At 34.2% G+C, this 72089-nt stretch overlaps 2 protein-coding genes across 2 annotated transcripts; one reads left to right on the forward strand and one right to left on the reverse strand.

Annotated features, from left to right (window-relative positions):
• Positions 1 to 263: 263 nt before the first annotated feature.
• LOC145588511 (receptor-like protein 6) lies at positions 264 to 3484 on the reverse strand. Its single transcript, XM_081645158.1, has 2 exons — positions 3470 to 3484; positions 264 to 3263 (listed from the first exon to the last, which is right to left on the reverse strand). Exons 1-2 carry the CDS (start codon positions 3482 to 3484, stop codon positions 264 to 266), a joined length of 3015 nt encoding a protein of 1004 aa, XP_081501284.1.
• A 24979-nt stretch (positions 3485 to 28463) lies between these two features.
• On the forward strand, positions 28464 to 29164 carry LOC145588512 (histone-lysine N-methyltransferase, H3 lysine-9 specific SUVH5-like). Its single transcript, XM_081645160.1, has 2 exons — positions 28464 to 28776; positions 28842 to 29164. The coding sequence occupies exons 1-2, from the start codon at positions 28464 to 28466 to the stop codon at positions 29162 to 29164; spliced, it is 636 nt and encodes a 211-aa protein (XP_081501286.1).
• Positions 29165 to 72089: the final 42925 nt, after the last annotated feature.

Raw genomic sequence — 72089 nt, forward strand, 5'->3', positions numbered from 1 at the left:
TTACAAACATAATACATCATGCATGATACATTCACATAAACTAGTAAACTACTCTGTTTCATTATATTTTGTATGATACATTCACTAGTAGTCTAACTAGTTTTGTTACAGCATAAAAGGTAATAAATCAAAATATGTTAAATTGCCTATGCAAATTTGTACAAAAAAGGCAGCTTGATTCACTATTAACTTATTTAAAACAGTAGTGAAGGAGAAAGAAAAAGAGAATACAAACTGAAGCTGGCATGGTGAAGAAACTAACATCACCTCCTGTGTAATGGGGCTCTCCATCTCATTCTTGCGAAAGTCTGCATGAACCACTGATGATACCTGTCTGTGATGTAGTATTGTCCAATAACAAACCCAAATACGAGACCACTTAAGCAGCCTGAGAGTCTAACAATCCAATCAATTAACGGTGTCTCCTGATCTTCACTTGTATGATCCATCTCAGGCACCAGAGAAGACACTGCGTTCGAGTTTCCACACTTTTTGGACAATGGACTTCCACATAATCCCAAGTTTCCGTCATAAGAGCTCCTTTCGAAAGTATTGAACTGTTTCCCTTGAGGTATTGGACCAGTAAGGTGATTATAAGATACATCAAAGACCTCAAGAGATGTTAATTCATTTAGTTCTTGAGGTATTTTTCCTGAAAGCTTGTTCTGTGAAAGGTCCAAGGACTCAATGGCCCTTATGTTGGCAAGCGAAGCTGGAATGTTTCCATCAAGATTGTTGTTGGACAAGTTGAGTGCTCGAAGCCCCATGAGATCTCCAATGAACTGTGGAATCTTGCCTGTAAAATTGTTGCTCGAAAAATCAATTGATTGGAAGGCATTCAATATCTTTGAGTAAAATCTATCACTGCCTTTGTTCATTATGGTGATGGAGTAATTGTATATCTGGTTCTCAAAATAAAAAATATCAAACACAGAAGTATATGAAGTTATTATGATGCTGGATGAATCCCATTGGTCTTCATCTGAATTTCTGTGCACTTGCCAACTTTGAAGATACTCAAATGGTAAAGTACCAGTGTGATGATTGTAAGACAAGTCCAGAACATGCAATCTCGGAAAATCATGGCTTGATGTTGGACTTGGTATTTGGCCATGAAAATAATTAAGCCTCAGTACAAGTACTTTCAACTTGGAATTCCTTCTTAGCCAATACGGAAAAGTATCATTCAAACGATTTTTGCCTACATCAAGTACCTCAAGCATCTTACAGTTGGCCAATGACTTTGGGAGCTTACCTTCCAATTGATTTTCACTCAAGTTAATCATTTGCAATTTGCATGAGCTAGTAAAGCTTAGAGAAATAGCACCCCTGAAACTATTACCTCTCATATTCAAAGCTAGTAATGTGCTACCAAAGAGCTTAGCTAAACAAGAAGGGATTTGACCACTCAGTTTGTTGTCAGACAAATCAAGGAAAGTAAGAGAAGTTATAGAGCATAGTCGTTGGGGAATGACACCAGTGAACTGATTATCTGAAACCAGATATATCTCTGTGAAATTTGATGGACAAGGTAATAGCCCTTTGAACCTATTACTTGAGAGATCTAAGAGCTTCAAGCTGCTCCATGGAAGATTTAGCGGAGACTGTTCAAAACTTGTCAAGAAGTTTCTAGACAGGTCAAGTTGCAAAAGAGTTTGTTGAGATATGTTCATAAACCACTGTGGTATAGTACCCCTGATGTTGTTCCCACTAAGAGAAAGAAACTGCAACTCATCCTGGTTACGAAGGAATTGAGGAAATTCGGTCAAATTGCATGAGTCAAGGTTCAAAATATTAAACTGCTTACTAAGAAAAGAAGAGTTGGTGCTTGCATTAGAAGCAGAAGTTATGCTAGCACCGGACAAATCTAGAGACCGGAGATTTTTGAGCTTGAAAAGTACATCAAAGTTTCCAGACAAATTATTGTGAGATAAACTTAAAGAGCGCAGATTGGAAAGGTGGGAAAACCATTGTGGAATTGGACCCTGCAAATGATTTTCTCCCAGATACAACCAAGCTAATTGGGTCATATTGACAAGCCAGTGTGGGATTGGACCTGTTAATTGGTTTTCAAAAAGATTGAGAAATGAAAGCTTAGTGAGATTAGCAAGAAAAGACAGGTCATTCTTATTGATCGAGTTCAAGACAAAAGTGCGACCTAGGCCTAAGGCGGTCAGTTCTTTGAGCTTAGGCAACCAGGAGCGCATGTCTCCAGTTTTCACATTGAGACTCGAAATGCCAAGCATTTGAAGTTGAGTTAAATTTCTGACAGAGGCCGGCATGTCACCTTCAAAATTGTTGGCACTAAGAGACAATTGAGTGAGTTTTGTCAGATTACCAAGTGAAGATGGAATTTTTCCAGAGAATTGGCAACCCCATAGCCTCAGTCTCTCTAAGGAACCAAAGTTTCTAATGGAAGACGGCAACTCTCCAGATAAAGCAGTGGCAGAAAGGTCCAGAATTTTAAGAGGGTGGGTGCTTGATCGAAACTCAGGAAGATGTCCAGTTATTTTCCTGTTAGAACTCAGAACAAGTACTTCAAGATTTGGCAGAAGAAAAACACTAGCTGGAAGTTCACCATATAAATTGCAGTACATAAGAGAAATGGCTTTTAAAGAAGTTAGATTAGTCAAGGAAATTGGAAAAGTGGAGGATATGTCAACCCAATCAAGAAAGAGTTGGTTTAATCCTGTTAAATTCTGTACCAGATTATGCAGATTAGGATTATAAAGCTTAAGATTAAGCTGAGTACTACCTAACCTGTCACCATTATGAGAAAGATCAAGGTGAGTAAGCCTGGACAATTTTGAAACTTGTGATGGGATTTGGCCACTGAATGCTGATTGAGAGAGATTAAGGTATCTCAACTGAACCAGCTGACCAATTGAAGTTGGGATTTGAGAGAAGTTGAAGTGATTATAAGCTAGGTTAAGCTTCTTAAGATGAGTAAGGTTGAAGAGTGTGCTATTAGGAGGGAAGGAGCCAAAAAGGCAGCTCCTACTCAGATCAAGCTCAGTGACATGACCCGTCTCCTGATCACACTCAACACCATCCCAAGTACAACAATCTCCAGTCTCATCAGCCTCATAAGATCCCCATGATTTCACCTTAGGGTAAGACGGAACTAAAGGTTCATCAGAAAGACAGTCTAGGAGGAAACTCTGCCTGAAATGCAGCAATGCTAACTTCTCGGAGTCATGGCAAAGGGGTCGTTGTGCTAAGGATAAAGCGAAGGAATTTTTAAAGATAACAACAAGATTTAACTGCGATAATATCAAACAAAGTAAGAGTTAATCATGAAGCATAAACCTCATAGTGTGAATTTTGTATTTGGTACAAAAGTTTTTGGTGTTAAGAGATCAGCAAATAAAGTATCAAGTACCATCCACTTAAATAGATGTTAAGCTTCAAAATTGATGTATTCCTGACTTCCAGTGCAACAAATCCATCAAAGAGAGAAAAGTCATACCAAATTTAGAGCCATCTTTTCATACTTACTCATTTACGTGACATTTTCATAGTTTTGATAAGTACAAAATACATTTCACTTGTGTATCTCTGTAACCATTTTAGTTGATGGCAACACCAGTGATGACTATAATGTGTAGAAACCTAGAGCAAACACATTTAAGTCAATATTTTTGGTAAGATAGTGGCAAAGGGGTTGTAGAAATTATGAGAAATTTGATATCATGTAACCTAAAAAAAAAAGACTTGGTCTTTTGACCATTTTTTTAATTAAGCCAATAAAAACTCGCCATCAATGGTTTGAACGAGTTAGTATTATATACTCCTGGATCACGCTACTCCATACCCAATATATTTGAGTTATTTTGCCTAAGTCTTATGTTATTTTGCTTAAAACCTTGTGTTATCTTGCTAAAATAATATGTTATTCACTTATTTACTTCAACATCATGCATAAAAAAACACATGCATTTATTAAAATAACATGTACTTATTTAAAAAATAACATATATATAAATTGAAATAATAAGAGGTTCACATCAAAATAACATGAATTTAATAAACCTGGAATACATCGAAAGGATCAATGTTGAAAAAAAAAAAACAACATGCAAATATAAAATAACATTACTTATTTTAAAATAACATATACTTATTTTAAAATAACATATATATAAATTGAAATAACAAGAAGTTTATATTAAAATAACATAAATTTTATAAACCTGAAGTACCATGCACATGGTACTTCAAGAGTAGCATAAAATTTGAACAATACTACTCCCTCCGTGTTTTTGTTAAGTGGTACAATTTGACCGGCACATAGTTTTAGACAATTTAATTGAATTAAATAAAATGAGAGGTAAGTGAGGTAATTAGAGTATTAAAAAATTATAAAAGAAAAATAGTAGCGTTAATAATTTATTAAAAAGTAATGAATGTAAGAGCAAAGAAATAATTTTAAAAAAAAACAAAGTATTTGTAGGTTTAGGTTGAGACCATAAAAATAAAAAGATTCAAATATATAATATCAAAATGTAGCTTTTTGCCAAACAAGGAAGGTAAAAAAAAAAAAAAAAAAAAAAAAAAAAAAAAAAAAAAAAGCCAAACTAGTTACTACCTTCAATTCTTTTTAGTTACAATAAATGAATATTTTCTGTCTCACAAATAAAATTCACACAGAAATTGATCACAACTTTTAATTCTTGTTTGCTTATTTCCAAACATATTTGGTATTGTATTCATAAAATAAATAAAAATATACTTTTTCTATTTCTTTTTAGTTACATAATTTTCCTAAAACAAAATTTAAAATTAGTTGCATTATTTTCCTTTTAGTTGATACACTCTTTCAGTCTCTCTCGTATCACATGGTCCATTTTATCATTCTATATTTCTTTCATCTCCAAAAACTATTTAGGAGTCCGCAATTTAATTTGTAAAGTGATAGAATTAAAAAAAAAAAAAAAAAAAAAAACAGATAAAGTAATAATTTAATATATGAAAATTAAATTACACTTTGACGCAAGTATAACAAAATCCCACTTAATGTTATTTTGAGTAATATATTACTCGGTAGCATAACAAATGCAGATAAAGTTTGATAAAATCAAGATAGCATGATCAAATTAAACAAAGGTCATGCATATCCAACGAGACTAAATCTTACAAAAATCTGGTAGAACACCTTATTTCAAGTTATTAGAATATACGGAGTAGTTAACTTAGTTGATTGAAGACTTATAAATCTTGCCAAAGACTGCCGTTCAAAAAAAAAAAAATATATATTCTTGCCCAAGACTTGTAGACTAATCTCTTTTACAGCACTACCCTTTGTTGATTTATATGCACCCTAAATCCCTAATAACACCAATTAACTAGATGCAATATTTTACTCCTCTACTCTTTAAAAGTCAATAATTTGAAATTTGAAATTATATTTTCAAACTGTCAAACGAATATGAAAAAATCACACACAATACTAATATTCTTCCTTAATCGCAAATTACAACCGAGGATTAAAAAAAAGGATGGGTAAATAGTGTAAAAATCTTGTTGTTTTAATAATACGAAGAATGGGTAAAATAGTTAATGTCAGCCCTCTATGGCATTTTGTCAAACACGTGGAGTGCAAGCAGCTGTTTATGACGAAATTTACAAAACTTAACCAAGTAAAGCACATACTGATTTAAAAAAAAATAAAAAAATAAAAAAATAAAAATTAGGTGAGTCGGACTCACCACGATTTCCGGCGACAACAGCAGACCAATTGCACCTTTTAAGTGACTAGCCTTGCACCGCTACCCACACCTCACTACTGTGGTCCGCCACCGTGGCAGCCCCAAAAAAATTCGAAACAGAATTTCAATTGTTGAGTTTGTTGATAGAAATTTTAAATATTTCCAAGAACTAAAAACTTAAAAGCTTGTTAAAGGAAATGTATACTGAAATGAGGTGATATTGCCAATGCAAAAGAGGGGGTGATAGTCTGGTGGAGATTGATATGCCTTCTGCTTTTTTGATAATTAATTAAGATGATAATTAAGAATACAATATAGTCACACTCTTCTCAACGAAAGTTAACATATTGTTTCAATTTTATAAAGGGAAATCCCCTGTTAGGAAACTTGTTTTTCACAAGGACAATTTCGTGAATAAATCAACAACTTTTTTATTATTGTAGGGTTCAAAATTGAATAAAATTGAATAAATTTGTTTCTTACTTTGAGAAACTGGATAAAGTATATTTACGAAAATGCTGAGAATAACTTTTATAAATATGTTGAACAAGCATTTTTTGCATGAACCTATCTGTAAATGATCCCAAAATAAGGTAGGATATCAGACATGCACATACAGAGGAAAACCAAAAGGGCCACTTTAATGTGTTGAAATTTCCATGATTTAAATTTTGAAACCTGACTTTTACGTTTGATGTCCTTCCATAATAGAAGCAAAAATAATCTGCTTGCTCTAACTCATTAGCCATCAGTTATACTACCTCCGTTAACAATTATCTGCAACTTTTACCAAAAACGGATGCTAAACATTATGTGCAACATTTCCAAACCTTTCCATATTTAGTAAAAAAAAATTATCAAAATTACAAAAATGTCCTTACTTAAAACTTTATAACATCAATTACATTCTTAAAAACATAATTAATTAATTACTAATCTAACTTAATTAATCTAACTACTCCTATCAAATTTAATTCATCTCCCCCATTAACTCATTGAAATCAACCAAACTAGTTTAAAATCATCCAATTTCTCCACATTCATACCCTAAATTTTCACCTTCTTCATCTTCCCCATTACCTTTCTCCCTCCTCCTTCAAACTCATTCCAGATCTGGTACAGAGAAGAAGAAGAAGACGACGAAGAATAAGACGACGTAGGTTGTTGTCAGTGGGTTGGATGGGTATTCGGTGGGTGTGGCAGTTTCTTAGGTGGTTTCGGGTTCGAATTGGGGTGGGTCGTGGTTCTGGGTTCGAGTTGATGGTTTAGTCTCTAGTGGGTTGGTCGTTTTCGGTGGGTGGATTTCGGTGGGTGGTCGTTCTTGGTGGGTGGTTTTCGTAGGTGGTCGTTTTCGGTGGGTGGTCGTTTTTGGTGTGTGGGTTTGGTGGTTGATCGTGGATTTAGGTTTTGGGTTCTGGTGGGTGGGTTTTGGTGGTTCCGTCGGTGGGTTTTGGTGTGTGTTCGTGGAGGTGGTGGTTCTGTCGGTGGGTTTCAGTGGCTGGGACGCTGGTTTTTTTTTTTTTAAAAAAAGATTTGGATTGATTAACTATTAATGACATACCCTTACTTTTTGTTAAGCCCATTAAGAAGTTTTGCGTTAGAGTTTGTTCCTCTCCGCAAAGTTGCAGATAATTGTTAATGGAGGTAGTACAAAAATTACTTCTGCCATAACCACAATCTCCTTTTTTCCATTTATTTGACAAGCAAATTTCATGATATCTAGCTGACACGTCTGTTTGTGATACACATTTAATCACCTACACAATTTCATATTTATGAAACATATTTACAGAGCACTTCTCTCCGCACAACCGCGTTGTTTTCGACATGTGACACTTATCTTCACAGACTTTTTTTGAAAAAAAAAATATTTTTAGCACTCTTTCCATGGTGGTTTGCCATTTGTTTTGCTTTTCACTCATAAAACGAAATTGGCCAACATTTACATCATCACCTATTTTATCTCTCTTTCTTGATCTAACCTAGCACTGATACCATGCTCACACTTCTCTTCGCCATCATGTGCTCATAATTATCGCGTACTTTTTTTTTTTTTTTTTTGCTAACCATTCTTTCCGTGGTGGATTTTCATTCATTTTGTTTTTCACTCATAAAACGGAAGATGGTCTTTATAGGCTTACACCCTATATTCTCTTCCCATGGTGGATTGTCCTTCAATTTGTTTTTCACTGCACCCATAAAATGAAAGATGATCTACATAGGCTTATGTCCAATTCTTTCTCTTGATCTCGATCTCGATCTATATCAGATTTGTTACCATGTTGAAATTATAATTAGAGATGAGAAAGGGAAAGAATATCTTCATGTATTCAATTCAATTCATAATTAAAGTGGATACAACTAGCCTTAAATAGAGATTGTAAATCTATACTTTGGGACGTAGGCTCCTTAAAAAAGGGGAGAAGGTGTCTATGGTGCTCCCACATTAGAAGTTGAGAAGAAAGAAGTTTTCCTTGTATAATTGGGCTCATGTTAATTTGTTGTGTTACAGCTAGACCAAATCTTTGTAAACATATGCCTTTCTTATATATATTTTAAATAAAAAAAATTTCTAAAGTGTAAACAGCCATGACACTCGGTAAATTTTGTATTAGTTTTAACATATTTTACGTTAAATGCTTAGATTTTGTATTGTTTTTATCTTGTTTTTAGCAACTATTATTATTAAAGTAGTATATAGACACACACACAAGACTATATATATGTTGATATGTTGATTTGAGGACTAAGTGAGGATGTGAGATGTGCATGGTATAACACACATGAACATTTGTGTTCTTCCCTACCCTAGTCGTCCTAGTTCTTGCACAACTCTCTTTGCAATTTTCTAACAAAGGAGACAACAATAATGTTCACAAGAACCTTCGTTTTGCTATAAATTCCATCAATTTTCACCATGTATGGTATTTGCATATTCACAAGATCAGAATATTATTTTGGTCTTTTCTTCCCATCCATCTTAGCCATTAATTTTAGTACAAGTACGTCGTACAACTCATTTTTGCAATTTGTTACCAAGGGCGGAAACATTAATATTCATATGAGCCTTGTTTTGGGTAATTAAGTCCCTTGGGAGAGTTACAGCTCGAAGATTGGTCCGACGCGCTCTGTACCTGCAAAACACGGAGACTTCGGTTGGTAGGAGCTCCACCTCTGATGGTCAAGTTAGTATTGGTCGAAGAAAAGGTGCGGAAAAAGTAAAAGTGAGATCTTCTCGGATTCCGAGATCAGGTGTTTTCTCTGATGTTAGAGAGTGTAGGGTTGTTGCAATAAATGTATATGTCCCATAAATGGAAAATCTCCCTATTTATAGGGTCATTGGGATAAGTTTGGTGGGCTACGCCATAATACATCTTCCTTGGGATTTAGGCCAGAAGGGCAGCCTTTTCTCCCATCTATTTGGAGGGACACGTGTCCTCAGGTGATTGATCCATTTGGACCTCTCATAGGTTGACACGTGTCAGCTTCTAATAGGGCCATGTGTCTTGGGTAAAATTACCCAAAACATTTGCCCCTCACATATGTGACGTGGCGTGCCACGGGGCATCTGTGACATTTGTCACGCATGCATTGGGGTATTAGTTTTATTGTTCACCCATCTGGGAAAATTACGAGGTTGCCCCCAGATTTACCCTCTATAAATATGATCTTTTGCCCCACTTTTCGCATATTTATGAAAAACTTTATGAGAATCTGAGAGAATTTTTGACTTTTCATAAAAGAACTTTTCGTCTTCCGCTTGCTTTTAATCCGTTTGACACATCCGGCTACTATTTCTCTCTCTTTATATTTTGCTTTTCCGTATGTGTTTGTTTTTCCTCTTTATAAATGGTTTCACAAACACACACGACATGGCCTAGGATAGCTGCCCCAATCTACACTCGTCCCCAAATCCGACCGTCTCTGTGTCTGTGTAGGACACTATGGCCAGAACTAAGAGGACAGCCCAAGCGTCCAGTGATGAAGAGGACGAGAGTCCTATTAGGGTGCCTAGGAACGAAATCTCCTACTATTCGTCTGGCATCCCAAGCACGCCGAATGACTCCATTCTAGACGAATCAGAGGAGAGCTCTGATGATAGCACGTCCGGCTCCAAGCAAGAATCGTCTCGGACGAACGCTACATCAAGCGGCGCTAATGCTGAAGAAAGGCCGCCTGAGGCAAATGAGGAATCTGGGGATCATCATTACCCAGCCGGCTCTAAGGGGGAGGGCGCCTCTAGTGAAAGAGGACAGGAAGAGACCTCCACCTCTCTGCAAGAAAAGTTCACCCCATACTTCACACATATTTCCGCAGCCACACAAAGAAACATGCGGAAAAACTTAGCAGACTTTCGGTCCACCTATGTCATGGGGGCCAGTTATGAAATACATGTCCCCTCCTTAGACGAAATAGTCGTCTGGCCACCTAACCAAAGTTACGGGGATACATGCTTTGGATGTTATGAGGCAGCCATACAGGCGAGCCTGAGGTTCCCTTTGGATCTTGCAGTAGAAAGGATCTTGAACGGCTACTTCTTGGGAGTGTGGCAACTAGCCCCCAACTCCTGGGTGAACATACTGGGGTATGTTGCTGAATGTAGGATGTTAGGGGTCAAACCTGGCTTTGAAGCGTTCGCCTCTATGCATTATCTAAGTAGAGCCCCCAAATCAGCCGGCCTCGACTGGTATACCTTGACAAGTAACAAGGGGTTCATGATGACTCTTGGGAAAGAGTTTAAATGGAAAGACTGGAGAAATAAGTTCTACATTGTATCTTCTCCAGACCCTAGTCGGAACAAAAGGTTCAATTCTTGGAAACAAAATCCTTATCTCCTTGGCCAAAAGGCAATCCTCCCGCTAGTGCCTGACGAAGGCTAGGATCAAATTTTGACGCCTGGCCTCTTCAAAGTGAGCGTTAAGACTGTAGAAGGAGGGACTGAGAGGGAGATAGTGCCTAACAGTTATATCCCTAGGTTCGAATGGCTTAGAGACCCCTTCTTCCTGGCCGCCTGTGGCCTAAGCTTAGAGAAAGGGAAAGATGGGCAGCCGGATGAGTGTTTTGTAGAGAATTTATTAAATTTCTTGTTTGTTTTGCTAATCACACATTCGGATTGTTTGCAGAAGAAGCTATGCCTCAGCTTGACCCCAACAAAAAACCCAACAACTCAGCCGCCGCCTGCCGTCAGATGATTCGGCAGAAGAGCCAGATCTTCAAAAAAGATCAGCTGGAACATATAAGTTCTCATACATCCGTCAAATTTGACTTAGACTTATTAATCACACTTTTTTGCTAAGTGTTATATTTTTACAGGAAGGATCCGTTAAGCGGCCTTCTTTTGGAGAGGGGCAGACGCCCCAAAAGCAATGGAAGACAATTTCTCACAAACCTTCTTCGAGCGAATTTGACTCCCACCCTCCAACTGGCGGTAAGTCGCCAGCTGCCCTGACTGCGCTGAAGCAAGCGGAGGAATCCAAGTCCTTAGAGGACAGGCCTCCTACTGATGCTGCCGACTCTCCAGGCGGTCTTTCTAGCAGGCGGAAAGACAAGAGCGCCCAGGACCTGGTTGTGATCCCAGGAACCACCGCCTTTGACCCCTTGCCTTACCCTTGCAGGGTTAAGACTTATAGCCAGTCGCCGACCAGTTCTGAAGCCAGTCGGTCTATTGGCCGGATCTATGCCAATCTCTCATCAAATGTTGCATGTGCAGATGCTCCTCAGACGCCGGATGTGCGGCAAATAGCAAAGGACATGCTCAAGGCCGTCTTTGCCGAACAGCGTGACTCCATTAAAGGAGTCGGCTCCCTCAACTTCGACGCCATTCTGGAAAATCTGGCTGAGGTAAATTTCTTTTTAAGTTATATTATTTTTCAAGTTTTGACTTGGCCGACTGCATATTAACCGCCTCTTATTTTGACCGGATGTAGGCCATGTTGAGAGTGAATGGTCTTAAAAACCATTCAATGACAAGTAGAAAGAGGTAAGGGCTGCCAACCAAAGGGCCGCTTACAATCTTGACAAAGAGATGTATGATGTAAATAAGACTGAGTTACTGACTCATGATATCCTGTATTCGCAGGCGGCTGCAAATTTGCAAGTTAAGAAAGATTTGGAGGCGGCCCAGAAGAGGGTGACTAAGCTGAAGGCGGAATTGAAGACGGGCATGACTGAGCTTGGCAAGCTACAAGATGTTGGCAGGGACACAAACAGTCTCAAACACCAAAATGAGAACTTATAGAAGAAACTTGCCAACCAGGAAAAACAACTCTTGTCCAAGTGGGCTACTCGGGCTGAAGAGGAGAAGCGGCTGCTCATAGAGGAAAATGAGGCCGACTGCGTCACTTGGATGAAGATGGCGTGGAAGTCTCTCTTCCCCAAGGACCATTACTCCATCTGGGAGTATCGTTATGAACAGGCCCCCACAAACGCACTGGATGGCAGGCGGCCATGGAGGCTGAGGACGACAAGGTGGAGGTCCAAGATAAGGACGAGGACGACGAGCAAAATGAACAACATCCGGCCAACGAAGAAGATGTGGCAGATGAGAATGAAGCTGAGTCCTTTTCCGAAGCTGATTTATTTTAAGTCTTTCTGCGGCCAGATGGCCATTTCAAATACATTTTCGGGTAACAAATTGAAATTCTTATTTTTTCTGGCCAGGGGGTCAGCGTTTTCATTTATGAATTATCCGGCCATTAGGTCGATTTCCTTTAAAGATTATGTTTAGAATTTATGCTTTTTCAATGATTGCATCTTATTTGATACAGGCGGTATACCAGGTGTTTTTGCTCCTAAACGGCTGTATGCTTGGGTTCAAGAGTGGGTTGATTGACTTGGAAATTTTTGATACTTAAAGAGTATGACTAATTTCCAAGTCAATCAATCACTATGGTGATTGCCTTAAACCAAGCGTACAGCCGGCCACTGAGCATCTGGTGATTTTAGACAAACGGTCTTGGACCTTTTCTAGGTGGCCGAATGACTATTATGCTCGAGCCTTAGCCCTTGAATTCTCGCCATTTCTCTCAAAAGGAGCATGTGGACTAAAATGTTTCATCTGCTTTCGCCCGTCTACTTTGCTTCGACGCAAGAACAGACGGCCTTAAAGCGCCGAGGTATACCAAGCGGTCTCTTTGACGCCACTTGCCCAGTTTCAAACGGGTTTTAAGGGCATACTTGATCCACCTAAGCTCTCTAATCCAGACGGCTATGAGTGAACCTATTAGGCCAATCAGTCTTGGCCGTCTGTGTATATTTGAAGCAATGAGTCATGTTAATTGAAATTACACTTATTGCCTCAAAACCACCCGGATGTAATACAAACGGGTGGACTGCCTACCCCCATGTGGAGTAGTTACTATCCAATTATATATCCTTCAATCCCATTGGGAATACTTCGTATAAGCTAATAATTTCAAGCTGTAATCTAAGTAAAGGCTTTATACGGGTTCCGAATATGTTATTAGGCACATCCTCTTTCAAAATCCAATTGTATTCCCTTTAGATTATTTTCGCCAGATAGCTATGAGTTGACCACTTTTGTCGTTCAATCTTTTCCGTCTGTATGTGGTTGTAGAGCACTTTGTCACCCGGATGGGAGTTACTCTCTGCGACGATTCCACCCAGATGGGCGTCGCTGGATGCCTTACTCATATTGGAGCAGACGAATTTATAAAATAAACTATCATCCGGCCATTGGCCTCATGTCTCTTAGGCATCTGTTTAGCTACTAAGTTTTTAACGTAGTTTATCATCCGACCATTAGCCTCGGTTTTCCTGGTTATTGGTTTAAATCAAATTTAAACTTAATTTAAATATGGTTCATTAAAATTGACCGTCTGTACCTTGTACAGGCGGTATTTGGAAAATTGCGCATGTATATTAAGAAATGAAAAACAATATTGGAAACAAAGAACTTTTTCATTGATAGGCTTTTCATTTACAAAAATTTACAACTCTTAGAAGTAGTACTTTTTTAAGTTGTCTACATTCCAAGTTCTGGCAGCCGCCTACCGTTTGGAGTGTCCAGGCGGTAGGTGTCGTCTCTTCCTCATATATCCGGTAGAGTCCTTCCCAATTAGGGGTCAACTTGTCTTGCTCATTGGCCCTACCGGTTGCCTCCCTTTTTCGTAACACAAAGTCCACGACTTTCAACGGCCGTTTGTGTACTTTCTTGTTGTAGGCTTTGGTCATTCTCAGATGGTAAATCCCATGACGCAGGGTGGCATTGCCCCTGCGTTCCGGGAGTGAGTCCAATGCTAGCCGCATGACCACCCAATTTGCTCTTCATCGTATAGCATAACTCGTAGAGTTAGCTCATAATGTCCGATGAGCAAGACAGCTTCAGCACCGTATACCATGAGAAATGGGGTTTCATCGGTTACCCCATTTTCAGTTGTCTGGATGGCCCATAGGACATGAATAAATTCTTCAGCCCATAAACCTCCGGCTCTTTCTATTTTCTTTTTGATTCCGTTTGAGATGAGTTTATTGAAGGCTTTTACTTGGCCGTTTGCTTGGGGTCGGCCGACTGATGCAAAACAATGTGAGATCCCTTGATCTCCCAACCAAGTTTTGAGCTGAGACGTCTCAAATTGAGGGCCATTATCAAACACCATGGACATGGGTACCCCAAACCGGGTGATAATGTTCTTCCAAATGAAAGAGATAACATCCTTAGTCTTGATGTTCTTGACCGCCTCTGCCTCAACCCACTTGGTGAAATAATCCATAGCCACTAGAATGTACCGTTTTTCGCTTGGTGCAGGCAACTACGGTCCCAAGATATCCATGCCCCATTTATCAAACAGGACTGGGCTATGAATTGCTGTCAGGTCAGTTGCCGACTGATGGTGAGCTTGCTAAATCTTTAGCACTTGTCACATTTTTTTACCATTTCCATGGCGTCTGACTCTAGAGTGGGCCAGAAGTAACCTTGCGGCTTGGCCCTGATAGCCAGGGATCTGCCGTCTATGTGAGAGGCGCAGTATCCCACGTGCAGTTTTTCGAGAGCTTCCTGCCCCTTTTCTGGGGTAACACACTTCAAAAGAGGTTTTAAGAAATCCGCCTTGAAGAGTTCTCCGTTTCTTATCTCGAAGTTTGCTGCTCGCTTCTTTAGGACAAACGCTTCCTGTGGTGAGTCAAGCAGCGTGCCGTCTTAAAGGTATGCCCGGATGCCATCAATCCAATTAAAGCTTCGGTCAAGCACTCTAATGGGCTCTTCTTCGGCTATACTTTGTTTTTCCATAACTTCCCAAAAGACTTACCGAGGCGTATCACAAGAGGCGGAGGATGCCAATTTTGCCAGTGCATCCACCTGATTATTTTCAGACCTGGGCACTTGATTTAAATGGAATTCTTTAAGTGTCCCAGCTTCAGCTTTGACCGCCTGAAGATATTTGATCATAGCCGGGTGGGTGGCTTCATAGTCACCATGGTATTGGCTTACGACCAACTGTGAACCAGACTAGGCGTCAATTTTTGTTGCCCCTGTCGCCTTACACATGCGGATACCGGCTAGCAGGGCTTCATATTCAGCCTCGTTATTTGAGACTTGAAACTTAAACCGCAGTGCATACTCATATTTGTCCCCCTCAGGGGACTGACAGATTATGCCTGCACCACAGCCGTTCATAGTAGAGCTCTCGTCTACATACACTTTCCAAACCTAATCAGGATTGTTCGGAGCAACCGGCCTTGTTATTTCGATAATGAAGTCGACAAACGCCTGACCCTTCACTGTCTTTCTTGGTTCGTAAGTGATTTCAAGACGTTGCATTTCAATATCCCACTTGAGCATTCTACCAGATGACTCCAAGGTTGTCATTGGCCGCTTGAGAGGTTGGTCTGTATAGACCACAACCGGATGTGCCAAGAAGTAAGGTTTCAATTTCTTGACAGCTATGTAAAGAGTGAGGCCAAATTTTTCAACCATGGGGTACCGTAGTTCAGCATTTCTGAGCACATGGCTAATGAAATAGACCGGGAGCTAAGTGTCGTCTCTCTCAACAAGGAGAACAGCACTGAGGGCATGATTTGAGACGGCTAAGTACATGTAAAGAGTTTCTTTAGGCAGAGGGCTAACAAGCTTTGGCAAAGAGTGTAAATGTTCTTTCAATTTCTAAAAGGCCGCCTCAGCATCATCCCCTCATTCAAACCTTGTCCTCTTCCTGATCGCCTGGAAGAAATAGAGGCACTTGTCACCTGACCGGTTGAGGAATCTACCCAAAGCCGCCAAACAACCGGTAAGTTTCTGGACTTCCCTTACAGTACGGGATGACTTCATGTCTATCACCGCTTGTATCTTCTCCGGATTGGCCTCTATCCTCCTTTGATCAATCAGAAATCCGAGAAACTTTCCATACTCAACACCAAAGACACACTTCTTGGGATTGAGCATGACCTTGTGCTGCCTGAGTGTGGTGAATGTTTCTCGGAGGTCAGCAAGATGATCCATCTGTTGCTTGGATTTGACTATCATGTCATCAATGTTCGCCTCTACATTCCTCCCAATATGATTAATGAAGACGGTATTAATCATCCGTTGGAAAGTAGCAGGCGCATTCTTCAAGCCAAACGGCATCACAGTATAACAGAATAACCCTTGATCAGTGACGAAAGCCGTCTTTTCTTAATCTTTTTTCCACAGGGGTATCTGGTGGAAACCTGAATAGGCATCCATAAAACTCATCAAGGCATGCCCGGCTGTAGAGTCGACCAAACTATCGATCTTTGGAAGCGGGTAACTGTCCTTTGGACATGCCTTGTTCAAGTCAGTGTAATCTACACACATGCGCCAGGTGCTATTCGGCTTCTTTAAAAGCACAACGTTTGCAACCTAATCAGGGAAGTTACATGGCCAAATGAACCCATCGTCTAACAGCTTTTTGACCTTGGCAGCTGCCGCTTGACTTCTCTCCTCGCCGTGATTTCTTTTCTTTTGCCGGATGGGCTTCTTTTTAGGATCCACGGCGAGTTTGTGGACAGCGAGATCCAGACTGATGCCTAACATCTCTTCCATTTCAAAGGCAAAAATGTCTTTAAATTCCTTCAGCAGAAGGTGCAAATCTGCACCCATCTTTTCGAAAGCAACCGTCCCCACCTTAACAGTTCGCTCTAGACAGTTGTCATCCAGAGGGATATCCATATGTTTGCCAGCCGGCTGGGGACGGAGTTCATCTGACTGTTCCCCGGTCAGTGATTGCTATTTCTCCTCTTTCTTCACCTTTACTAGCTGAGTAGGTTTTCTTTTCTTGGCGGCTGGTGGGCCGGAATCAAGGTCCTTGACATCGTCAAGGTCTATTGACTCCGACCTCTGTCCGGCTGCTGCGGCCGTGGGTTTGACGTCTAAGAGGTAACACTCTCTAGCTGTCTTCTGATCCCCGTTCAGGGAGCCAATAAAGCCATCATCCCTTTCATACTTGAGCAGCATGAGAGATGGAATGATGACGGCCTTGCACTCGTTCAGAGTGGGTCGGCCCAGAATGAGGTTATAGGCGATCAGCTCTTCAACCAGTAGAAATCGGACGGTTATGTGCCGCCCTTTTCCCCTTTCTCCCAGTCGGATGGGCAAATCAACCCTTTCGACTGGGTGCACAACTCCCCCAAAACCAACAAGAGGGTGGGAGACCTTGTGCATGCTGTCCGCCTTGTACTTAAGCTTGGACATGCACTTGTAGCTGATGATGTCAGGTGAGCTACCAGTGTCGATTAAGATGCGGCCAACCAGCTGGTTGGCCACTTTGCATTCAATGACCACAGGGTCGTCATGTGGCCGGCGGACTTTGCCCCGGTCCTTTTCAATGATGACGACCTCTGGGAATGTGCTGGTGGACGCCTGACTGTCCTCAGCACAATTAACATCCATTTTCCTCAAATGATCCTTGGTGCACCAGATGGTAGGGCCCCCTCCAGAAAATCCGCCTGCTATGGTGTAGATCGAATTTTTATCAGTGTCCAAACTACAAGAGGCTGGGGAGCCTTTTTGGACGACTGCCCCTTGTTTGTCTTTGGGGTGACCTTGGACTTGAGGATGTATGACTTCAACTCCCCTTGATCAGCCAGTCGGTCCAACAACCGCTTGAGACTGTAGCATTCATTGGTGTCATGGCCGATGTCCTCATGGATCTGACATTATTTATTTTTGTTCCGATTCTTAGCAGAACCTTTCATGGCCGCGGGTTTCTCAATAGTGACTCGGTCCTTTATCTCCATGAGGATGGAGTAGCAGTTTTTATTAAACTTGTACCTAGGGACGTACGGTTTGAATTCCTTCTTTTTCTTCTAGGACGGTTGATCAGAGTCTTTAACCCCCCAGACTTCTTTCCTCTTTTTGCTCCGATCAGCCTTGGGAGCCGGTTGAGCTGACCGGCTCTCCTTCTATTTATCAGACTTCTTAGAGTCTGGCTGATTGTTGGTCATGCAAAGGTCTGTTGCTTGTATGAAGCTTTTCGCCTCTATCAACACCTCTTGAAGGGTGAAAACGCTCTTTCTGACAAGGTCAAACTTAAAAGTTGACCCATCCTTCAGACCCTCAAATGAGTCTGTGTAGGCAACTTCGTTAGACAGTCCTTGAATCTAGATTCTCTCCCCCTGCCGAATAGTGCTCAAGTCGAGACTTGTTTTCTTGGCAGGGATGTTCATCGAGAAGTTTGAAGCAAACAAGAAGGCAAGCCTCTTGAAGCTATCAATATATCCGGCTGGCAAGTTGCCAAACTATTGTTAGGCTATGCCCTTCAATGTTGCCGAAAAACATCTGCACCACATGGCATCCTCCAATCCCTGCATGTACATGAGGTTGGTATAGGCCATGAGGTGATCTTCAGGGTTGGTGGTACCATCATAGGCACAAACCAACACATTCTTAACCTTGGCCGGCTATGCCGTCTCGATTATCTCCTTGGTGAACGCAGAAGTTTGCTCACCATGTTTAAGCAGACGGAGCTGCCAGTCCAAGGGTTGGACATTATATGTTGCTTGTCCCCCGAAGAGGGTCGGCTGCATGAAAGGAGGGGTGTATTGCGCATATGGCATCTGAGGCACATATGGGGCTAAACCGATCATCTAAGGGCCAGTATGGACAGACTTGCCACCTGTATGGCTCTCATGCAAGGATTGAGAATTCCTTACAGATGTATTTTTGAAGCTGTCTGGAAAGCTTGATGTAGAGGCTGACTCAGACAGCTGTTGGCTCTGGTTGTGCTCGAAAATGTGTCGAGCATCGGAGAAGGTTTTCTTGCTTCCATCCAGCTGGACAGCTCGGATGACCTTCCTTTTGCCCGTCTGGGGTAGAAGGATCTTTAACCAGTCAGTGGCAGGGGTGGCCGCCTTCTCATTTGGATGTGGAGTAGGCTGCCTGTTTCTGACTGACTTTCTCCTCTCATCTTGAGGAGCCATTTTGGCCGACGGACCCTTGCTAGAGCCAATCGTCCTTTTGTTGATCAAGTCCTTGATTTTACCCTTGAAACTTGTCATGAATTTCATGAGCTCATCTCGGGTGACCGGAGCCTGACCCCTTATCGTCTGGGTTTCACCAGGTGGTGGTCCAATAGACTTACTGGGACCAGCTTCATTGTTGCCTCATTCCAGCTTATCTCTGGAACGTATGTGCTTAGCGAGAAGTGACCCATCAGGGCCCACTCGGGTTTCGACTTCACAGTCGTTGTCCGTATCTTGGTCTGAATAGACAACCCCATCGGCTTCAGGGCGGTTAGGTTCAGGTGGCGATACAGAATCTTGAACTATCTTAGAGGTACTCTCCCCACAGACGGTGCCAAATGTTTTGGGTATTTTAGTCCCTCGGGAGGATTACAGCTCGAAGATTGGTCCGACGCGCTCTGTACCTGCAAAACACGGAGACTCCGGTTGGTAGGAGCTCCGCCTCTGACGGTCAAGTTAGTACTGGTCGAAGAAAAGGTGCGGAAAAGTAAAAGTGAGATCTTCTCGGATTCCGAGATCAGGTGTTTTCTCTGATGTGAGAGAATGTAGGGTTGTTGCAATAAATGTATCTATCCCATAAATGGGAAATCTCCCTATTTATAGGGTCATTAGGAAAAGTGCCCTTTCTTAGGTCATTTTGACCTAAGTTTGGTGGGCTGGGCCGTAATACAGCTTCCTCGGGATTTGGGCCAGAAGGGCAGCCTTTTCCCCGATCTATTTGGAGGGACACGTGTCCTCAGGTGATTGATCCATTTGGACCTCTCATAGGTTGACACGTGTCAGCTTCTGATAGGGCCACGTGTCTTGGGTAAAATTACCCAAAACAAGCCTTCTGCTATAAAAATAATCAAATGTTAGAGATCGAAAATACGAGTTGATCTAATAGATTCACTTATGAAGCAAATCTAAGGGCGTATCCGACTATGTCATCATTTAGTAAAGGTTGTTTTGGTAAAAGCGGAATGATAATTTGTACAACATTGCTAGGTCACCACCATATCTAATGTTGGTAACAAAGACTAACATTAATGTTTTCCCCGTTTCTTTAATTTTCCATCCATTACTGCTTCCTCCATCCTCCATTGAAGCTTCCCCCTCCTTCTTCCTCCTCCATTAAAGCTTCCCTTTTCTTATTATTCTTTCCTTCCCCGATCTTCAAAAATCAAGCTTAATGACAACGAAGCCACTGGAGATGGTGTTGTTGGTGGAATGTTCAATGGAGGAAGCTAAGCTTGGACATGATGAAGATGGTGGTATCAGTGGAAGGTTCAATATAGGAAACTTAGATCTAGACACGATGAAGATGGTGGTGTCAATGGAATGTTCAATGGAGGAATGAAACTTGGAGTTAACATACGTTACAGAGCTATATCAAATGATAGCTTCAGTTAGTTTCCATTTAATATGATCTGAGTTCGCAACCTAGGGCCTGTTCTGATTTATAGAACTGAACTGAACTGATTGGAGCTAAATTAAACTGAACTGATTGGAGCTAAACTGAACTGAACTGAAATTAAGTTGAAGAGAACATGCCCTTAGTTAGACAAGTAGTTATAACCTGACGTTATAATACTGTTATGTAATATTACAAAAATTCTCACTAGATTGAAAACGTTGGTTGATTTAATAGATCAACTAGGGCAAGATCCAATTGTTACAACGCCTTCACATTTTTTACATCAAAATTTTTTTCTCTTATTTTAAACCTTAAAAGTTTGATACAATTTTTAGGGCATTTAGTTTCATCTGATAGCTAACCCGAATAAACGACCTATATTCACTAGTAGAAAATATCAAAAAGGCACCCCCTAATTGCCACCGGTTCAGTCCAAACCGGTGGCAAAAATGGCCTAAAAAATTGGTGGGAAGCTGAACCAGGATATGAGGCACCGGTTCACTTCAAACCGGTGGCAAAAACATAAAGGCCACCGGTTTGAACCGGTGCCTTTGTGAACCGGCCCTTTTATTTATTAAAAAAAAACGCGGCCCTTTCTCTCTCCTTATTTCTTCTCAGCCCTAACCCTATTTCTTCTTGTAGTCGATTCTCTCTCCTCTCCTCCTCCTTCCTTCTCCTGCTCCCCGTTCTCCTCCTTCTCTTTCTCTTTCTCTTTCTCGATCTCCTTCTCCCTCACCTCCTTCTCCCTCGTGTCCTCCTCCTTTCTTTCATTCGAAGACCACCACTTTCACCACCACGAAGACCACCACATGCAACACCGACTTTTCCACCACCACCAAGACCACCACGAACACATGCATGAGCAAGGTTAAGGTGTAGTCCAAAATTATTCGAGGTTTAATCGATTTTAACCGGTTTTCTTTTTTTTTCTGGGTTTTTGTTTTAATCGGTTTTTTAATCGATTTTTTTTTATGTTAATCCATTTTAATTCGTTTTTTTTTCTGGGGTTTTTTTTTATTTTAATCGATGTTTTTTTTTTATGTTAATCGATTTTATTTCGTTTTTGTTTTTTATTTTCTGGGTTTTTGTTTTAATCGATTTTTTTTTATTTTAATTGATTTTAATTCTTTTTTTTTATTTTCTGGGTTTTTTTTATTTTAATCGAATTTTTTTTTAATTTAATCGATTTTATTTCGTTTTTGTTTTTTATTTTCTGGGTTTTTGTTTTAATCGATTTTTTTTTATTTTAATCGATTTTAATTCGTTTTTTTTTATTTTCTGGGTTTTTTCTTTATTTTACTCGATTTTTTTTTTTATTTTCTGGATTTTAATTCGTTTTTGTTTTTTATTTTCTGGGTTATTTTAATTCGGAGCGTAGTCTATTTTTTTTTAATCGATTTTTATTCGTTTTTTTTTATTTTCCGGGTGTTTAACTGATTTTTTTTTTAATTTTCTGGGTGTTTACTGTAATTTCTTTTAATCGATTTTTTTGTTTTAATTGGTGCAAGTATATTGATGCAAGAATCAAGATGCAAGTATGGGGTTATTTTTGATTTAGATGTTGTATGGGGTTATTTTTGATTGTGATGTTGTAAGGTTTTTTTTTTATTTATATTGTAATTTTTTTTTTGATTTATATGTTGTAATTGATCTATATCGTAAAATTTTTTTGATTATATATTGTAGAGATTTGATTAAAATTGATTGATATTCGATTTACATTTTGTGTTCTTATTTATTTTAGTTTATCTAATTTTTAAACGAAAAAGTACCAAAAAAAAATTAATATTTTGGGCATTTTCGGCACCGGTTAACCGGTGCCAAAAGCAATGAAAAAAATTTTTGGGGTCATTTTTGGCACCGGTTAACGGGTGCCAATAACCATTTTTGCCACCGGCTTTAATCGGTGGCTTTTCATTCAAGTAATTGGCACCCCCCACATTGGCACCGGTTCAAAACCGGTGGCATTGAGGGGTTTTGAACCAGTGCCAATTTCGTTTTTTCACCTAGTGATTCGTCATTTCTGCACGTTCTTACTTTGTAAAGGTATTATAAAAAACTAATGACACAGTTTTATAAGGACTTGTTCTCTTCACCATGTATACCTTATTTCATTGTACTGCAAATATTTTTACTGAACATAAATTATTTTTGCTATGCTTAATTTATTTTTATAGATTAAAACATATTTTCATTAAAATTCTACATATTTGGTCTTTGTTCTCTTCACCTTATTTTAACTAAACTGGAATGATTTTTAATAAAACTAAAATTATTTTTGCCGAACTTAATAAATTATTTTTACATAATCAGAAATAATTTTAGTGAATTAAAATTAATGTAAGACCGTTGTATGCAAGATGGATTGCAACACTTTTATTTCCCACCCAAAAATGAAAAAAGAAACTCAATTAATGAAATTTGTTTATAACAACATGTTGTTGTCACCTTATTTTTTGCTAAACAAAAGTTAATTTTACAGAACTTAAATTATATTTGTTGAACTTAGGGTCTGTCACATTTACTGAACTGAGCTGAACTGAACTGATTGGAGCTTAACTGAACTGAACTGATTAGAGCTGAACTGAACTGAACTGAACTGAACTGAGCTGAAATGAATATTTTATGAGAGAAGGAAATTAGAAGCTGAAATGAAATGAACTGAACTGATTGGAGCTGAACTGAACTGAACTGATTGGAGCTGAACTGAACTGAACTGAAATTAAGTAAATGTGAACAGACCCTTAATTTTTACCATTGGAATTAAATTAATTTTACTATACTATATTACTTTATTGCTTCTCAATTTATTTTCACTTTTAAGCTACTAATTTTTATTGAACTGGAATTATTTTTGCATAACATAACTTATTTTTGCTAAATTTAACTTATTTTTACTAGTAACATTATTTAGACTATGGACCTGTTCACATTTACTGAACTGATTGGAGCTGAACTGAACTGATTGGAGCTGAACTGAGCTGATTGGAGCTGAACTGAACTGAATTGAACTGAACTAAACTAAACTGAGCTGAAATGAATATTTTATGAGAGAGGAAAATTAGGATCTGAATTGAACTGAAATGATTGGAGCTGAACTGAACTGAACTGATTGGAGCTGAACTGAACTGAACTGAACTGATTGGAGCTGAAATGAACTAAACTGATTGGAGCTGAACTGAACTGAATTGAAATTAAGCTGAAGTGAACAGGCCTTATATACATTTTTTTAATGTAAAAAAAACAAGGCCTAGTATTACATATTTTACCATACATCCCAGGTAAAGTGTGAAATGAAAGTGGTAATACGGTTAGAATTTTAAAACATAACTAAAATCAAAGCGGTAACCAACCATTTTTTGTTTTACACTGCCCATTGTATTCCAGTTCATCACAATGTGGTTTATTGGTACTTAGGTGGAAAAAATCTTTTCATTCCTAATATATATACAATCAAAATCTTTACTTTCCATAACTAAGAAAATTATGCTTCAAAACATTAATGGGAAGAATCAAATCGTGAAAAACAGCATGCATATCTTGTTTGAACTTGAAATGTGATGCGTCCCCACTTTTCACCCTAGTTATTTCACTATAAGTTCATACTTCCAACTTATTTACCTTTACACCTCTTTCTCCTCTTCAAATTGGAGGCTTTATTTGCTCTTTCCTTTTTCTCCCATTTCCCACAACAAAGTGCGCAATGGCCTATGTCCTTGGTATGCTCCTCTCTCTTTTTCTCTATTTTATAGACCTCTTAAGTGTTACTTGTGCAATTTGCTTGATTTAGTTATAATATTTTTTCTATGTATCATTATATATATTCATGTTATTAGTATCATAAAGTGTCATTCTAATTAAATCTTTACCTTTTCATGCATTCATTTTGTTTTTATTTTGTATTTGATACTCCTTGGTATGTATTGGATATATTTGTATAGGACCCAAATAATTTTGTCAAACATACAAATCCTTACCCAAAAACAAAAACCAAAGAAGAAGAAAAGAAAAATAAAATAAAATAAAATAAAATAAAAAAATAAAAATGAAAATAAAATAAAATAACAAAACAAATGTTATGTTTTGAATTAATTTAATTTTTTTATTGAATTAATATTAGGGATAATTAAATTTTATTTGTTTTGCAATTCTTGTGTATTTCTTATTTTTATTCAAAATTTTAATTTGGAAAAATGGAAACTAATAATCCCATCTTTGGGGTTTCTGCTCAAAACAATCCCACCTTTTCGAAATTCCAAAAAAATACCACCTTTAACCTTCATCTGCTCAAAATGATCCTTTTTACCCATAACCTGTTTAATAGGTTTTTTTTTTTTTTTTAATTTCTTAAATTTCTCCTCCCTGACCTCTTTAATGGCAACTCCATCATTATCACCACCCTTCCATAACAAGACCACCACTTCATCAGCACCACCACACCACTACATGGACCAACCTCGCCTGTTCCAACAGAACCCCCCACCATCGCACCACACCCCCCACCTAATCCCTAAACCCGACCACCCTCAAATCCCAAAATTTGTTTTGCCTTCGTTCTCTCCACCACGACAAGCTGACACCCTCACCTAACCCCAGGCCACCAAGTTGGGAAACCTCACCTCTCCCACATGGCCCACGCGAAACTCCAATTGGGGTAGGGGTTGTTGTTTGTCATAGGGAGGGGTTACCAACAGGGGTTGTTCGTCTTCAAGAAACGGGGAAAGGGTTTAAGGGTTGGGGCTTAAGTTTGTCGACGGGAAGAGGTTAGAGATTAGAGGTGGGGGTTGTTGTTCGTCGACGGGAAAAAAGGGTGGGACTTCGCCAGCGAGTGGGGCTGGCAAGGTTGTGGAAGGGCGGCTGGGCCTGGCAAGGGAGGGGGAGTTCTGGTAGGGTGGCTGGGTCTAGCAGGGGGAGGGGGAGCTACAGCAGAGAGGTACTTGGGGAAGAGGGAAGAAGACAAGTTTTCTTTTTTAACCAATTTTTTTCTTTTTTTTAATTAATATTAATTTTTTAATTTTTTTTAAAAAACTAATCAAAAGGTGACATGTGGCTAATCACCTTCTGAAACAGGTTACCAATTTTACAAACCAGTAAAAGGGTTGTTTTTAGCAGATGGGGGTTAAAGGTGGGATTGTTTTGGGATTTCAAAAAGGTGAGATTGTTTTGAGCAGAAAACCTAAAGGTGGGATTATAAGTTTTCATTTTTCCTTTTAATTTTTCTGTTAACATACTTTGATAAAAAAAAAAAAAAAGAGCATTTATTTTCGATGGACTTGTTAACAAAAGACTTTAACACAAACAAAGTTAATAGATTTTTAACTTAATTAAGTTTAGGCCTTGTTCTCTTCACCATAAAAAAATATAATATTCAGTAAAATAATTTCATTTCAATAAAAATAATTTCAATTTAGTAAAAATTATTTCAGATCTGTAAAACTAAGTTTAGTTTAGTTAAAATCAATAATTATAAAGAAGAATTATAATAGAGAATCAGTAAAATAAAAATTTAATTCGGTAAAAAAAATTAATTCTATAAAATTAAATATAAGTACGGCAAAATTAAAATCATTTTAGTAAATAATTAAAATAATTTTAATTCAATAAAATTAATTTTTGTAAAAATTATATAAGTTCAGCAAAGATAATTTCAATCTAGTAAAAATAATTTAAGTTAAATAAATAAAAAGGTGATGAAGAGAACAATTGCTTAATTATTGCAAACCTATCATAATAATTTAATTATGGAGTTATCATGGATCTAAAGGAAGTGAAGAAGCAAAGATTTTTGCTCATGTTTGTAGTTTTGAGGGATTTGAAGTTCTAGTATTTAATGAAATGGTTTAGATTTGTAAAATGAGAGGAAAAAAAAAAACACAGAAGAATTTTGAAATTCCTATTTAAATTTAGCTTTCATCCAATTATGGTAAGCATCAACTATTACCAATTACAGTATTATTTAAAACAAATGTAACTGATATTAGTTTAAAATTTCAAATTATATGTATTTCGTCCATTCTTCAAATCCTCTTTTATCGTTTATGTGTTTTTGTTAATTTATACATGTATATAACAACAAATTTTAAGTGTGACCTTTTAGGTTTAATTTGTATGAATGTGTTTTTTTTTTTTTATTTAAATATTGATACAAATATGAATATACTAATAGTTACGATCAAACTTATGCAAAAGAGATCATTTAATACATTCATTGACAATGGCTAGCTAATATTATACAGCACCAAAGTTAAAGTGTTACACGTACTATAACACTATATTTGGATAACAATAGTGAAGGGAAAGGGAGATGAAGGAAAAAAAAAGGGAAGGGAAAGGGAGGGGAGGGAAGGGAGAAGGAGACCTTCCATTTTCCTTCCAAATCTCTCCAACAATGGAGGGATTTGATTTATTAAAAGTGGAAGGAAAATGAATCCCTTCAATCCCCCCTCTTCCTTATATTAGATATCCAAACAAGGGAGAATGCATCTTTCATTTCTCTTCTCTTCCTTTCCCTCCGTTTCTCTATATTCAAACATAGCGTAAATGAGAAGGCATAGTTAATTTATTACATTTCTTGTTCATCATCAGCAAATCTACCATTAATTTCTTTTTAATTTTACGGAAAATGTCTTCTCTTTGTTACTATCATCCTTTACCATCACCGTACCCAATTATTTTTTTTTCTTTTTGACCCCTTTCATCTTTGTGATCCCTATTGTCACCCCACCCTCGTCCCTTCCTTTATATGATAACTAGCCCTATAAGCACTAAAATTATTTATTACAATTTTATCAGTTGTATATAATGGAAAAAAGGTTAAAGATAAAATAATATATGAAAATAAAAGTATTAAATTTGAGAATATGAATGGATGAAGGTAGACAGTTGGCCTAGGCTAGACACCTCAACTAATAATGTATTGTACATGTTACGAGTTTGATGGACAGTATTCCTTCGTTGACATATAAACATCAATACTAATGTAGAGCATATAACGATATTAAATTTTCTAATACATAATTATTGATAAATTAAAATAATAATTTAAGGAAGATGATTTTGATTATATAAATTTTTTGATTGATTGAAATTTAGAATTATGTATAAATTGGTTGACTGTATAAACATAAAATAAATAATGTAATTTATTTATTGTTACTTATTTATTTATGGACTTAGGGTTTGTTCTTTTCAGCTTAATTTCAGTTCAGTTCAGCTCCAATTAGTTTAGTTTAATTTAGTTCAGTTCAGTTCAGTTCCTAATTTCCTTCTCCCATAAACAATTCATTTAAGCTCCAATCAGTTCAGTTCAGCTCATTTCACTCTAGTTCAGCTCAGTTTAGTAAATCAGAATAGGCCCTTAATTCATATAAATGATGTTTATTTTATGCACTTTTTTTCTTAATTGATTAATATTTCCTTCTTTTTTCTTTGTTGATTGATTAATCTTTCCTTTTTTTTTCTTTGTTGGTTGTTTAACTCATTTATTGTTTTTATATCATTATTCAAATTTTACAAGAATGTGGGTGTATGTTATAAAGTTTTTCATGTGCATATTTTTTCTACTAAATGTGCTCTTATAATTAACATTTTTCTCCAAATCATATTCTATTATGCTTCCTTTATCCTTACTACACCCCATACATTTACTATTGAATATTATCTATTTTCAAACAATTTTCAAGATGGTTCTATGTACTCTAGTTATTAACTATTTAAAGTTTAATGTGTTTGCAATGGTTCTATTTGCTCATAGTAACTACATTAATTTGATTTGCTTCTCATTACATTTAAACATCCTTCATGCAGGATAACAAATAGAATATTATTGGACAACTTAATCTTTTGTTCAAAAAGAAAAATTTGAGAAGAGAAAATGTGTTTGTTCGAGGTTAAGAACACAAAGGAGCTAAGATACTTCTATAATGAGTCAAATAGGTATTCGCAGCAGGCTTAATCAAGTTCCTAGAGTCAATCGTGTACTAAGACAAAGAAAGACATTATTGGATTTGTTTAAGAAAGAATGTGAGTTACTTAAAAAGGAAAAGTTTAAATTGAGCAATAGGATTGACCTCGTTGCATGGAAAAGGCTTGGGCAAAGAGGTGAACTACTCAATGAACCACCTAAAACCATGGGACGAGTTGAAGGAATCGAAGTTGAAGACAAGTTTGATTATAGATTGGAACTTAATATTATGGGAGTCCATGCTCAAAGAGTTCGCGGTATTGACTATGATCGTAGGTCAGATGGACGAATTTAACAATATCTGTTGTTGCCACATAAGGGTATTATGACATTCTAGTGAGCCCGGAAGAGGTGATATACACCGGGGAACAAGGGACTTATGACACTGCAAGTAAAGTCACCAAAAAGCGTCAAGAATTTACAGGAGGTAATATGGCACTAAGGAATAGTAAAGATGCAGGAAACGTGATTAGGGTTATTCGCGGACTTAAGAATGCTGAAAAGAATGGTATTACTTACATTTATGATGGCTTATACAAGGTGACTGAATATTGGCGGAAACTTGAAGCGTTAAATAAGATATATATTCAGTTTAAGCTAAGAAGATGCCCTAATCAGAAGCGCATAGACTGGAATAAGTACAAGAATTCTTTTAAATAACTCTTCATTGAGTTATTTTAAATTACTCCTAAGACTTCTAGTCTATATTTTTAAGTTTTAAATGTTTTAGAGATTATTTCCAATAGGTTTTTTTTTTTAAAAAAAAAAATTATCATGTTTCTATGTTTTTTAATGGTGATCTTGCTTTATCACTAAAATTCTATGAGTCTAATATATTGCTTCACAACCTAATTGATATAATTAAATTTATATAATTAAGTTCAGTTTATTTCAGTTAATCGGAACAGGCCCTAAATTGTGTCTGTTAAATATATCATTTTTATTGATATAATTAAGTTTAAACATACCAATAGTTAAAATATTTTGTGATTGAAACATTGGACAAAACATACTTAGAAAACTTTTTATGTAAGGACCTGTTCACTTCAGCTTCAGTTCAGTTCACTTCCTAATTTCCTTCTCTCATAAACAACTTAGTTTAGTTCAGAAAATCAAAACAAGCCCTAATTAAAACAAGATATGCCATGCAAGATTAAAATTAAAACTAATTACAAGGCTTAATGGCTAACATTCAATCACCTGCATTAGTATATAATAGTATAGGTGTAGGTGCCATACAAAGTTTTACAATCAAGCAAAGCCATTGCATGCCAACGGAGGGAGCTTTATGTCAGCGCAAAAATATTGTGCCAAGCTTTGGTGTTCTTGTGTTTGACACAAGAGCTTACAGACTTATATTGGCAATGGGTGTCTTCAAAAAAAAAAAAAAAATATTGGCAATGGGTCTATAAATCCATTAAACACTTCAGTGAAATAAAGCAATATAAGAAGAAAAAAAAAAAAAAAAAAAAAACCAAAAACAAAAAACTCCTAATTAAGAACAATCTGAAACCCAAGATATGTAATACCAAGTCATTTCAACCTGTCATCAATTCGATTATAACAAGACAAAATTAAATCCAAAACCATTTTAAACCAAAATGTACACCAAACTTAAGATAGATCTCGCATACCTATTTCAAGCTGCAAGATTTGGTCGGTTTGAATATATGATAACAACTCTGGTTTAGTGATAATAATGGCAGCGTCGAACAATTTAGTGAGATAAAGCCCTAGTTATTACAAAGAGTAGAAGAGGCTTCAGAATTATTGAAACTTTAAAACCATATTTTTGTACTTGGATTTAGAGTTTGAGAGGAGAACACAGTTCAACAATACAAGAAGATTGTTGAGGAATGAAGACACAGAAAATTATGTAAATATTACAGAGAACTTGTGAACAAGTTTAAGTATTCAAGGTATGAAATTTAGAGAAATGGAGAATAAGCATTAGGGTTTCTAGTTTTGCTTTGAATGGAGGGCGAACAAATTGTAAAACACTATGAAGTTTTCATTGAGCATTTAATAGCAGTTTTCAATGAATCATTATTATTAAGATACGTTTACTAGCACTTTTTCAAAGAACCGCTATAATCTAATTAAATGTATCAGCCTTTAGTAAGTTTCTTAAAACTATTGTAAAATATATAGAAAGTCTGGATAATAGTGATCATCTTAATACTCACCATCATCATAATCAATATATAGAATCTCTTGATCTTTATCTTTTTATTCTTTCGACTTTTATTTTTCAAATTTTAAGGTGAAACGCTTCTTCAAAATCAACATACATATTGCTTCACTCATTACATTTATTCACGGTATGGTTGTATTTAAGTAGAAAATCAACATACGTCTTACACCTAATTTCTTTTTCCTTTAATCAATACCATTATTATCATAATCACCATCACCTATCACAAATCATATCTGCAATTTCCTTTGTTTCCATGTTTCTCTTTCGCATCAAATGTTATTAATTGAGAAGAAATCTTTCGAATTTTGATTTCCTTTGTTTCAATCTTTCTCTTTCCCATTAAATGATGACCGACGAATTGATAATGGAGTAAAAAAAAGTTTTAAGGATTTCAATCGAGGCTTCAACTCTCAAGTAATTTTTTAGTTTCAGAAATTCGATAATTGATAATGGAGTGCATTAGTATGTTTCTAGTTTTTTTTTAAGTTTATTGTGTAAAATTTTCAATTCCCAACTCAGTAATTTGGATCGTCCCTTTTCAGTTTCAGAAATTCGAAATGCTATGTTTTCCTTGGGTAACTATTAATCTCCGGGCCTAGATAGAATTACTGTTGAATTTTTCAAAATTCACTTGGACGTTGTTGGAGAATCGGTTGTTTCAAGCATTTAAAGTTTCTTTCAGACAGGGTTTCTCCTGAAGGAATGGAATAAGCCTCTTTTAGTCATGTTTCCTAAGATTGGTACTCCAACAGGGATGGGCCATTTACGATTGATTAGCCTTTGTAATACTATTTACAAGAGTTCCTCCAAATGCTTAGTGGCCAGAGTGTACCGGTATCTCCTTTTCTTATTTCGGATTCTCGGCATGCCTTTGTTCAAGGATGCGTTATGACTGAGCCATGAATTAATGGAGAAAATTAATTGTTCTATATCAATTACTAATTGGCTTGCTTCGCTTAAAATTGATATGAGCAAAGCTTATGAAAGAACTTGCTGGAGTTTTCTTTTGCGAATCTTGAGAGCCTATGGATTTCAAGATCGTTGGTTACAGATGATTCAACAATGTCTCTCGACGGTCTCTTATAAGTCCCTTGTCAATGTACTACCTCTGTCGCCTTTAAACCACAATGTGGTCTTCGTCAAGATGATCCTCTCTCTCCGTACCTTTTCCTTTTCTGCATAGATAGATATCTTTTCTTGTATGCTACACCTAGAGCAAGATCTGAAGTTGTTTCAAGGAATCAAACTGTCTAGAACGGGTCTATCTATCTCGCATCTATTCTTTGCGGATGATGCTCTTATCTTTTTCTAGGCAACTACTCTTTCTTGTATTAATATTGTGTAGATTATTCAACAGATTACTAAGATTTTGGGGGAGCAACTTAACCTTTCAAAATCCTTAATTAAGTTTAGCCCGAATGTCTTTCCTCCTACCTAGGAGAGCTTTAAATCCATATTCCAAATGAAGCATTTCAAGTGTTCAATCACCATTTGGTAGCTCCAATTGATTTCGTCGGCAAAAAGGACCACTTCTAATTAATCATTGACAAAATTATCGGCAGAATTAATTTCTTAAACGTTATACGGCTTTCTTAATCTCAAAAGTTAATTTTTATTCACTCGATTCTGGTAGCTAAGGCATCACATGTTCTTGCTTGATATAAGCTTTTGATCTCTGTAATAGGGAAAATTAATTCTTTACTCATGCGCTTGTTCTGGGCGCATTCTGATTCTAAGGGTATGCATTGAGTTAATAAAGATACAACGCATCTCCCTAGTGGTATGGGTGGCTTGGGAATTCGTTGCTTGTCGATCCTTCTTAAACAAGGCATTCCTAATGAAGCAGGTGTGGATATTTGTTACAAACCCACATCTACTGGTTTCTAAAGTTTTCGCTATGAGCACTACTTTTCTTTCCAGCAATTCTAACAACCGATCCAAGGTTTCTTGTCTCCATTCGTACGGTCTTCAGGGGTTACTTAGGGAGGACACTCTTTTACAACAGGGTTGCAACTAGAAAATAGGTAATGACCGCTCTACTTTGGCCGGCTCAACTAACTGGGTCAATGGTAGCATTAAGCCTGACATTTCACTAAACACTTTAGGAGACCGTACTGTTATTTTTTTCATCTATCCTCGGACAAATGGGTGGGACACTAACAAAATTATCGATTGATTTGTTCCTGTGGACGCTTCTACAATTTTAGCCATGGAATTACCGGATACGACAAAAGAAGACTTCCGTTATTGGGTAAGTACTCCTTTGGGGAGGTACTCGATGAAGACAGGTTATGCTATGCTTCAACAAAAACTTCCTTCTACTTCGCGCATCCTAGTTCAGGCAACTTCTCGAAATTGCTATGGTAGCTCCAATTACAACCTAAATGGAAGCTGTTTTTATGAAAATGCTACATCGTGCTCTCGCAGTTAAGGTGGAGCTTCATTACTAGGGTGTGCCAATTCAAAATGTGTTTTTTGATCTTTGTAGTTTAGCACTAGAAGATTTACAACATCTATTTAGGGTGTGCGTTAGAGCACGCACAGTTGTGAGGGGTGGATGCCTCGGCATTCGCTCGGAATTTAATGAAGACCTTTCTCTCTCAGATTAAATCGGATCCAAGCTAAGATTATATCCGACTTTTTATTAATTAGGATGGGCCTTCTAGTACTCGCTTAGGTACCTTCGTTGGTACACTTTGGAGTCTTTGGTTATGTCGAAATTCCATAATATTTTGGGATTCTACTAATACACAACCCTTTTCTTCGCAGTTTGCGGAGGTTATGGATTCACATACAGTTTTTGTTACGCCAGAAGCTTCCAGAAGCAACCTCTCTGTGGTGGTGTATGATGGTGGTGCTTCTCCCCAGCCTGGGTGTAATACCCCGTATTTTTATACGTATTTTTCTAATTAATTAATTAATTATTATTTTCTAAAAAGGGTATTTTAGTAATTAAACTTACTATTTAAATCTTGGAGCCAAAACGATATTTGAATTTTGGCACCAAAAGTATTTTAAAAAGAAATTATTATTTTGGATAAGATTTATTATCCATTATCCATTTTTAAAAACCGGATTATTTATATATTTTGGAATTTTAATTAAGGCAAAAGCTATATTTTATTATTATTTTAATAAGTCCGAAAATCCCAATTATTTGGCTAATAAATTTCGGATTTTCCTATGTGAAAATCTGATTTTTATTAGTTAAATTATTTGGTGAATATTTGATATTTTATTATTTAATTATTTATTACAATAAATATTATTTACACAATTATTTTGATTCCTTAAAACTAGCAAAATAATTTCCTAAGTACTAAATAGGAGGGCCGAAAATATGAGCTTGGGAAAGCTCAAAACTTTCGGCCATCCCATGTAGATTTTGGAAAAAATATTTTGGTAATTTGTATTTTTAATTATCTCCTTAAAATCTCCTATTTTCCTTAAACCTAATTCTCCATCTTTTTAATATCCAATCATTTTATTTTCTTGCCATCCATTCTTCTTAATTATTCCCCAAGTAATTCCAATTTTCTTAATATTTTTCATGACAAACATACCTTCCATATTCAATTATACACAATCTCTTCAATATCAAAACTTTCCTTAAATCTTTACTCACTTCTCCAAGTAATCCCTTAAACCCTACTTACCATAATTCTTCCTACATTTTCCTACCATAATTCATGATCATACTAGCCTATAAATACCCCTTCAATTCATGTTCAAACCTCACACAAAATTCTCATAACTCTCTCTCAAATTCTCTAAGCAATTCCTTATTCTTTTCCTTTTTTTTTCTTCTTCCCTTGCGCCACCACCACCACCAGCGTACACCACCTCCACTTCGTCCGCCACCTGCCGCCGCCCTCCAACCTCCGGCACCACCTGCTGCCGCCAGCAGCCACTGCCGCCACCACCTCCCCTCTCTTCTCCTTGGTTTCTTACACTTCTTCTCCTTTTCTCTTATTCAATTATTATTATTATTATGGTAGATTAATATAAAATTATTATGAGTAGTTTCAATTATATAAAATCAGATTTTTATGATGTTTATATTGTTTTAATTTAAAAGGTTCATGTACATATAGTTGGGGAGTTTTTAATTTCATTGTTGTGATTATTTGTTAAACTTATATTAATTAAGGTTATATTTATGTGTAGGGTGTTTTTGATCAAGCTACTTGAGAGTTCTTTTGAAGTGTTTTTGGCTAAGCGAGGATTAAGGTACGGTAGGTGGCTAGATACCTTGAAAGTGATCGATTTGAATGAACATGCTTGAATGATTTATGTTGCTTGAATTAAATTGACTTGAATTATGATTTATGAAATAAAAGCATGTTTAAATAAATTGGTTTTGATAAATAAATTGGAGTATTGATTTTATATCATGTTTTAAATAATTAAAATTATTATTCATGTTTAAAAGGTTTGATTTTTGAAAGCATATAGATTTAAATAAAAAAGGAGTTTGAATTATTATTATTAAAGGTTGGAATTATTGGATTTAAAGAGGATTTATTTAATCATTGAATTAAATTTATTATTTATGCTTTATAAGCATGTTAGTAATCCCACTATGCGGATTTGGTATATTGATAAGGCCTTGGACTTTGTATGACCGGGTCTTTCCTCAAGAATAGCCTTGTAACATAAGGAGACTAGCTTGGGGGGTGTGCACACTTGGGAGAGGAATTAGTTAAATTGGTTTAAAAATAATTGGAATTGGTTTTATTGATTATTGGGATTTGAATATTGAGAATTTATTTTATTAACTATTATTTTGAATATTGAATCATTGGAACCGGTTTTGGAATAATGAGTTTGAAATTACTAGATTAATTATTGGAATTGATTTCAAAAGCATGTTTGCAAATAAATTGAATTTACATTATCTTGCACTTACCGTACTTAGCATATTTTGCTAACCCGTACTTCTTATTTGTTTTGGTTCGCCCTGTTTACCATAATGGTAAGCAATGTTGCTTATTTTCAGGTTGAAATCCATAATTGATGCATTGGAGTCCCGGGATTGGTTTCACTAAGTTAGGAATCGTGGTCTTTGTATCTATTTTTGAGTACTCATGACATTGGTTCTATGTATAGTTATTATTAATAAAGAAGAGTTTTGAAGTTTCCGCTGCAAAGTATTGGTTTATTTAGTAAGTTTGAGTAGCCTTGCGTAATCACGCGGCGGTAATACGCCTAAGTCTATCTCTACGGTATAATTATGCGTATTATACTAGTATTTCCGTAGAGGGAGATTTGGGGGTGTTACTCTGGGTTTTATATAGCTCATCTTGGATCACTCAACCAAGGGTCTACTTTACGGTCTTTACAGGTAGATGATTCTTAGTTCATAGATACTCAACATGCTGGGATGGGCTGGTGCTTAGATAATGATGACCCGTTGGATGAACAAATCATTGGCGGAAGTAATTTCGGGGTTTGTACTTCAGTCTTTCATGCAAAGGTGCTAGCTTGAAAGTATGGGCTATAATGGGCTTCTGATCAGGGGTTTCATTCCATCACGGGCTTTACGGATTCCTATAATTTTGTTACCCTTCTTCGTGGGGAGGGGGGGATGATCAAGGAAACATTGACAACCTTTGGCTCATTCGCAAGATTTAATGACTGGTTTCCAGCACTATAATGTTCACAAGCCAGATCATCAGTGTGTTCACCGTGCTCATCAAATCGTTGCAGAAGCTGATGTTCATTTAATTTGCTTTAGTATTAATTTGTAGTGTGTTTTATCCTTTGTCAAAAAAAAAAAAAAAAAAAAAAAAAAAAAAAAAAAAAAAAAAATCCAATTCTAAGCATCAAAATTATTCCTTTAATGTAATAATTTGGTTATTAGGTTCCTACCATGAATTATAGGCAATCATGGTGGATTATGGCCTGAAATTGTTACAAGTACAAGACGCTTACCCATTTTGTGAGTGTTCTAAATTTGTAATGTTTTCCCTTTATTTTTCATTTCTTCATTTCCTGTGGTTTCATAGTCAATTCATGCCTATTTCCTTCTAATTTTCTAAATCTTGTAAAACACTTGATATTCCTCAATCTTTCTTTTTTTTTTACTATAGCAAAAATATTTATGAAAATTGAGTATTATTTATTTAAAAATAAAAACTAAGAAGGAAAGGGAAGAGAAAATAAAGAGAAGTTTGGTTACTATAATGTCATACCAAACAATAGATTTAATTCACAATTATTGAAACTATAAAACAAAACCATATTAGTATGACATTATAGTAACGAAAATTGTTTGGTATGAAATTATAGTAATGAACTAACGGAAGAAAAGAAAAGGAAAAACTAATTTTAAGCTTGATAGATTTAATTTCTTTTTTTCCTCTCAAATTCCTTCAATTTTGAGAGGAAAGGAATTGAAAGGGAAGATTTTGTGAAGGAAACCTTCCTTCCATTTTCCTTCATTTTATAACACATTCCGTTTAATTTATTTTTTAGAACCAAACATAGGAAGTCATAATTTTCCTTTCTTACTTTTCTTATCCTCCCTTCTTTTCCCTTCCATCCAAAAAGGGCCTAAAAGTACTCTTAGAAAAGTATGTATTTAATAACTAATAGATTGTCCTTGTGCCCTTCTAGAGATGAATTAATTTGCACAATATCTTGAGATATTATTCTGGCTTTATTTATAGAACTGAAAAAATGTGCAAAATACTTTTTCATTGCGTGCTTGTATGTTTTGAAAAGTAGGATGGTTTTATAGATATATAACATAATCTCTTGAGGTTACGAAATAATTCATCCATAAAGGCTACTAATAAACACGTACAACTGCAATACTCATTTGAGACTAGCATTTTCCACGCGAATGAAGACTAATATTCTTGAAAAGCTCAAATACTCCTAATTGGTTATAATTAACTTCCAAATGTTATGCTCGTTCATGTAATTGAACAAATATTTATACAAAATGAATAAAATTTTCAGTAGTCAATTTCATTCCACAACTTCAGTAGCATTTTAGAATACCTATATTTGAATCTAGCTCTATCGAATTGCTTGCTTATTATTCTAATTCAAATAATAGCAATAGTTCTAAACTCTCCTTCTTGTTTGGTTCCTAGTGTTCCCTAGGCCTTTTGAGGCTTCTCATTCATGGCCCTTTATATTCCCTATAAAGGAGACTCTATGTTTAGGGCAAGTGGCTAAGCCTACGAAGTGGGATTTCTCTACCATTTTCATCCAGCTCCCTCAACCCATTCTTAGAGTGATCTGTGCGATCAAAGTTTCATTATGCCCAACCTGTTTCCATCCCTATAGATCCCCTAGCCAAACTTTCTTAATCCTTCAGAAATATTTAGTTCCAAATCAGAGTAGATGCAACCTTTAACCATTATGCTCTAACTATGAGAATAGCTACGATTTGCTACACTTCTTCTCAGAAGTGGAAAGGGGGTTTTGTTATGAAATCCACAATGGAAGATGCTAACTTTTCAGAATACTTGGCTGTCTTAGTAAGTAGCTTTAGCCTAGGTTAACAGGAAACAACGGGAGGATGTTACTGTAATCAATGATTCAAGGACTGTAGTTAATGGCATTGCTGACAAATAGAAAATGAGAGATTATAAATACTTTAATTTGTCTAATGCTTGCAGGGAGTTAATATTAGAGAACCAAGTGAAGAGCATTCAGTATCTCCCAAGAGCGGCAATCCAGCAACCTCACCTCATGACGCACCAATTCAAGCTGCAGGTCTGGTGCCTGGGGGAAGTGATACTGTATGGAACCTAGCAGCAAATCCCTTTAAACATTGTAATAACATTAGTATGAGCAGTATGGTAGACTTGTTATTAGAACCTTATCTGTTATCTTGTAACTCTAATGGCCTACTTATGCCATATGCCAATTCTTGTACTAGATATGTTTTCTAACCTCTTTGATGAGACCTAGTTAATCTAGTTGAACCTCTTTAACAAAAAAAGAAAAAAAAATGTTAGCATTTTTACTGTTCGTTTGTTATTATAATTAATTTGAATAATCTAACACCATTAAACTGCTTGGTTATTATTTGAATTTGAATCAAGCACTATTAAATTGATTCCTTCACCTAACTTTGTTGAATATATAGGCCTTAAAGTTTGGAAACTAATTTTGTTTTATTATTAAAAGGGAAATTAAAATCAATTTATAATTTTTTTTTTTTTTTAAATTGCAATTTTTCAACGGATATCTAAATAATGAAAATCAATTCTAGATTCTCAATTTAAATTTTAAAAGTTTATATGTTGAAATTCAATAATCTTTACACGAGGTTCCAGGTTACTCAATTGGTTAGCTAGTGTTATAACGGTTAGTTAGTAATATAGGGATTACAATGTCAGTGTTGTATGAATTAATTTGTTATTTAAAGGTTGTTCAACAAGTATAATAAGAGGTTACTCAGTCAATGTCATAGGCGTTTGTACTAATAGTGTTTTAAGAGTTACTCCGCTTTTTTACCGTCAGTCGCATGGTATGGTCAGCCACACAAAAACCTGCTAGAAAAAGGTGTTTCCTCTTTTCTGTTGCCAGTTTTCAAAATTATCATGATTTTTAATAAGTTTGACTTTTTTTTTATTAATTACTCTCTCTGTTTTTTTATTTGCATCAATTTGACCGGCACATTTGCCGAGATGCAACTTTGACCATTAATATATTTAATTGTCTATTAGTATAAATTGTAACAAAATTATATTATTATGACTGACCTAATGATATATTATATAATAACATTTATTTATTTATAGAAATGAAAAAATTAAGTCAACCATGGTATATAAATAGTGCAAAAATCAAAGTGATGCATTTAAAAAAAACGGAGGGAGTATATGACATATCATATAACTAATATATAAAGCTAAATTTTTAGCCAGACCAGAGACAGTGACACTTGTCATTTTAACTTTTCGCCAAGTGTCGCGTCATGTAGGCAACAATTAAATATTAGTATGACACGTAGAATTTATTTGGATATATTTTTTAGGAATAAAAAAGTTATATTTTTTTACTAATAGGATAAAAAACTAGGATTAAAAAAAAAGTTAGTTTAGAGTTTTATTTACAATAAAATTTCGATAGATTTATAGGATAAAATTTGTTGTTTAGAATTTTTATTTCCAATAAAATACCTATATTTTACAAGTACAAAATAAATTTCTACCTCCGTTTCATATTGTTTGCAACGATTAGACATTTTTTTCTCTACTTTATGTCACATCGTTGCAAATAATATGAAACAGAGGTAGTATTTGTTTAGCCAGACCACAAGACAACAATACTTGGCGTTTCAACTTTTCATCAAATGTCGCGTCACGTGAACAAAAATTAATAATTTATCCAATAAATTTATTTTTATATCATAACCTTTTTGGAGCGAATGAATTAATTTTAAAAAGTGTAATATTTATTTATAATATATTCTAATCAATTTAACTAAAATAATTCACAATATAATATGATTTTAATGTTTTATATAGAACTCTCAATCATGTCGGGTTATGGGTCATTTCGGGTCAAGTCACCTGTCAAAAAATGCTCACACTAGCCCAAAATTTTGGGTTTGGGTCAAATCCAACGGGCTTAGAATAATTTTTTTTGGTTTACTTTGTTTTTGGCTAATTAAATTTTTATATTTCAAACTTACTTTGCTATTTTTTTATAATTTTTTAAATTAAACGTTTTCACCAATATTATTATTAGTCATTACATGCAGGGATGTCAGTGGGGTGGGTCAAGTAAGAGACTCGCCCCATCCCCGCCACAGTGAGGCGGGGATGGATCTTGGTTTGGCGGGTGGTGGGGCGAGGATGGGGATAAAAACCATACCCGCCATGGGTGATGGGGCAGGGGTGGATTTTAAGTTGTACCCGCTCCGTCCCCGCCCCGTCCCCACCCGCCCAACTTCGTTCCCATCCCCACCTCATACCCACATCTATATATATATTTAAAACAAAATTATTTACTTATATTATAAACAAAAACGTGTGTAATATTAAGAATTTTTTTTTTTTTTGTAATCCGTATTAATTAGGTTAATTTTTAAATTACCAGCCAAAAATGTATCCATTTTTAAAATAACCACCTGTTAAAATTTTATTTTTATTTTACCACCCCTTAAATTCAAAAACTACTCAGATTACCACCCATTTGAAAATTTCGGTGGATTTTTCTTATATAGGCCCCACCCAACGACTCTTAGTGGTGACAGGAAGAAGATGATCAGTAGTAGTGGCAATTCAGACAACAAACTCTTGTTTTTTTAGTTGTTTTCTTTTGGGTTTAGGTTGTCTTGTACTCAATAAACTGATTTAAGGGGGAGGTGGAGTGAAGACAGGGCTAATTGTAATGCTTAGACATAGCCATTACTAGCCGTTGGGTGGGTCCACATAACAAAAATCCACCAGAATTTTAAAATGGTGGTAATCTGAGTAATTTTTTAATTTAAGGGGTGGTAAAATAAAATAAAAAATTAAACGGGTTGTTATTTTGAAAAGAAATACATTTTTGGGTGGTAATTTAAAATTTTTCCTATTAATTATGTAGGATTGTGTATTTGAGAGGCGAAAATTAGGTGCCGGGTCTTGGGGTGGGGATTAGGTGGGTCTTTGGTGGGGATTAGGTGGGGTGGATATCCAAGTGGAGGGTGGGACGGGGATAGTTTTGGAGTTGTACCCGCCGGGGCGGGGATAGGGATGAATTTTGGACCCACTACGGGGATGGGGATGAAAATGTTAGGTGGGGATGGGAACGGGAAGGCCAACATACACCCTGCCCCACCCCACCCCATTGACATCCCTAATTGCATGCCTAATGCATAATTTAAATCATCACAAAATCATATCAATCAATTACATTACACTAAAGGCGAAACTTGGAGAACACTTGGCAAAATATTATAAAAAGTTTTCCCTCCAAAACCACTTACTAAAAAAAACTTATTGTAATTAAATTATGACTTTTAGTTTGTATAAAATCTAAAATAAATGTCCTTAAATATCAAATTGCCCATAATAACTATTATATGTTTAATTAATTTCTTTCACAATATTTCATACTTTTGACTACTAAGTCTATTTATAATATTTATATCCATTATTTTTGGTAAAATTTATTGTCATTAGAATTATTTAACAACCGTGCATTGCACGGGGTTTAATCTAGTTCCTAACTAATCAATAAAAATTTATCTCAAAATTTAATAAACAATTCGGACATCGCACGAGGCACCAAACTAGTATTATATGGTTTTAAAAAATAAAAAACCAAAAAAAAAAAATTACAATAATGTCAAACGAGCCCTAAAATTTGAGTTTGAATTTTAAAGAGAGAGTGTATGAAGCTTCAACTTGATTATTTGACAATAGCAAGATCTTCCTTGAAGTTAAATAAAAATCTCTAAACTTGTTCTTGCATTGTTTACCATATTGTCACGGATTTTTCCTAATAAGAGATTACAGAAAAAAAAAAAAAAAAAAAAAAAAAAAACGGAAATAAAATACTTAGGCAAGACGGAAAGAACTTAAATTAATGTCCTAGTAACTGCCAAATTTCATTTGCACTTACTTTCCCATTTAGTACGAATTCGAATATTCAAATATTTTGTTTGCCTAAATATGGCGCTTTTTACTTTATCTATAGAAATAAATCGTGAGTAACCAAAATGTATTCATTATTGCCGTAAAATTTTGGTTGACATTCCATATATATATATATATTTTTTAACAAACACATTCCATATTTTAACTAAGTATTTTGTTTTTTTAATTCAATCGTTCATTCGTTTGTGCTTAAACGTTTGGACCACACAAAATACCTAGCCGTCAAACTTTTGTATGCGTTGATCTTTGGCACACCATTTCACGGTAATTCATCTTCTTCTTCTCTATACTTTGTGCATGATTATGTATGTGTTTAATTAAATACTGTACTATTTTTGTATTTCCTAACAATTTCTATGTGTTTTAAATTTGATATATTCTTAAAAGTTATACAATATACATGATTGAGTATAAGTTAACCTAAAATTCTTCTATGCTAATCACTTCACTTCTGATTATTAACTTCCTTGTGCAAATTCTAAATAGTTTTTTTTTTTTTTTCTTTTATTTTTGAGAGAACATAATCATGTGGAGTCTAAGATCGATCTATGCTAATCACTTAATTTTAGATGATTAACTTCCTCATGAATTGCAAATCCTACATAGATTCACTTTTCTTTCGAGAGAACTAATTAATCTGTTAGATTTATTCTTCCTCTAGTCGTTGTTTGTCCTAGTTTAAACGGCTTTATTTTGTGTCACTCGACAATAAAGTGGTGGTATTTCTAATTCATTAGTCAAATATATACCAATAAAGGGGGGGGGGGGGGGGGACAAATAAAATATATTAATATAATGAAAGGAGTAATCGATTGTGTTTTACTCTATTAATATTCAAAAGAGAAGAAGAAAAAAAAAAAAAAAAAAAAAAAAAACAGAGATTGAGATTGAGATTGGTGTAGGTTGCTGGTGATAAACTTATACTTATCTTTTACTAATAAGATAATCATTGTTTTATATAGAGTTTTATCTTTAAAATTATGATACCTTGCGAAATATGATAGAAGATAGAATTTGCGAAATGTGAGTACTATATAATAGGACTGGAGATACAGCCTGAATACCATAGGTTTAATAATTTATTCGTGATGGGAGCTTTGAAGTGTCCGTGAATTGGTTGCTCAACCTCGGTGGTAGGTAAATTTCATAATTAATTTCGAAATTTCGATTTACATGGCATTTTTTATTCTAATGAAAGTACTTTCGATTTGTGTAGTATTTTTTTTTCGATAGAAATTTTTTTAGGCAGAAATTTTTTTTAAGGCGGCTGTAGATTTGCTCTTTTGGGGTAAATTTAATTTTCGAAATTCGTTGATGTCAATAATTTATTTTAATAATTTAAGTTTGGGATGATATGTTTTCTTGATTGAGGATTTTTTTTTTTATGTGTTTCGTTATTTTTTAAGTTATACCAACAGTCATAAAGTGTAATACTATAGTTACAAGGTATTTTTGTGCTTTTTGAAAAGATTTTGAATATATATTAAGTGATAATTTTTAAAGCAATAAATTGATCTAACATATCCCTAACTTATTTTATTTTTATTATATTATACCTTATAAAAAGTGGGAAAATACTCTTATGAATAGTGTTAGGATATTTTTAACCCTGAAAATGTTTAATTACCTATATACCCCCATTAATGTTGTATGAGTAGTTTATGAATAATCAATGTATTTATTTTATTGCTAATTACCTATTCACAACATGGGTTTTATCGTTAATTTAATTGCTCACTTGTCAGTATAATCAATTTAGGATTGCTTTAATTATTCTAACCTTCATAAGTATATATTTATTTTTTTAAACCTAACCTTCATAAGTATGATTATGAGAGGTTTTGATTTTACATTCTTTCCTATATGAACCACAAGGAACTATGGAAGCAAGCATTTGTCCAATATAGTGCAAAAGAATTGTGTTGAAACTGAAATTGATATATGAGAAATCAGGCTCAAGTGTGGGTTGGTGAATCGGTTATATTTCGGACAGAAAGAGAAAACTGATGTCCATGATTTTGATATAAGTTTACAAGGGTATTGGTTCATTTAAAAAAGTTCATAAAAGTGAAATCCGAAAGATCATATGAGTAGTTCTTAAAAATAATAATAATAAAAAATTAAAAAAAAAAAAAAACTAGAAGCTAAGACAAAGGTTGGTCAAATACAATAACAAGAAAGTTATTCAAGAGATTGCAGTATTAATGCCATTAAGATAGTTTAGTTAGTTTGGTGACTCTTAAGGTCCAAGCAATAATTGCCCAAGTTTTTACTCATTTGAACTGAAGACTAGCTTGGTAGAAATTTGAATTGGGAATGAACTTGATTGACAATTTCACACAGTCGATCAATCACTCGACATCTACTGTTATTAATCCTTGGACCTTATTTCTCCACTTAACTTAGGGTCTGTTCTCATTGACTAAACTGAGTTGAACTGAATTGAACGAGAGTTTTGATTAGTTCAAGATTTCAATCTTTATCCAGGGCTCTTGGAGCCTTCTGATCTTGCTACCGACTTAGGACACAATATGTTCGTTGATTCCGAAAGCATTAAGATATGTGAACTGAACTGAACTTATTAGAGCTGAACTAAACTGAACTGAAATGAATATTTTATGAGGGAAGGAAATTAGGAGCTGAACTGAATTGAACTGAACTGAACTTATTAGAGCTGAACTGTACTGAACTGAAAATAATCGTATGAGAACAGACCCTTAGTTTTTGAGGTTACTTGGTCCATTTTGTCCACTGCATTTTTTACCGATTCAAGAAAATAACTTCATTATTTTTGTAATTTTAACAAAATAAATTAATGACTTATAATATTAATTTTAAAATAAATTATTTACAAGGCAATCATTGTTAAATGACATTTACTGTAATTATTACGATCATAACTTTAACCGATTAAAACTTAAAGTGAGGGTATTGGTATCTTATATGAATACAAGAAAAATATAGACATGTGATGTCCTGCTAATTGAACCATTTCAATCTGTACTTTAAATATAGCAAACATTTCCATGTCTAGAACTCAATACTTTATACAACTCCTTCACTAATTCTAGAGTAATTTGCTAAAGTTTTGAGCATTGCTAAGATACATGACATTCAACATATTAATCGCATATGTACAAATAGTTATAATAAAATATATGCAAACATGCATAAGGTATTAAGATTAACTGCAATAACTCAACTTGAAACACTACCTATACCGCGCGCATCGCGCGCGTAGGATCCCCTAGTAAGGTTAAAAGTATTGTGTTGGATGCATAATAACTTATCGAGGTGTAATTTTATTTTATTTTATTTATTTTTTTTTTTTTTGCACTTGCACACTTTTACATGGAACGTGTGATACGTGAGATGTAGTATAGTATAGATTCTACTATTATAAGTTTAGGATATTATGGAGTTGCTTCTTTGGAGCATACAAGTAAGTTGGTTTTGGAATGATGCTTCTTGCGTAGTTGCAAGCGAGTTATGGTTTTGGGATGAAATCTCTTGGACTTGCAAGTGAGTGATCGAGTTTTTGGATAAAACTCGTCTTAGACTTGCACAATTTGATCCAAAGGTTGGATTTTAATCATTTGTGTACATTCCCTTCATATTGATGGAGGAGTTTGAACTTCGAATTTTTCCTAAACCCCCCTTTTCTAAGCCCTAATTTCAGTAACAATTATCTAACACTTCTAATCCTCCTCTTCCACAGCAGTGAATTTGTCGTCAATGGCCAAACGTAGTCGTGGTGCAGGCTACGACCCTAATGTTACAATGCCACAGAAACTAATACGGCGAACAAACTTCAAGAATATTGATATACATCTTCCGCTAAAAGCTCTCCGCGGAATACTTCATTCCGCGGATAATAATTCTAGAACTCCAGGTTCTACGAATATACCCAGTGAGCCGCTCTGTGCCGCCATTGGGAATATAGAGATCAAGCCCACCATTGTTAAGGAATCGAGTCGTAGTACTACTAATGATAAATTACTAGTACTCGACAATAATAATCAAAAGGTTGCCTTAAAAAATGGGGGCTCCGAATTCTCTGTTTGTGCAAGTCCAAACAATTTAGAAAATGCCAATTTGATGAAACTAAAATCAAATGAACTTGGCATAGAGTATGGACTTGGCAAAACTTTAGTCGAATTGAATGAGGAACATGTAAACGCTCGGGCCGAAAGAAAGAACATTGACAATGAATCGAATTCTTTCGGACCCAACCGTAACATGATTCCTAGTGATTTGAATAAAATAGTCAAACAAAAAGGGTTGCTATTAAAGAGGTTTGACTATTGGTACAATTGGTATAGTAAAACAAAAGAAAACATACCTTGCTTAAGGAGTGACCAAATGGCCATGAATAAGCTCAAGGAAGAAGGATACGTAATCGAAAAACGCAAGAGTATTGGACCGATACCCGGCGTTAAGATCGGAGATAGTTTTAATCTTAGAATTCAGCTTGTGGTCATGGGACTGCATACTCAAGATACCAAAGGTATTGACTACATGAGTACGACCAAAGGTAAGGTATCAATAGCAACATCAATAGTAACCATGGAAGGTTACAACGACGTATTTGTGAACTCCGACGAGCTTATATACACCGGCGAAGGGAGTAATTTTGAGCGCAATGTTAAGTTTCCTAAAGATCAGAGGCTTGAAGGGGGTAATTTTGCGTTGTCGAAAAGCATGATGAAAGGCACTTATGTGAGGGTTATTCGTGGATTCAAGATTAAGGGTGAAAAGAATATGAAAAATTATGTTTATGATGGTTTGTACAATGTTGTTCATTCCTACCAGGAAAGGGCGCAACATGGTCGGATGCAATGGAAGTTTAAGTTATTGAGGTGCTCCGGTCAAAAATACATTGATTGGAAAAGCATAAGGTAATTTAATGATAAATTAATGAAATTTTTTTGAGGGAGTGGGTTTTATGGAGTATTGTTTAGTCGAGATGTTTTCATTTTCACCCTTATCAATTTAAGTAACTTTTTTGAAGACCGTTTTAATTGAAATTTATTTGGAAAATATAAAAATACTCTTTTTTCAACTTTTTTTTTTTAATTTAATTTAATCTTTTGTATTTATTTATTATAGTTTGGTCTTGTTTAGTTCAAATTGTTTTCACTTATTTTAGAAAAAATAAGTTTAGGTCAATTCAGATAAGAAAAAATAAGTTTAAATCAGATCATCGTTTAATGTGCAATTATATATCACTAAATATTTGTAATTTCGTAATGAAAAAATGTTTATAAAAGTTACATATTAATAAAATTTACATTTATACGAATCTAACATTTTTATGATAATCAGGCAATCAGATTAGACTAAATTAGGCCAGATTTAATCAAATAAGTTTAGATGAACAAAAATAAGATAAATTAAACAAGCCCTGAAATAATGTCGTATAGTTAGGTTGGGTTTGCTAATTGAAAAAGATCAATAGATACTATTATTTTTTTTTTAACTCCACTACTCCGTATAAAGTTAATTCTACGACCATGTTCGTCTGTAATGCCCCTTTGTTATCCAGTACTTGAAATGTTGGGTTTGTTAATTTTCTCAAAAGATTTATTTGGCTGCTTCCATCTTTAAAAGTAATGTCATACAGCTAGGTTGGCAAGAGGACAAAGGCATAACAAGAATTAATATTGCCAATTAAGTAGAAGACGAATAGACGACTATGCACTGCTTCAGACGGTCAGCCCTCCCTTTCTCGCATAGTTGTTCTGACTCTTCTGAGATATTCGTCAATGATGTGAAAATTAGTTATGTTAAACTCACACAGAAAATAGGAGAAAACGGCTTAATGAGTCTTTACCATTAATAACATATATATATGACAACATTAACCTAACTTGTCAAAAACTCCTAACAATATATAATATCTAATATAATTAATATAAATATATCATAACACTCCCCCCTCAAGCTGCAGCATGTAAATTACAAATGCCCAATTTGTTAAGAAGAAAACCAAATTGTCGCTTCCCAAGAGCCTTTGTCAAAATATCTGCTAATTGAAGACCTATAGGAACATACACATTAGATAGATTACCATTCACCAACTTACCACAAATAAAGTAACAATCTGCCTTTATATGCTTAGTACGACCATAAAAAGCAAGATTTTAGCAATATGAAAAGTAGATTGACTATCATAATACAATATCATAGGCATAGGATGCAGAATACCAAGAGAGGACAACAAAGATTTCAACAAATTTAATTCACAAGTTGTACATAACTGCCACAGCACGATACTTAGCTTCAGCAAAAGAACGAGATATTATCGGTTGTTTCTTAGTCTTCCATGAGACAGGGAAACGGCCAATAAAAACTATATACTCCCTCCGTCCTAAAATACTTGGTTTGTTGGGATGGACACGTAGTTTAAGGAAACTACAAGTGGGTCCATTAAAAAGAATTGTTTATTATACAACAGATTCTCTTTTGCATTTATATTAAATAAAAAAAAATAAAAAAAAAAGAAGAAGTGGGGGTTGGGTGAGGGTAATGAGGAGAGAGAAAATGTGGAAAAAATATTATTTTATTAGTGATCCCATTCCATATTTAGCAATGTGTCAAGTATTGTGGGACGAACAAAAATGAGAGTTGTGTCAAATATTATGGGACGGAGAGAGTAACTTGACAAAGAATGACAGTCAGAGGACACCCTGCCCAATCACTATCACAGAAAGCCGTCAAACACATGTCCTTCGTAAGAGGTAACAATATACCCTTACCAGGACTATCTTTAATACAACATAGTACCTTGATTGCCGCTTCCCAAGGTTGCACCTGCAGGTTACTAAAACATTGTGCGAGAGTATGAACAGATTAGTAGCTCAACTTTGGATGAGTTACAGATAAATAAACAAGTCGCCCAATTAAGTGACGATACTGATCAGGTTAAGAGACTGGTTCCCTATCGACATATGTCAAACGATGGTTCTGATCCATAGGATTATCAATAGGGCTTATAACCTAATAATCTTGCTTTAGATAATACATCTAAAAACATATTTACACTGTGATAAATATATACCTTACGAACCACGACCAATTTCAATGCCTAAAAAATACTTCAACACACCAAGATATTTTATATGAAAGCAAATACTCAAATATTTTTTAAAACGAATAATCGCATCATTAGATGAACCAGCAATAATTAGATCTTCAACATACACAATAACATGGTGGGAGACCGTACCCTGAATATAACTTAACAAAGAATAACCTGCATATGATTGTTTGAACCATAAGTTTCAAGGTATTAAACAACTTAGAAAACCATTGTCGAGGTTCATGTTTTAGACCATATAGAGACTTATGCAACCTGCAAACTTTTCCTGGATTAGAACAGTTATAACCTACAGGAAGTTGCATATACACTTCCTCCTCCAAATCTCCATGAAGAAAAGCATTGAACGTCCATTTGATACAAGTCCTAATTTGAAAAAGTAGCAAGAGAAGAAAAAAAAAGTCTTAACAGTCCCCATTTTTGCTACAGGGGCAAAAATTTCATCATATTCAACACCTGCAACCTACGATTGCCATACACAACAAGACGACCTTTAACTCTCTCTATATCACCCTTATACGTATATTTTATTTTATACACCCAATCACAACCAATAGCTTTCTTACCTGGGGGTAAGTCCTTCAATGTCCACGTGCCATTTCGTTCAAGTGCAACAATTTCGTCTTTCATTGCTTTACGCCATCCCTTATGTTTCATAGTTTCCCTAAACAAGGAAGACTTTTTTCCCTTTGTAACTGCTATTAGAAATCATTTATGTCTCATTGAAAAATTGTTATAATCAACGTAATAAGCTATATCAAATTGTTTACCCAAAGAACGTTATTGAAAAGCCAATGCAATAATTTTTGAAGGAGTGGGGTCTATAGAGTGGTGAACAAACTGTATTAGTAACAAAACCACGGAGCTTCAAAGAGGGAATTTTTGTACGATGCCCACGACCTAAAGTTTCATAATTACTTGTAGTGCTACTGACTGCCATGTCACTTGAACTCCCCCTTGAATCAAGAGGGTCAACAGATCATCACCATCATTAACATTACTATTATACTGCCATCCAATATGAAACGAAAACATTAGTCAAACCTTTCCAATCTTTACCCTATTTTTTTTTGACATGGAAAACTAACAACGAAAAACAACATAGCACCACACATAGGCCAACTACGTTAAGTAAAAAAACCTCAAGAAGGATCAATGTGAGCATGCTTCCCACGAGCAAACTTGTTAAACTCCAGATCAAGAGACAAAGCTAGCTTGACATCGCTTTGTGCCCACGTGATCCACCTTGTTACCTTCAGTAACCCTGTAAACAACATAACACCACACACAAGACAACTACATTAGGTAAAAAAACCCCAAGAAGGACCAATGCGAGCATGCTTCGCACGAGTGAACTTGTTGGCTCCAGTTCAAGAGACAAAGCTGGACGTCGCTCGTGCGAAACATGCTCGCATTGGCCCTTCTTGGGGTTTTGTTACATGTGTTGGGAGACTTACTTGAATAAACGAGACCTTGACCAACTCTTTTGAAACCCGATTTGCAGCAACATCAACTATGGATGACCTAGAAGAAGCACACAAGGCCTTTTGAGAGGGAATCGCTTGGTGCTTTGAACCACAGAAAGGGGGAACCGAAGAAATTGAGGTCTCTACTTCTCTGGATTTTTCACCTAGGGGGACCTCTGTCAAGATTTGAGTTTTACTCGGGAGAACCCGAATCTTCACAACTGACATAGACCTTGAATGAAAACACATCACCATGCATAAGACGCATCAATTTAAAGGAATTAATTTGAAGAGATGAACCAAACATCCGCGGGATTGGAACCGGTGCTGATGCGAATCATTATCCTGCTGCATTGACCCTAGAATAGACTCACTTTTCAAACCATTAGAAACTTTTTCATCTGACACTATCAGAGAAACCCTAGTAATAGGAAAATCCACAACATATTTCATGTCATCCCCACTAGGTAACGCTTCCGGATCGGAATGACCTCTATATCACAAACTCCTTGCTTGTCTAAACAACTACCCTAGATTTTTGTCACTATAAGAAAATAGCTTATTAGAGGTCTCAATTGAAGAGGAATTCTAAGCCTCTAGTAGTTAGAGTAATAAATGACTCTAATAAGGAAATATTCCTCCATTCACTTTTGGCGCACTTGGAAAAAAAAATGTCATAACACTCGTTGGTATTTCTTTATACTTTAGATAGTATCATCATGATAAGAACAACCCTATTCACTGATACTAACGAATGCCAAAATGTTTTGTTGGTATCTATATAATTTGTTGTTGGTATCATGTGAAATACTAACGTATACTCTAATAATAAAAGGCTAAGAATTCCTCCTCAATTGAATCATATCATGATAGATGTAGAAAATGGGCCAGGTAGAAATTCATTTGTTGACTTTGATGTCCAGTGGGGTCGAGTAAAGAAATGGCTTCCCTTACCTTATAAAAAGTACAAGAATGTGTATTTATATATATACCCTCATTAATGATGTAAAAGTTTTTTTTAAAAAAAAAACAATAATGTCTGGACAATTATACCCTCTAACATGTTTATTTACTTATTTACCCTCATTAATGATTATTACCTTTTTTTTAACACATAAGAATAGTGCTTGGATATTTACAGCCCTATATATATATATATATATATATATATATATATATATATATATATATATATATATATATATATATATATATTTGTTTACAATGCCCGTCTTGTATGTGACTACTCATACTAGAGCTGTCAAAAACCGACCCGAACGGGTAAACCCGAACCGTTTCGAACTATTCCGAAAAGGAACAGAACCGCTAAAAACCTGTTATTTTAAAAACATAAACCGACCAGACCCGATTTTTTAAATCCTGAAACTAAATCGATCCGAATGTTTGAGAATCGTTAATGAACCGTACCCGGTATCAAGCTGAACTGATACAACCCGAAATCGAGAACAACTCGAACCGAGTATTTCCGAACCGATAGCAACCCGACCCATTGTAAACCGAAACTGTTTAAACCCGACAAAACCCGATAAGCCTAAATCGTTTGCAACCTATAACTGGTTAGAACCGAACCGTTTATAACCCATGATAAGTTATGATCAAACCGTTTACAACCCGTAACCGTTACAACCAAACCGTTTATAACCCGTTAGTCTATAACCCGTTATGATCGTAGAGTTTTTTTTTTTTGGATATATTTTATCGATAGTAAAACAAAAGGGTTTAATTTAAATGACGGAGTATTTATATTGAAAAGTTATGGAATTTTGACGTCATTGGAACTCTTATGCTAAAATATTATCATCCTTTTACAATTTCTGAGTTGAATATAAGTCATTTGTAAAATATAACCTAGAGTCATGATATGAATTTGTGTATGAGTCACAACTTGTTCATACAATTTGACCTAATAAACCAAATTTTTTACAATCCAACTCGATTATAACTTAATTCACCTGATGTGTTTAACCCACTATTCAACCAACCTAGTTTGTTTTAAAACCCTTATTATTTGTGACTTTATGAGTTTCTGAACAAAGCCCTTGTGACTTGCTACAATTCTACCCAAATAACCTAACGTGTTTATGGTTACACCAATTACAACCAGATATGATTTGAACTGAAACTCACTTCAAAATGGGTAAACAAATTTTCAAACCAAACCAACTATATTATGAACTAAACAAGATTTCACTCAATTTGCTTTAAACCGAAACCTGTTTTTAAACCGGCTTACTTCAACCTTAACCAATTATTTATGACATGAACTAATTTTACCTGATTTGTTTTGACCCAAACTCGTTTTAAATCAATCGAGTTGTATCCGAATCGATTATGATATAACCAATTATAACTCAACCCTATTAGGTTCCGATCTATTTTAACCTGAAACCCATTTAAAACTAGCAAAACTAATTGTCAAACCGAGTTCAACTCGAAACAATTATGACCTGAACCGATTGCAACCCAACCCGATTAGGACCCGATATGTTTTGACCCAAAACCCGCTTTAAACTGACAAACCCGTTTTTAAACCGATCGAAGTTAACCTTAACCGATTATGACACGAACCGATTAAAACCTGACCCGATTAGAATCCGACCAGAAAAGAAACTATAATAAAAAAAATCAAATCGCCCGAAATTATTTAAAAACAACCCGAACTGGCCTGATAATAATTCCAACCCGTCACAAATCGAAAACCGATAAATCGAACCCAAAATCGAACCGCAAACCCGATTGATACCCCTAACTCACATCGTGTGACCACTTATAAAAGAACAAAGTAACTCCCATAACACTAACTGAGTAACCCATATAATACTAATGAGTAACCCCTTTAACACTAATCGTATAACCTCTATGACACCGACGAAGTAACCCTTGTAACATTAACCAAGTAACCCCTATAACATAGTGAGGTAACCCTTATAACATAGCGAAGTAACCCCTATGATGGCTAGCCACACATAAGAATTTTTGTTGTTTACATATTGTCTCCTATTATTGCTGACAATAACTAAATTTGTGATGTAATGTCATATTGAAAGATTTTCGGATATGGTTAGCTATAAGCGTGCATCACGCGCGTTAGCTGCCGTAGTAAACTCAAATGCTTGGCGTAGTTGAGATCTTCTAAGTTGCATATGTATGCAAGTTTAACATGTTAAAGGCTTGAATGTTCTTGTTTGTTTAAAATATAAAGAAAAAGAAATGGGAAAGGATGAAGGTGTTTACCTCTAATTGGACCCAAAATGAGCCAATGGAACTCAAAACTTGACTAACTTCACTAAATTTAGTACTTATAGCAACATTTAACTTACTATACATAAGGTCTTTATATCATATGTAAACATTTGCATTTTAAATTGCAGGCGACTTACCAAAAGAAACTTGAGGAAGCAAGTAGTCAAGGGGTTCAAAATAGCCCAAATGAGCTGTATTGGGAGACCGTTGGTAGGTGCATGAAAGGCCTTGTTAAGGGTCCTTGCCGAAGAGGAGAGTTCTACTACGACACCCCTCAAGGTCAAGGAATCAGTTCTTCTCGTCCATTGTTTCTCAGATGCAGGAACAATTTGAGCAGAGGGTGCAGAACATGCGGGCTGAAATGGAAGTCGAGATTAAGTCTAGGGTCGAGTCTCAAGTGCAAGAGCAGGTTGAGGCCTAGGTTTCCGCCCTACAATGGAGAGGAGAAACAAGGAGATTTTATGGACGAGATGAATGAACCACATATCTGGATTCAACACCGACACTTGTTTTACATTGTAGCCTCAGCAGTGAGACCCTCGAGATGACTTGGGCAGTGGAGGTCATGCTACCGAAGCTTGTGTCTAACTTCTAGATGTACATAATTTGCAATTTGTATATATTACTAATCTAGCTACATCAATATTTGCACTTTGTATATAACTAATCTTTTTTTTTTTTTGGAATAGCGTATATGACTAATCTAATATACCTTCATTAGTCATAATTGTTAACTGTTATAAAATAAGGAGAAACATGAGAGATATTCAGAGAGAATCGATCAGTGTATTTCCATTCCCTATGATGGTATATATATATATATATATATATATATATATATATATATATATATATATATATATATATATATATATATATATATATATATATATATATATATATAATGTTGTTAGGGTTTGCTTGGGTAAGAATATAAACCCTAGATATATCTAGAATATTCTGGAATGATACAACAAGTATAATGGGGATCCACACAATATTTCATAACACTCCCCCTTGGATGTCCATTATCGAATATTGTGCCTCGTTAAAACCTTAATAGGAAAAACCCCGTGGGATGAAAACCTAATTAAGAAAAAAAAAGTACAACATTCTTCGTAATACGCTCCGGATGCTGCCTCATTAAAAACCTTACTAGGAAAACCCAATGTGGGACAAAACCATGTTCAAGGGAAAAAGAGTGCAGCGCATATTTTCTCCCCCTGATAAATATATAACGTGAAATCTTCTAGTGCAATAAATCTAACGTGATATGGTTCGTTGGATAACTTCTCCCATGTAGCAGAATACCATTTCTTGATAATTGATCCTTTTAAATTGAACTTGAATCTTCAAATCTTCACATGCGCTTATTGAAGCGTCTTCATTTCTTCATACTTTTGGAAATAATATAAGTGTTTACCACTATTTCATTCGATAGTTTTGTTTCAAATTGTCATAACAATTAGATGCATGCCTACTTCCGGAGGTCATATACACTATAAAATGATGATCAATAATTTATCACATTATCCAAACATAATTTCATGGCAACACTTGATATCATCATATATATTTCATTTTCTAGTATCATATGAATTAAGAAATTAAACTAATTACATATTTTTCTCATGGCTCTTCTGGACCATAAGAATATTATTCTCACTTAATGTATCTCAACTTTATTCTTTAATTAGACATTTCATGTTTTATATGAGAGTTCGCCAATGAATACTAAGACTTGTTGAATCTCACATACTCAAACTTCTGGTTGAGATATTGATGATGTAGTCATATTGATTTTTCAGTAGTTTGATAATAATTGCAATATTCAAGATATAAAATATGAAGGGCTAGGTATTTAAACACGTCGTATATAAGTTCTTCAGAACTCTTCTTACATGATTCATAACATGCTATTAAATCGACGTCAACAATATTTTCATCACAATTGCAAAGCCCGTTGGAATATAATATTTCTTTCTTAGTTTCCATCAATGTTGTAAATATGCCTTACTATACTTTGGATGAACATTCACAAATACCACAATTATTATATAGAAACTAGTGCATGCAATATGAGATATAGAAACCATGATAAGATATTGAACAAAATATACAATGATTAATGCATCTAACAACTTCCTACTCATGCAATTAGTAATCCATTAACCTATGACTCATACATGCACATGGACATAAGACTCAAAATAATGCAAGACACTGTACAATGTGGATTTAAAAATCCATATTTCATTAGACTTCTGGTCCATGATAAACTTATGATCATTATCATTATGTCGACATCAACATGGACATATATTTCAGATCCTTTATTCACTAGTCCACTCTATTATGCATATGCAAATTATTTCTCGGTTCCATTGTGTACCAGTACCATAAAATTTCTGTAACTTACATTTCACATGCTATTTTATTATGGTATCTAAATACATTTCTTATTGGTACCATCATAACTTTCTTACATCATAGGCCATCTAAAATAATAATTTAGATATCTATACTAATATTAGGGTATTTCATACAATATGCTATTTATATACTATTGCACTATTAAATGTGTTAACTGCACTATCTTGCCATACATCATATCTATTAGACATATCTTTATTTTGGAACCGATCATACAATCTACACTTCAAGTGTAGTGATTCAAGTATAATTGGCAAGATTTTATCTCAATGTATACACATAATTAATATCATCAAAATGTATCTTCAACGCTATGCAACATGAGTCATAACTTAATACAAATCAAATCATAAATGTGCAACATATCTTGATAATATATAGACAAAAGTTGGCATATAACTTTTCAAACTACCATTATAGGGATCATAATTATTTTATTTTTTTAATTTTTTCCAACTTTTGCTAATTCGTTCTTCTCCCTCTAAGTTGGTAAAATTTCTCATTTATAGGGGCGTCTAATTCTATAACAACTTAGTAGACAAATTTGCATTTATAAAATTCACTTCCTTAGGAGGATCACAATAAAAATTTATTTCTCAGAAGATTTGTATTAAACAAGTTCCATCTCTTCTAGAGAAGAATTTCAATAAAGAATCATTTTTTTCATTAACTTTACATTACATGTGTATTTATTATTACCCTTTCCATGATATCTTCTGGAAAAACAATGTCAATGGGGAGACATGTGTTGTGCAGTTGTACGTTTTCCCTTCTTTTCCAATTTCTTATGTGCTGACATATAATAGCCCAAATCAAAAGAATTGTTATACAAGCATAAATCACTTGCTTGTAAATCTACTAGTTGGTGATCTTCTGGATCTTTAAAGACTTAAATAGTTTAATTGGTGAGCTTCTAGTCACTTAATAGTTGACAATAATATATAAGTTAATTAGGTGAACTTCTGATCACCCATTACTCTTTTATATAAGAAATCAAAATCTATTAACTCTTGAAATTTTCGTCAATACAAATTATCATGAATCACAATGCAAATATAGCTCAATCTCAATGTTATGTCTTGCCATTCAATTCATTTTATATATCTAATATTGAGAGAGCGTCAGCACATTATCAAATGAAACTTCAAGTTTCCATAACGGGTGATTATTAAACCCGGATGACCTAATTTAATTATCACATTCAATCACTTCTCTAAATTTGAACTAGGTCATTTTTTCAACACTAGTGATCACTTTATTAAACTTACTTTATTCATGGCCATGGATATGATGTGATATTAGAATACCATCACGTGTTTCTTTGTACAATTGGCAAGACAATCAACTAATATTTTATCTAGTAATTACTCATACTCTACCGGAGCTTTGACTATAATCTTGATATATGCATGTTAATCTTGTTGGACATTTTATACTCTTCTGGAGTTTTTTTTTATATAATCATGAAATATATGAATTTTACTAAAAGTGATTTTTCCTAAAAATATAATGGGATTCATCACTTCCTCAAATTTGTCATTATCAATAGTTGCTTCTCCTTTTTTCAAAGGTTATTATATTTTAAATCTACTGGACTACCACGCTTCAGGTGTGCTTTAAGTTCATTAGTAACCGATGTTGTCCTTCTGGGACATTAATTTTAATTGGAGCATTTACAGCTGACATATAGTCAATAACATTTATTTATATCCATCTTCAGGATGTTGTCATTGTAAATATGTGATATTATGTGGTTGCTTATATTACATAAATTATTGACATTGATATTAAAGCTAATGTATACATGACTGACCATCATTGATATCATATAATTCATGTGCAAGGATTACATATAATAATGAAATAAATAATATCTCCCCATAATCCTTGCATATGGGGGATATGAAATTAATCCATGTTATCCAACATCTTTGAAATCCCTTGCACTTTTTAAGCCTTAAACTCTTTTGATAATGTCATGTATCAACCAAAGAAAAATATTCTTATAAAACCCTTACTTGTTCCCCTTGCCCAATTATATTAATCTTTATATTGAAAATTCTCAAAATTAAAGTATGGGCATGATGAATACATTTTTCAAGTAATTTGCTCAAAATAGCATGTTTAATTCTTGAACTCATATCACTATTCTATGCTCAAGTAGATACTCTTACGAACTTTTCCATAAATTATATATGATCAAGAAAACAATATGCAAATATACTTGTTAATTCTTCAATAATCATGAGATTTCTCATTCATTTCCGAAAATGAGGTAATAAGTCTCGAATGACATATATAGGAACATTAGTTTTGTGAACGGAGAATAATTCAGTCAACATACTTCAAAACTATTAGACATTTCTAAATTGTTCTAGAAGGTTTCTAACCCATTATAAATTTAAGGAACTTCAGGTTCATATGTCCGAGAATTCTATGTTCAATTTACACATCATTCCCATAATCCAACTTCATGTATTATCGTGTCTACTAAACAATTATCCCTTTCTAAACAAATATTTACAAATATGAAACCTTCAGTTTACATGAATTAATAATTTAACTTAATTCAAACAATTTAATTAGACAATCTACACATTTTAGAACAAGAAGGTAATCACAAAATGAGACTTAATTAGTTCAATATGTAATTAAAACATACCTTATATTAGTTGATATACTCAACTATACAAGCCAAAACAAAGCTTAGGAAACAAGAGCAGCCACACGAAGAACATACAAGATTAGTGTATCATGTGTTACGGGAAAAACCATATTTGAGATATAAAGTCATTCATAAAATTTTGTAGCACATAATCCAACATGCCTTGTGTGAAACACTTAAAAGAAATTAAATATTCATAGTTGAAAACTCCACATTAGAGACATGTATGTGTCACATGAAAATAAACATGACTCTTATTATTATTACAAGAAGTATATCATCATGGGAATAAACATTACTCCTATATGTATAAATATAGTTGAAACCATATGCTACCCCCACATAACAAATGTTCACGGAAACAATTAACAAATAGATCAGGAGTTCAAAATTCACATTTTTACCGCATGTGAATTACAGACAAAACAAACTTTGTACGACCTTGCTTACTGATCTTTTGTAAAATTGAGCCTTTTAATTCTACTATCAAGCATAGATATAACGAGTCTTATTTAGACCTTTAACAAGAAAAATAAATGATATACATCTAGCAATTATACATAAATTAAGTTCATGAATACACTAAATCAAAGTATCAAATATTAAAGTCAATTGTTCTAAATTCCCTATTAAAGTTAAGCTAATACGAGTAATAAGGATACTCATCAAAATTAATAGCATTGAATGAAAGGTATAACTAAATTATATTGTGCTAAAATCTACTAATTAAAATATCATATCATTGATAGAATAATAAAAAAGAATCATACTGTAATATTATGATAATAATATAATGCAGTCTTGTTATAAGAAATATAATCATAGTATATTATCTTATTAATATAATCTTGTTAATTATGGAAACCAACAAATCTTTAGCAAGAATGGGGGTATGGAAGTCCGTTAGAGTAAGAATATACTCCATAAAGAGCTAAACTTATTATAAGCCATGCATAATTAGTTATATATTGTCCCCTTAATAACGGATCTCGTTTCTTATTGTTTATCCAATTTGATATTATCTTCAAGCAATAATATCGTCAATATGTAACCAAAATATCGTCAAGGTTTTTCTATCTTTAAATGGAACATATCATATGAAACAATAAATTTAGCAAATACACCTAGCTTAACAATCCATTGTAAATACCTCTAGAGATTAGGGTGAAAGTACAATCATTCAAAAACTAACAAACAATTCTTAATCAACTAAGACAAATGAGTTCCATAATCAGTTACGATTTACCCAGGCAATGAACACAATAAATATTATTAGCAGAAATAATGTAAATCAACTAGCACTTTAGTGACAAATAAATAAATTCACATAGAAGTATTTCTCTTCAATATTGACAAAGATTAGTCAAACCAACTTACTTTATCTAGTTAATCTCATATACTAACTTAACCCCTCATATAGACAACAACATAAAAATAATATTAGTCATAATTAGGGGTACATATGAACGTAAGTGACTTTACGAATTTAAAGTTAAGATGAAACTTCCCTGGTTTCAAGATGGTCTTGTCACACGACTCATACTTTTGATATTTTGTTGTAGCATGCATAGCCGAATTACAACTTCTCGATCTCAATCATCGTGTAATCTCCGAGCCTACAATAAAACAATGTAGCAAATTTAAAATGAAAGGTCTTTGTTCATCTTGTTGGAGAAAGGGACATAAAACCTCGCCGCATTATTTCGATAAATATAATACTAGCTTCAAAGTATAAAATCCACATAAATAAATCAGTTGTAATGCCATTAGAACTTTAATACAAGTAATTAAACACATAATCCAATTTAATAGCATTATTATAACCAAAAGTGGCATGAAAGGTTGGAGCCCAACTCTTAGATCAAAAGTTGATCATAATATTATGAAAATAAAAACACAAGAAAGATTAATGTTAGCTGTAGACATTAAGGATTTAAATCTATCCCTTCAATTGTTGTGATAACTTGCTCACACAAAACTTTCTCGATGATTCGTTTGAGTTTAAATTTAATTTATACATAAAGAGCTTTGGTGCTAATAACGTGTTATAAAATAAGGAGAAACATGAGAGATATTCAGAGAGAATCGATCAGTGTATTTCCATTCCATATATATATATATATATATATATATATATATAATTAGGGTTTGCTTGGATAAAAATATAAACCCTAGATATATCTAAAATATTCTGGAATGATACAACAAGTATAATGGACATCTACACAATATTTCATAACATTAACCTTATTATTTGCCCACCGTGTCATTTTGTATTTTTATTATTTTGAAGGTATTAGTAACCGTTTCCTAATCATGTCATATTCATTTATTCCAACTCTTCATAACCGTTTAATCACACCCTTTATTGGCAGTTGTAAAGTTAGTCACATTCGAAATCCAATTTCCAAACCCCTACTAAGCCACTAACATTTGATTTTTAAAAAACTTTCAATCTTCCCACGTCAAAAAATAAGTGCAATGATATTAATAAGGAGAATTTAGAGGGTTGTTTTCATCCCACTTTCTTTCAAAATTCCACTCCTAAACTCTTTAAGTAAACGACTATTTGCCTCACTTGATTTCATCTTCAGTTTTAATTTTTACTAAGATAACATATTTTTGTACAACTATTTTCATTGTTGCTTAATATCCCATTAACAGTTTACACTAGGTAAAGCTTCATACTTTTCGCATTATTATACATTTTGTGTCTACCAAGTCGTTTGTGTAAAAACTCTCTTCCGATATCTTAAGTAATCTCTATTTCAAGTCCTAGCGACAAATTTATTTTTAGTTTTAAAACAAAGTTTTAGCAAAATAGGTAGTTCGTACTTTCGATATATTACTTCTGAATTTATTTGTTTATTTTTTAATCAACATGGAATGTACCATGCATTGCTATCTAATTTTCTTCTTTTTTCCTCTCGAAATATCAGATGGCCGAAAAGGGTTTTGGACTTGTGGTTGATTTTTAGCGTTGTGCCATGACGGCCTTACATGGTAAGTGTTTTTTTTTTTTTCCCTACTATATACACAAGTGTTACATTATTCATTCCATCATAGCATTAAAATATGTTTTTCATATGTAAAACAAGCAAACAAACTTCTACATAGTATAATTAATATATCTGGATATTTTTAATGTTTGGCTTGTTCTATGCATATGTACCCTACTACATACTTCTTACATATATATTTCAATCTAGTAGCTTTTAAATTTGGAGCGTGTTTGGTAAGAGCGTTTTTTGGGTTGAAAATGGATTCAATCAAACCATTACTATCACTAAGTGTTTGGTTGAAAGGTTTGTGTAACAATTACCTTTACAATTGATGTTTTCCATGCACCCATTTGTTACCTTTTTAAAACCTAAACTAACAATTACCCTTATTACTCTCCTCAAGCAAAAATAAAGGGAGATAGATTTAAGTGATTACTTTCCATAATCAAACCCATAAGGCCATAACAGTTAAATAATTTATATCTACTCTCTTATTTGTTTCCTTTCTACCCCATTTCCATTACGGAGTATTCACATCAAATGTCCCCTGAAAGTTGTTATTGCGTTTAAATTAATTTCACACTTGTGATCTATTTGATGAGGATGACTATTTTTTATTTTCTTGAAAAAAGTTTGGCCAAATTCTTACTTTTTACATCAAGTGAAGCTCTAATATTTGCACATTAGAAAGTGAGTTTAAGGGATACTTAAATTTAATTTAGGCTGTCGTTGAATAAAAAATTATACAAAAGAGAAAATGCATTAATAATCTATATTCATATATCCCTACCTTATAAAAAGTGGGAAAATACTCTTATGAATAGTGTTAGGACATTTTTAACCCTGAAAATGTTTAATTACCTTTATACCCCCATTAATGTTTTATGAATAGTTTATGAATAATCAATGTATTTATTTTATTATTAATTTGTTATTATTGATCAATTTCACAATATGGGTTTTAGCGTTAATTTAATTGCTCACTTGTCAGTATAATCAACTTAGTATTGCTTTAATTATTCTAACCTTCATAAATTTGATTATGAGAAGTTTTGATTTTACATTCTTTCCTATATAAAGCACAAGGAACTATGGAAGCAAACATTTGTCCAATATAGTGCAAAAGCAACTGTGCTGAAACTGAAATTTGATATATGAGAAATCAGGCTCAAGTGTGGGTTGGTGAATCGGTTATATTTTGGACGGTAAGAGAAAACAGATGTCCATGATTTTGATATAAGTTTACAAGGGTATTAGTTCATTAAAAAAAGTTCATGAAAGTGAAATCCGAAAGATCATATGAGTAGTTCTAAAAAAAAAAAAAGATCATACTAAAAGCTAAGACTAAGGTTGGTCAAATACAATAACCAGAAAGTTATTCAAGAGATTGCGGTATTAATGCCATTGAGATAGTTTAGTTAGTTTGGAAACTCTTAAGGTCCAAGCAATAATTGCCCAAATTTTTACTCATTTGAACTGAAGACTAGCTAAGTAGAAATTTGAATTGGGAATGAACTTGATTGACAATTTCACACAGTCAATCACTCAACATCTATTGTTTTTAATTCTTGGACCTTATTTCTCCGCTTAACTTAGGGTCTGTTCTCGTTGACTGAACTGAGCTGAACTGAATTTAACAAGAGTTTTGATTTGTTCAAGATTTCAATCTTTATCTAGGGCTCTTAGAGCCTTCTGATCTTGCTACCGACTTAGGACACACTATGTTCGTTGATTCAGAAAGCATTAAGATATGTGAACTGAACTGAACTTATTAGAGCTCAACTAAACTTAACTGAAATGAATATTTTATGAGAGAAGGAAATTAGGAGCTGAACTGAATTGAACTTATTAGAGCTGAGCTGAACTAAAATGAACTGAAAATAATCGTATGAGAACAGGCCCTTAGTTTTTGAGGTCACTTGGTCCATTTTGTCCACTGCATTTTTTACCGATTCAAGAAAATAACTTCATTATTTTTGTAACTTTAACAAAATAAATTACTAACTTATAATATCAATTTACTCTGTAAAATAAATATTTACAAGGCAATCATTGTTAAATGACATTTACTGTAATTATTACGATCATAACTTTAACCGATTAAAACTTAAAGTGAGGTGTATTGGTATCTTATATGAACACAAGAAAAATATAGACATGTGATGTCCTGCTAATTGAACCAGTTCAATCTGTACTTTAAATATAGCAAACATTTGCATGTCTAAAACTCGATACTTTTAAGAACTCATTCACTAATTCGAAAGTAATTTACTAAAGTTTTGAGCATTGCTAAGATACATGACATTCAACATATTAATCGCCCGCATATGTACAAATAGTTATAATAAAATACATGCAAACATGCATAAGGTATTAAGACTAACTGCAATGACTCAACTTGAAACACTACCTATACCGCGCGCATCGCGCGCGTAGGATCCCCTAGTAAAGAGAAAAGAGATTTTGGGTGATAAAATTCACTTCTACAAATTACCCCTTTTTAACTTATTGTTAACATTTTTTGCAACAAACCTACCATTATATATAACACAAGTACATGGTGATTTCATCAAAAATAAGGAGAAAAGGATAGGGTTTTACTCATTATTATGTATTTTGAAGGTTTTTTTTTTTTTTAGTTACTGATTTTTATTGATTAAAACTTTTTATAGATTATATCTAATAAATAAAGTATAAACTAAATAAAAGGTGAGGTTTTTCAATTTTAAAATATTGCATTTAAAAAAAATGTTAATTTAGGGAAGTATTGCATTTAAAAAAAAATGAAGGGGTCTTGATCTTTATATACCATACCTTTTTTTTTCTAAGAAATTATATATATATATAGTGTTATGTAAAAATAATTTAATTTTATAATGGAAAATTAGTAAAATAACTTTTTTTTTTGTTTACTTAATAAAAAGATTGATTCATAAATAAATTAAAGAGATTAATAGCCATGTCGTTGTGTATTATCATTTACTCCCCCAAATCCTTTTTATTTTCTCATTTGAAATCATGCCACTATTCATAAAATTAAAGAATTTTCTAAAATTTTCTCAATGTATTAAACATAACAAATACTTGGGTATTATTTTATTTATCCCAATGGTTTGTTTATTAATATTTAAATGTTGAATATATTTTTGCTAATATGAATTTATATTATTTACGGTCAAATTAATACATTATTGATAAATGTGCACAATTAAAATGGGAAGAATATTTTGGATTGGAAGGTGTAGACCCTGTTTATTTCACCTTACATATTTGCTGAATTAAAATTATTTTATAGAACTTAAATTAATTTAATGAATTGAAATTATTTTTGTTGAATTAAAATTATATTTATTGATTTTCTATTATATTTTTTCTTTAAAGTTACTGATTTGTACTATATTATAATAATTTTAACTATATTGGAATTAATTTTACTAAATTAAACTTATTTTTACCAAACTATAATTTTTATACTGAACTAAAATTATTGTAATTAAATATTATTTTTTCAAGCTGAAGTGAACAGGACTTATATTCTAGTTTGATGCATTTTAATTAAAATGTGTGATATAGCAAATATATTATCTAATGGTTGTCACTTTTTCAATTTTATTTTTGGGTATAGCATTATTAAATAGAGTAAGAGTATATATAATAAGGGTGCATTGTATTTATCTTATATCCAACTATTTTGATTTATATCAATTTATGTAACTTTATAATATTCTAATTTGTAAAATTTTGTTTGTGATCACTACTTTATATTTTGTAAATAATTATCTTTCATCGTGTTTCTGTGTGGCCTGGCCAATTGTCATGCACCAAAACACCAAGTAACACATAATTGATTGAATAACTCCCTAATCGATCAAGTAACCCCAGTGCGACCGAGTAAATTCTGACCAAGTAAATCTTATATGATCAAGTAACTCATGACCAAGAACCTTGACCGACCGAGTAACCCTTGACCAAATAACCCCTGACCGAGTAACCCCTAACTGATATAATAATCCCTGAATAGTAATCTCGGCCATATGGTGTGACCACCACATATGAAACTTTTAACTTATTTCAATAAATAATGAAATTAAATCTATTCAATGATAAATAAACATAAATTAAAAGAAAAGATTTGATCTAATTATTTCTAAAATAAGCTGAGATAAACTTAATAAATTGAGCTAAAAATGTAGGTAGAATATAAAGATCTACCTATCTTACACTACTAATAAAAGCTAGTATAGTTATTAGCTTACTTTAGTAAAAGATAGTATACTTCTATCTTAAAATATTCCAACCACTACGTTGTCAGACACTCATATAATACATTTAATTTTTTTTTTCCCCTAAACTAGTGTAATTTGACAAGAGAGCACCCTATTTCTTACAAGTAGCTAATAGGTACTACCTAATATATTTAACTTTTAAAAATGAGCTAAGTCCACCACTACATAATACTTCAACCTATCTATTTATTTACACATTGCTTCCGCTCTTTATTAAAGACAATTTGATCTTCAAATATACTATCTTCATTCTTTTTTGTTTGCTAAGCAAAATAAATTAGGCGATCCTTAGTGTCAGAAAGACTCAAATAGGCTAACTCATTTAGTATGGTAAAACTCAACATACGACGAGGTTAGTATCACTTACTATTCAATGGGTCAAAGTAATAAAAAATAAATAAATAAAACTTGTATCATCCATTGCTACTAATGTACATATCTAAATTGTCACTTGTAATCTTGTTAGAAATGTTTCAATTTAAATATCAAATTTTCATAAATGAAGATATTGTTAGTCAAACATGTGTGTTAGAGACTGCACAAAGTGCGAGTTGAACAAAACACAATGGAGGGAATACATTATTATAAAATGCATTGACATGTAGATGATTTTGATTTTTTGAATATGTTGTAGTAATGCATTTTCTGTTCACCTTATCTTACTTATTTTAGATTTAATAAGTTAAAATAAATTAAATTAAGTTTAGATCAGTTTATTTTAAGAAAATAAGTTTTGATAAGGGTTACCAAAGTTCATACAACTAAAATAAGTTGTAGTAGATAAGTGAAAATCAATTAAATATAATACACCTAGAATGAAGGTTATAAATTACATGATGTAATATGATTCGATATAATCCGATTCTGTCTAATTTTATTTGATCTAAAATGATTTCCCAATTGACCAAACTTTGACCTAACTTCGCACAATACTTTGTAAGATAAAAAATTATCAAATGAGATGTCATTTGATTCTTATTAATATGCACTTTTGAAATTTGAAATTTTAATAATTTTTTAAATTACGAAATTAAAAGTATTCATTCAATGGTATATAAGAGTAAAAAAAAAAAAAGGATAATATTTGATTTAGTTATTTCTAAAATAAGTTGATATAAATTCAATTAATTGAGCTATAAATGTTGGTAGAAATTAAGTATCTACCTATCTTACACTGCTGATAAAAGCTAGTATAATTAGCTTTTAATAAAATATACTTCTATCTAGGAATGGCAACGGGTCGGATCTGGAGCGAGTCCGAAAGGATCTTGATCCAAATGCATTTTTCTACCTTGGATCCAGATCTGTTGCGGATCCATTGGGTCTGGAAAATGGAGACCCAAATCCAAATCTGATGGGTCCACCGGATCTGGGTATGGGTCCAAGTCCAAACCGGGTCCGATATGTTTTGCCTAATTTTTCTATAATGAATGTAATGTTCGGGTTAATAAATGCATTTCAAACTTCTGTCGGGGGTTTATTAAGTTCAATCTCAATTAAAGTTATACAACTAATCCAAAAATACAAAGCAACAAACTCATACATTTATCTTTGGAAAAATGGAAAATAATAATTCTACCTTTGTCATTTCTACTCAAAACAATTCCATTTTAAATAATCTTAAAACAATCCCCCCTTTGACACTCATCTACTCAAAACGATCTCATGATCAGATTGTGAGCTTGGTAACTGATTTTTAAAGGTGAGTTGTCCACATGTCACCTTATGATTGGTCTTCTTTTTTTCATAATGAAAAAGCTGTTTTAAAATAATTTATTTAAAAAAATATTACCCCCTTTCCATCTTTCCTCCTGGCATGACTACCCCCATTTCCCGATCGGAAGCAACTCCACACCCCTTCTCCACCAGCATGAACAACCCCCATTCATTCCCCTTCCCCTTTTTGTCATCTCTTTTCCTACATTAATGCGTCATTCTCCATTAAAAGATATGGCATGTGAGCTTTCCCCATATAAGCGGCTTCGTTTCAGTTCAGGGATTTTGATGGGGTGGAGCTTTTGGTGGGTAAGGTGGGACTTTAGGATGGTCAGGTGAGAGGCGGTTGCTGGTGGTGTTTCACAGGGGTCAAGTGAGGTTTTGCGAGATGAAAGGGGATGGGGTTGGGTGGAATTTTGCAGGGGTCAGGTGGTTTTCACCGGAGTCAGCTGGGCTTGGGAAGGTGTAGTCGTGTTAGGTGGGGTTTCGGTGGGGTTTCTGGTGGAATTAGGTGGAGAGGGGGTGTGGTGGTCAGGTGAGGTTGGTGTTTTGGGTGGTGCTTAGGTGGTTGGTGTGGCGGTGGTTATGGTGAGGTTGCCGTTGAAGGGGATGGAGAGGTAGGAGGTAAGAGGAGAGAGATTAAAACTTTTTTTTTAAAAAAATAAAATAAAATAAATTAAAATAAGATGTTTAACAAGTTGTGATTAAAAAGGACCATTTTGGACAGATGAAGGTCAAAGGTGGGATTATTTCTAGCTAGATTAGTTAAAGGTGGGATTGTTTTGAGCGAAAATGTTAAATAGAAAATAAAAGTACGATGTTACAAATGAGCAAGCGAAAAAACAACGATGATATATTCGATATGAGCATTCAAAATTCATCTTTCGAAAAGGCTAATCTTTATCGTAATTAACATTATCAACATTCTTAAAAATAAACAAACTAATTTTTTTTTCTTTTTTTTTTACGGAAATTTTAAAACGGGTAAACGAATTTGGGTCCAAGTATGGAGGTTTGACCCGAATCCAAATCCCTTTTTTTCAATAGGACCTGGATCTGACCCGATCTGTCGGGTCCAAAATTTGAAAAGTCATGTTTGTGAAAAACGAATCTGGATTCATGAATCCGAGTTGGGTCCAGATCCACTGCCTCCATACTTCTATCTTACACTATTTCTACAATTACATTTTCAGACGCTCATACAATACATTTAATTTTTTTTTTTCCTAAACTATTGTACTTAGTTTGTCAAGAGACCACCCTATTGTATACAAGTAGCGACTATGTATTACCTAATATATTTAGCTTTTGAAAAAAAGCTAACTCCACCACTAAACATTACTTCAATCTATCTATTTATTTACACATTGTTATTAAAGATGGTTTGATCTTCAAATATACTAACTTCATTCTTTTTTGTTTACTAAGAAAAATAAATTAGGTGATCCTTATTGTCGGAAAGACTCAAAGAGGCCAGCTCATTTAGTATGGTAAAACTCAACGTACGACGAATGTACTAAGTGACTCAACTTACTATTCATTGGGTCAAAGTAAAAAAAAAAAAAAAATATTGTACCATCCATTGCTACAAATGTACAAATCTAAATTATCACTTGTAATCTTGTTAGAATTTTTTAATATGTATTTTTTAAATATCAATTTTTCATAATTTACTTTAATACGTAATTAAAAATATTGTTGGTCAAACATGCGTGTTAGAGATGGCACAAAATGCGAGTTGAATAAAAAAGAGTGAAGGGAATGCATTATTATAAGATGCATTTGACATGATAGATGGTTTTGATTTTTTGAATGTGTTGTAGTAAAACATTTTTCCATTCACCTTATCTTGCTTATTTTCTGGTTTAATCAGTTAAAATAAATTCAATTAAGTTAGATAAGTTTAATTTAGAAAAATTAAGTTTTGATCGATAACGGTTACCAAAATTCATACAATTAAAATATGTTTTAATAGATTAGTGAAGATCAAGTGAATAGAATACACCCTATAATGAATATTATAATTACATGATGTGATATGATCCGAATCTTATATGATTTTCCCATTTGACCAAACTTTGATATAATTCACACAAAACTTAGTAGGATAAAAAATTATCAATTGAGACGTCACTAGCTTCGTATTAATATGCACTTTTCAAATTTGAAATTTTAATATAATTAAATCACGAAATTGAAAATATTTAATGATAAATAAACGAAAATAAAAAGATAAGATTTGATCTAATTATTTAAAAACTAAGTTGGTATAAACTTTAATAAATTGAGCTAAAAATGTTGGGAGAAAATCAACACCTACATCTTATTTTCAAAATCTAGTAGAGTCAGCTTTTAATACAAGATAATTTTATCTTACACTATTTCAACCACTACATTGTTAGACACTCGTACAATACATTTAATAATTACTAGTTTAATTTGACAAGGGACCACTCTATTTCGTACAGGTATCACCTAATAGTTTTTGAAAAAAAGCTAACTCCACCACTAAACATTACTTTAACCTATATCTAATTCATATTAATTGTTTTTTTCTCAAATTAGTGTAATGACAAGTAACCCCTCTTCTACTTTAAATTAGTTGATGAAAGTACCGTACATATTGAATTTTCTCATAAAAGTTATCTCTATCACTAATACTATTCCGACCAATACATTGGGCGCAATAGTATAAGACAATTTTATTTATTTTTTAATTTTGTGTAATTTGACCAATCACCACTATTACATACAAGTAGCTACTGGGTAATAACTAGTACAACATTTACTAGTATTATATTTTATATATGTACTGTACAGGTATACCCTACTTTTTGCATGTCCTTTTGTTCTTTGTGTATAAAACTTCACTGTTTATCTGCAACAAAGCTTTCATGTCAGATCACTGGAAAATTTTCACAATATAAATCCCTTATTTTCTGCGTTAACTATGTACATTTATTATCACCATCTTCATCTCCTTCTTTCTCACTTTAACATTTGCTCTGCTTCTTCTTCTACAGCTAGCTGCCTACCATCAATGGCCAAATCTGCCAATATTGAGTCTCAAGATTATCTACTTTACTGTGGTAGAGTTAGAAAAATTGCTGTAAGAACTAAACCTGGAGCTTTAAAAATCAGCAATTCCGAGGTTAAAGATTATAATATTGATGGGAAACTCAGGAAGTTACAATCTAAAGATGGGTTTGCAACTGGTGAAAGTTTTCTGGGGTCTAACAGTGAAATCACGAAAGCCCACCAAAAGTTCGATGAAATGTCTCAAAGAGAAAAAACAGAGGAAAATAGCATAATTCCTGCTAAAATTGTCACTAATTACACTAGTGCAACTAAGGGTACTACTACTAAAATGGGTTTTGAATCAAATTCTGGTATTGATGTTGTATATGAGAGGAGGAAGTTGCTTGAATCATTTAGGAAATCATGTCAGTATTACAGAAATCAATGTGGGGGTTGTAGTAAGAGGATTGACTGTATGGCTTATGATGATCTTAAAGACAGTGGTGAGTTATTCATCACACACAAAACCTTTGGACCAATTCCGGGTGTCGAAGTCGGAGAATGTTTTGACTACAGATTTGAGCTTGTAATCATGGGCATTCACTATCATCATTATCGCGGCATTGATTACACGGAAACCTCGAATGGCCGGGTTTTAGCAACTTCAGTTGTCGCGACTGAGGGGTATGGTGATGACTTGATGAAGCCGGATGAGTTGGTTTACACTGGAGAAGGTGGAGGTACATTTGATGGTACTAGTAAGGGAGGAGTTAAAGATCAAGAGCTTAGAGCTGGTAATTTAGCAATGAAGAATAGCGCGAATG

This window comes from Chenopodium album, chromosome 17, assembly GCF_948465745.1.
Source record: "Chenopodium album chromosome 17, dcCheAlbu1.1, whole genome shotgun sequence".
Classification (NCBI taxonomy): Eukaryota; Viridiplantae; Streptophyta; class Magnoliopsida; order Caryophyllales; family Amaranthaceae; genus Chenopodium; species Chenopodium album.

Excerpts from the sequence above, each read along its gene's own strand:
- LOC145588512 (XM_081645160.1), top strand. The coding sequence starts at position 28,464 with ATGAGTCAAATAGGTATTCGCAGCAGGCTTAATCAAGTTCCTAGAGTC. Across the intron at positions 28,777-28,841 it reads TCGCGGTATTGACTATGATC|TGAGCCCGGAAGAGGTGATA; the intron begins GTAGGTCAGATG and ends ATGACATTCTAG.